We start from the raw sequence: 72,089 nt of genomic DNA, 5'->3' as shown, positions 1-72,089 counted from the left end.
TTGAGCTGAACAAGGCTTTAGGGGTGCACGGATAAAGTTTTTTTCTCCTGCTACGGAGAGAAAGGGGTTTTGGATGGGAAGGGTGGTATCCCCATTGGAATGCTTTAGGTCCAATTAGGCCCTAACGCCATTAGCGGCAAAAGGGTGGAGGGTGAAGGGAGAGGTGTATGTTTTAGAGTTTTGGGGAGTTTTGAATTTATGCGCCGTCTTCCGCGCTCCCTTCGAGTAATTGGCTTGATTCTTTCTCTTCTCCGACCTCTTCCCATGCTCCTCTTCCTCCGTCAACCCTCGACCATGTCACACTCCAGCGTTTCCGCTGTCTCTTTTTCAGCCGACTTAGAGGGATTTTCTCTCGAGTTGAGGAAATCGTTTTAGTTGAGGGACCCTAGTTTAATACTACAGGCTATATTAAGGAAGTACGATGTATAAAATTATCCAATAGGGTATTTAGATGAAGATCTGCATCAGGCCAATCTCAAGATCGTTCCTCAATCATGGTGATTATTAATTAAACAAATCAATATCCAATCTTTCTCAATATTTTGGAGCGTTCATGATTAATTGAAAACGGCTCTCTATCATGATGACCGAATTTATATGCAGCCTGTAAACAAAAACTGTGTCTTGATAGATGATATTATTAAAGAAGATTTGGGAAAGACGGATATATATTTTTTCATGCAAAGAGTATATGTAATTGAGTTTTTTTCTTCTTTCTCTTTACCTCAATTTTAATGTTGATTAGTGCCTTGGAGTGCATTAAGAGTTAAATGCAAAATTTTTGGCCAACGTTTCGATATGTTGTTATACCTTCATCAGGGCTTTTTTCAGTGATTATGATTTGTCCAATGGATTAAAACATTCGTTTATTTAATAAACAAATCAAAGTCATTGCAAAAAGGCCCTACTGAAGGTATTAAAAAAACGGAATCATTGTTAAAAAAAATTAGCATTTAATTGTCAAAGACCTATACTCAGAGGCGCTAATCAATATTAAGTGTATGTAATTTAATTTTATTAGTGCCAGTAGAATAGTAACATAAAATTTACTGTTAACTTTCCACAATATATTTCATTTCATTTCACGACCGATTTAAATTAATTTTGTATTATCTGAAGGTTTGGATACTTGGTGATAGAACAGTATGCGATGAAATCGATCATGAAGTGAAGTATGTGTACTTGTGGAATATTTTCTGTAAATTTAATTTTAATAATATGCTGATAGGTGTATGCATTTTGAAATATCTTAAGATCTTCCTATGGTCCTCCCTCTTCACCCCACGATCATATCACACTTTAGCGTTTTCCTCTGTCACTTTTGCAGTCGACATAGAGGGATTTTCTCCCGAGTTGAGGAAATCTCTTCACTGGTGGGGCATTAGTTTCATAGTATAGGTAACATCGTGATAGACTATTTTCACGTAATGAGTAAGTGCAATTAAATTTATTTTTTTGAATGATATATTTTTAATTATTATGAAGGAAATTGCTTGCTTTTCCCATAAGATGAAGTAAAGTAATAGTAAAATAAATTAATTAGTTGATTATTTTGCAGTCACTTGAACGATTGCAAAATTATTAGCGCTGGAGGAAATTTTTTACTAAAAATAATTTAGCTTGGTCAGGAAATGAACCCAGTTTCCCCGATTATGCTAATATAATTTTCCATGTAAACTACTTGCCGAAAAAGTTATAACATGTACCTCATCATTATCATTGGAAGAACCGGTATAGAGTCCCGAACGTTTCATTGATTTTTGCTGTGTCCTTTTGTTTTTATAAATTAAGTTTTTTTTAAGTATCACCATAACTCCACTGTCCTTATATATGTTATAATCATGCTCTTCTTGTTTTCAATATTGTGGATTTCGTGTCAGTCAGAAAGGTAAACAATCAGATAGAAAAATGAGATATTTTTTGCAATTGTCCTCTAAATAAGTGAAACACCAGCAGTTGAGTTTTATTAATACGTACATCTTCGAACATGACTTTTATGTATCTAGAAATAGAGGAATTGGAGGCGAACGAAGACACTTCACAAAAGCTAGAATTCAACAACATCGAGATCTGCATCCCGTGGTTGGATTCCGCTAAGTGCTAAAGGGCTACACTTTATCAAAATAATTTTCTAAAGACTTGCATTGAGGAAGAATAAGCGACTACAAAAGAAAAGCATGGCACTCCAATTCGTTTTTCTTCAGTTGTTATGCAAAATTTATGGTGGAGAAAGGGCTGCCTGCTCATAAATATGAAGCAACCTAATAGGATGGAGGGGGATTTTTTTTCAGAAGAAAATCCACCTTAAACTCAGTGAATTATTCAACAAAATGCAATTTTTTCTTCTAAAGGGAATCACGACGAGACGGAACGTTACCAGTGGAAAAACGCCTCCTTTTCCTCTTTTTTTTTCGGGAAGACGAAATCGTGAAACTCAGTTAGCTTTAAAATGAGCGGAGAAGGGAAGCAAAAGGCATCGTAAAAATAAGTGTGTTAAGTATACTTATGCAGGAATATTATTTTATCCCTCTTGCCATTCCCAGGGGTAGTTAAAGTGCTTAGAATAGGGGACTGGGTACGCATAGCCTGAAGGATCGAGGATAGACTGGTCTGAAAGTCAACCAAATGCGACTACCAAAGTTCCGGGGTGGGGTCCCTGCCAGGAGCGCCGACTTACAAAAAATATTGGGGGGGCCCAAACCGGGGACCTTGCCCCGGTAAATTTTATAAGTAGTGAATTTTAAGTTTTTTAAGCATTTTAGAAGAGTAATACGTTCAGCATTAGAACTCTGATCACTCGAATATCGATATCTGGACACTCCGTGGAAAATTGGCAAACCTGACACATTTTTATTCATATCCGTAACGAATTTTTGGGGGGGCTCGGGCCCCCTCAGGCCCAATGGAGTCGGCGCCACTGGACTCCCTGCGTATGTGGGCAAATGAACTAGTATTATTCAAGTACTCTACCGAATCTGGTAGGCTTCCATGGAGTACTTTAGTAGTACTCTGGCAGTCAGTGCTCTCTTCATGGATTTCTCTCATCCGTTCAGAATAAGCCCTATTCCCATTCATTCGTTCAAAAAATACAATAATCTTCCTTCCTCTCCCTCGTTCAGCCAAAATTTTACCCTCCAACAATGTTTTCAACATACCCTCCTCCCTAAGTTCTCGCTCCATCTATACGTACTGTTTCCTCCGTATCTCATCTAAAAGCTGCCTCTCCTCTCCCACCATATCCAGCAATAGGGTGGTTTCTTATTATTTTTTTATTGCCTACACCGAAAGATTATTATTCCTGGAGAACATATTTCACGCTTTTAGATTTTTAAATGACGATATCTATTTTTCAGTTCAATTCAATTAATTTATTATCGTGGGCCATTTGGCCCATGAGATATTTTACTAGTGCACAACAATTCAGTATAAATCATTTGACAAAGGTTAAAAAAAAAAATACTACATCAAGACAAGTAAATGCAAAAAATAGAGAAAAAAAAACTAAAAACAAAAACAAAATATAAACCTACACAAGCAAATACATACTATTGTATCCCGAATGCGGATACACGGGTATCCGCATTCGGTATTTTACCCCGGTATTTTTCGCGATTAAATGAAAAGAGAACATTTTCAAGCCTGCGAAAACGCAATGGCTAAGTATGAATGCTGGGAAAAACCCGTGTGACGTCTAGCTGCTGCTGTATGAGGCCACCAGGGTGCGAGGCTATGAACGCCGCTGCGATGCAGGCTGCTTACTGCCGAGCATGGCGGTAGCGTAGAGTACCCTACTCGCAGTGTGCTTGGATTAAATAAGGATTATTAAAACCCTATCAAACGAAGGAAACTTTCCAACCTTAGGCAATTTTAATAGGTGTTTATTAAGAGATGTTTCCCTGAGCTCTGTGCCGCATGCATGCCGTGGTAATCTCAGACGATGTAAAACTCCTATCTACTCGTATAAAATCTAGGTCCCTGTGTCGTCACGTGGAGTAGCATCGCATGGGCGCCAATCTGGCCTTTTTCAAAAGAGGTTAAAATTGACCATTAACATTCGTCTAAACTGGGATTTCTAAAAGCAAATAATTTATATATTATGAATACACTAATGGCAGGTAACGAATCACATTCAATGCTTTTCGTTATTTTCATGAAGGAAACTACCCTATTCGTCAGTACATTTCCTTTCCGACCTCTTAATTTTTCCATCCTTCTCAACAGCCACGTCTCGAACGCATCCAGCTCTATGTCGTCTTCCTTCCTTAGTGTCTACGTTTCCGCACCTTAAAGTGCAAAATTTCAGGTCACACTCTCCAATAACCTTTTCTTTAAACTCTTACGTTACGATTCTCTTGTGAGTTTCCACCTGTTCATGAACGCCTCCTTTGCTAACGCAATAGAGATTGCTGTAGTTTAGGGTGGGTTTGATTGTAAGAATGTTGTTTTGGAGCAAAGCGAAAAAAAGAATTTCATTATGAAACTTACTGCCATTGAGGAACTTCTTTTAGAAATATTCGTTTCTCTCTTGCTTACGCCTGTCATAATATTTAATATTACTTTAAAAATTTTTACTCTCTCAACTTTGATCTTTCTTCCTTATTTATGCTATTTGACTAGCTTTCACACCGTCTTCGCGTTCATTCGCATTTTAAATCTAAGGAAAATAATATTTTTCTGCGACCCGAAAATTATCTGTTTCCAAAGTTAATAAAACTAGCATAACTTCATCTAAATGTATTTTGAAAAAGTATGAATTTACCTACTTATACGAGAACCGTTTTAACGACACGTTGGCTGTAACTTATTTTCTAAATGACCTAAACTCCAAGAAATACTAAGTTATATAGTACTTCTATCTTGAGTATTGGCACTTGATAGTACTTGAGGAATTGATATTTGATAATACTTGAAATATTCATGGTACATGTAATATTGATATTTGATAATACGGTATTTTTTATCGTGCGTTGCATATGGTTAGGAGCTTTTCATGTACATTCTATCGCTAATATCTCGAAAACAAAAGCCCATTGGGCGCTTGTACAAAAACACTTTATGTCTTAAAATTTAATTTGTCACTACAGTGCAAAGTGTGAAAGTGATCTGGAGGTTACTCTTGGGTACCATTCCTTATAAGCTTTTTTAGGAGTGATTCATAATGATGCAAGTTATGATCGTACTTTCTATTGAAAAATATCGAAAACTAAGGCCCTTTGAAGGCTTGTACAAAGACATTTTATTTCTTAAAATTGTCTTTACGAGGGCGATTTTTTTCCACTTCGGATCGTTGAGTAAAAACATCATACAAGCGTCAGGCGGGTACTGAGGTGATATGGCAACTGTGCATCCACCCCACAACACGCTCAAGTAATTTTTGACTGTAAGTTGTTAGTTTAAGGCTTGTACCAATCTCAATAACTAGACCGCCTCAATTAATCCTCCCGCAAAGTGTGCAAGCACTGTGGAGCGACAGCCACAAAACACGCCGAATGGCTTCAGCATTGACATGAGTTGAACTTTATGCCGATAAAAGAGATTATTTTATCGCACTAGAATGTGAAACAGTGTGAAATATTACGCCCTTTCCCATTCAAAACAAAAGAGGAGACTGCTGGCTTTTGGCAGTGTTCTAATCCATGACAACGCTGACGCAGCCCAATCCCTTCTTGAACAATTTCAACGGAACATTTTCGATCAACCGCCGTGCCATGCCAATCTAGTACCGTGTGTACCGTGTACCGATCTTTACGCTGAAATGAATATGTGGCTATAGTGCTCGCAGAGTTTCTGTGCACTAAAAAGTTTCCCCGAGCCTAGTTGCCCCTGGTAGAGGAACTCCAATTGGCTGCCGGCATCCAATTCCGTTAACCGGTTCTTGACTCAATGCGCGCCGGGTACGAACCTTAGAAAGTGGCGACCTGAAAGAATCACCAAAAGCGAGCGTAATGCCTCGCTGACGGTCTTTAACATAGAAATTCTGTTTATGAATTACTACAATAGATATTGGGTCTAAACTTAAAGTGATTCCACTATTCATCGTTAGGGGTTGAGAAGATTATTCTCATCGGCACGTCGCCACTTTCGAAGGTTCGTACCCGGTGCGCATTGAGTCAAGAACCGGTTAAAGGGATTGGACGCCGGCAGCCAATCGGAGTTCCTCTACCATGGGCAACTAAGCTTGGGGAAACTCTCTAGTGTACAGAAACTCTGCGAGCACTATAGGAGGTAAGCGTTTTCAAACGGGCGACAAGCTTCAGGACAAAGGCAAAATTCATTGGAAGTCATTGGCGGCAACATCCTATGAAGGAAATATAGTGAAGCTTGGCCACAGGCACGACCAATTCCTCAATCGCCGAGGCTATTATGTCGAAAGGACGCCATAACTACGCTCAATATTTATCAATGAAATAATTTTTAATCAATCACTTCGTCTTCTGCTCGTGACCCATCAGAGGTTGAAAAAAACCGCCCTCAGTGAAAAGTTTTATATAGAACTGGTTGTGACACTAGGTAGCATCCCTTGTTAGCTTAATTAGGGGTGCAATGGTCATGATGCAATTACTCTGGTTTCAAACCCTTTGTGAGTGTTTCATTTTTGCTGCTTCGCTGGTTTATCATCCGTAGAGCTCAAAGATGGTAAACATAGTTGCGGGTTTGTAGGCCGAAGAGATCAGCTGCTGAATTGGAGCGGAGAACGGGTGAAGTGGAGAGGGTGGAGATAATTTAATTGCCTAAAACCCCGCGCATGCGTTTACCCTCCGCCTCTCCCTCCGTCAGTATTTCGTACGCTTTGACTCCTTGATTAGGATTCGTCGTGCGCATGTATATATGCATGCATGGAAATGAAGGCGGGGCTCTCGGCAGAAGAAAATGGAAATAAAGTCCCAGGTGAGCGGCCTGACTGGATGTATGCTCACCGGTTTCGAGAGACTGGAGGAGGGTTTTGTAATTGTAAATCAAATCCGCTTAAGGGGGATTCTTTTGTTATTGCAGCTCGCGAATTTTCGGAAAGGATGTGAGTGGGCGTAACTCGTGAAGAAGTTTCTTCAACCCCTCCGCTGAATGTAAATGCAAAATTTTGGGCGTTCTTTTGGGTGAAACTCCCGTTCAGTGCGTTCACTACGTGGACGTATATGACTACTTTTTATGGATAAATTTCGCATGAAAATATGGTATTATGTATCACGTTGACAGATTTATAAATACGAAGCCATATGGTGATATTTGGAAATTATTTAACGTATTTATTTCCCGTATAAAGTTATTAATTCACCAATCTAATTCACAAATCTATAGGTCATTACCAAGTTATTAGCAATTAGTTGTGGAGAATCGAAATAATGGTCAGATTATAAATATATTTCTACGGAAAACTTCTGGATGATTTTTTCTCTCCAATTACTTTATATTGCTTAGGGCACCTCTTCATTATTAAAAGTTAAATTGGTGTTGGATGCAAAATGTTGAAAGGGCTCTAAGAGGTCCAATGACCACATGGATAGTTCAACGATCCAAGGGATTCATCGCCATTTGTAACTATGACCCTCAAGAATCGGAATGTTATGAGTTACCCTGTGATGGAAAGGAACTACCATGGTAGTGTCATCGTAGTATTCTTGAAAATGCTCTTTATCAATGCACAGTGTTGCATCCTTGTTTTATTTATTGCATCCTTTTATATATGACTCATTTACTAAATTTTTAGTTTCTAAAATTTTAATAAGGCAGAGAAAATCGGAAGCCCGTATTTGACTGATCTTCGAATCTGTCGTTCTGTCTGCAATGTTTTTTAAAGTCCTTGCAATTGCATTAAAATTTTCGGTTAGTGGTTGTTTTCTGGGGCCAAAAAATAGCCAGGTATAGAAGACCGAAGCAACGCTCGAGAGCAACCCTTTTGTGACCCTTTTCTCGGGCTCCCAGGGATAAGCCGTGTCTTCGAGGGACGGCAAATTTTCTGACAATGTAACGTAGATCTTTTTCAAGATTTACCCATATCACAAGCGTAAAAATATTTCTCATTCAGAAAATACTAGGGTAAAATTTTATATTTGAGGTACTGTCAAATGTTGACGAAGATCAATCTGAACAACTTGCATTGAAGGTGCTATAGTGACAGGTTTTAAGTTTTTAACTAGTCATTCGCGAGGAAAATTGAACGGTTGAGTGGGCTTAATACATCTTCTTAAAAATGCGGGTCTAGCATGTTAGAAGTTATTTTAGTTATGATAGGCTTGTGGAGTTGTATTGAAAGGACCCTCTACAATGTAGCTATGTTTTTCATGATGCAATGTGCTCTGACAGTTCTATTGAGGATACGAGTCATAAGAATAATCAGTTATTTTTTAGGTTTAATAGTTTTGGGAAGTCTAGTTATATCAAATATTTAATTGAATCGAGGTAAAAGAAGAAAATTAATTAAATAAATTAAAAAATTATGTACTTTTCAGTTTTGATCAGATACTTAAATGTCAAAATTTCTCTTAGCCATACTAAATGAATAGATGGATATTAAATTTAATGCCGCTAAAGTATATATCGTTTCAATGATGGAGGAGTTTACTTCCCCTTTTATGCGTGCATCTGAAATATTAATACCATTCACTGGCCTCATCTATTTATTTCAAACTTCGAAGTTTTGCATTATAATCTACGTATAAAAGTCGTGATATAGCTAAAATGCTGGTATCTCCTTCTTAACCCTTCGCGTTTTGAATTATAAGCAAATTTAGAGCGTGATTAAAAATCATCATTTCAATGGGTAGGTGTCTTCATCTAGTTTATATAATTTAATAATCTATTTTTTTTTGTTTCTCCGGATATTCACAAAATGAAGTTTTATTGACTTCTGCATTTAAAGTGGTTGAAGAAAGCCAATTGGTGGAAAAATTGAATGAGGAATGTCGTCGTAGTATGAAATGATGAATGCTATTTTTTCATTAGTAATTTTGAAAACAAAATGCCTTTTTCTTGTCGTTAATGATCATGCATTATGGTGCCCATGAATCAGATATGTTTAATACACAATGTAGCTATACTATAAATAGTTATTAAATCTGCAACATGATATAGGAAGTTGTAAAATTCAGGCCAAATTTAAGACAATTTTTAATGCCTCAGTATGATCTGGAAAAAATAAATTGACTTAAAATGAACCGAAATGGCAGTAAAATTTAGCTGTCAACTCATGCATAAACTGTATAAGGATTCTGCCTACGGTATTGTGAAAATGTGTTAGAGGAAACGATTTTGACTGGATTGCCAAAATATGACCCCATTTTTGGCTCCTGTGCAAATGCTTAAAAATCAAACTGAACACTCATTTATTCCCTCGTTTAGCTCCCAAAACGCTGCTTTTTTGAGTGTGCGCTCAATTTTGGCACAATGGCAGACGCCAGTCCTGTCGTCAAAATGCTTTTACCTTCCATTTCCTGGGAAAAATAGCCTTGGAAACCAATCGCGTTGTCATAAAATTTCTTACTCTATTGTTGATCGAAATAACTTTCAGCGAAGTTTGTACGACTCATTCACCGCATCGAAGTTGAGTTTTGTTCATTGTTATTCCAAGGTTCATGTCCTTTAAAAACTAACGGCTTCGCTTTTGAAGGTGTGATCGACTGTGGATTGAGTGCAAAAGGCATGTTCATGTCCCATGAACTTTTTTGCGCGTCCTATATTTTATTTAGTGATTCCAGCGTATACCATAAAAAACATGTGAAAGATTACAAAGTTTACTGCATCATAAATCTAAAAACTGCCATCAGCGCACCTACTTGGTGCTGCATTATCTCTGACGGCATAAAAGTTCCCCCGACACAGCAAATTGAGCGCTGGCGCTTCATGTCCTTGTTTTTATGTCATCCACCGAGTAAAATAACACCATGAAACTAGCGGATGAATCCATCAATATAAATCAATTGTTAATTCAGTTTCGCACTAAAATTTTGGACTGCCAATAATGACTATGATTTCTAGCAGGGTGAAAGCTGTTATCGGTTGATTTTTATCCTGGAGGAGAAATAAGATTTCTGTTATGGAAACCATGAATTATTTAAGAAAATATTTTGAAGGAGATTTTGCACAGGAGACTGATATAAACTCTCATACTCAGTGGACGGAAAGAAATTTGTCGACTAGCTCTATGTTCAAGAAGGTGACTAGACCTCAGTAGAGGCAATAAAATTCTTGGCGTGGCTAAATTCTGAAAACATTATGCACATAAAGTGTTCACTGGAACATCTTGAGTATAAAGTGTGATTTTTGTAGCTTAGCGTCCAATAATATCTGGTGTAAATCGCAATACGTTTTGAAATCGGAGGTGTCGTCGTGATGGAAAATGCCGGAACGTAAGCGGTGTCATTTTAAGATGGATGTACCGAATTGATCCTTTTGCAATTCTTATTGTTCTTAATCTTTTGGAAATGATCATTCCATATCTTGCTACTTTGTTTTGACTCCGAATCCAATGGGTACCTTATTGATTCATGTAATTATCCGAAATGCATTAACATCCACTTAAATTAATAAGCATTTTAATTTGGACAGCATCTGAAATATTTTAGAATTTTTTTTCCTATTTTCAAATAATTTTCTTGCCCAATGCTTAATATTATGACTCAGATTTGGCTCATTCTGAGTGGAAATTGTGGTTAATGACGTAAGTTCCATGAAATTCTTCATTTTTATAAGTATAACGTATACGGCTTTTAACGTTTAATAAATCTGATTCATTTTCCTCCTGAAATCTTCTGAAACATATTGAGAAAAAAATAGGTATGAGGTTATCGGTATATAAAAATAGGTATGAGATGGAGAGGGAAATAGGAGGCTATTGATATTTGAAACTTCTGACATAATACCGTATTAGTGCTCGGGGTAAACCCGAAAAAGGAGACCTGCATGCGACAGAATGAATTCGAGTAGTTACCTCTAAGGTTAAGGCTTCGGTGGAGGAAATGATGATGGAGAGAATTGCGAGGTGAAATTCTGAAAGTTGAAGTAGGGATTTGAGGGCAGAAGATAGAGAATGTGTTGGAGAGGTACATTCTTTCGGGTGCTAAAAAAGAGCCACCTACGACCTTACTATGAGGAGACGTTGTCCTCATGTCAATTATATTACCCATGTGAATATTTAATTTTTCGTCGCATATCCTGGGTAATAAAAAGGTGATCTATTTTTCCATCTATGTAAAATTTTCTGTACCTCATGAGCCTATCTGTAAAATCCCTCTCTATGCATAATGGAAATTGTGAAATCATTTCATAATTTGGTATCATGTACCGAAAGAAGTACAGATAAATGTTTATTAATATATTTAATATTTTTTGCGTTTTTTATCAGAAAAAGTTCCTTTGATGTAGAAAGCTTTTAGAGGAAGAACTAGGCATACAAATTCATTTGGCTTATTAATTTTAATTTTTTTTACTATTTAATTTCCCTATTTCTAAAGGTCATGCTTTGCTTTCATTTAATTTTTAATGAACATTCATGTTAATGCCTTTATTTCCTACCGAGTAAGGGGTTACTTTGCCTTAGGTGTATATTTAGTCATGGTTATAATTTGTATTTCTTTTCTAAAGCTTGTAGAAAAGGTTAACGTGTCATAATGAAATTCCTCTTATCGTCTCATCTTGCAAATAGCACAGCTGTAAATTGTTTATTTTAAACGTGTCAAGGTGAAAGGAAATGTCAATAAAAAAAAATATCGATTGGTAGATTAACTTACTCTTTTTTGGTGGGATAACACATTAAGATGCCTTTAGGGTGATTTCTATTGTTTAGGAAGTTATTCTGCATAAAGTTTTATCGGAAACAGATGTATCGTTATCGATTCAAACACAATTCTTAGTGGCATTTATTAGAATCCGATCAGTAGATTTACCAAAGAAGAAAAAGAAAGAAATTTTGGCAAAGAAAGAAAGAACTCGGATTTTGGAAGACGAAAGTAACTTGTATCATATTTTTATGTCATCACTGATGAGAGTTATGAATCTGTTAACAAGCTCCTATTGAGAAGGCTATTTTTCAGGGTTACAGCAAAGTACTAATGCTTCTATAGCCTTTTTAGTCCCTGTGAATCATATGTGATAAATATGGTTTTTTATCATTTCCTGAAGTAGGTATCTAAGAGTAGGTATCTCCAAGTGGTGAGCGCCGCTTGTAGCGTCTTCTATACATTCTGCGCTTGAACATTCAAAGCTGTTTTCCATCACTCTTTTGAATCTCAGGCGTGGTTGATGACGAAAGATTCCAGTTTTGGTGTTATTCTACAATGAGTGGCCCTAAGAAAGGGATTACCATTTATTGATACTTTTGTCACTACTATTTATTGATATTATTTCAACAAAACCTTATAAAACATGCATGCATGCAACTCTGCATGCATTCAATTATTTTAATTTTTGCATAAAACTCTTTTCTTGTAATTTTTGCATTATCTTTTCGTATCATGGGTGATACAAGGGATTACTACCACTACTATTACAATTTTTAAGCGGATTTATATTTTTCTGTTCTGTAGAAAAAAGAGGCAACCGCAAATTTTCTTCAGAAATTACACTTTCAGGTCTGATGAGGCTAGGGAATGAACGGTAAATTTTGCAATATCCCTCGCAAAGAGAATAAGTGATCCAGCTTAGCAGTATGGGGAGGTTAGTAGCTTCGCGCGTGAGAGTATCCTTTAGTATCAGCCCCTCGTGAAGCCATTCAACGGAAGAAAGCGATTTTTATGGAGTTTACCCCACGCGCGAAATAAAACCCTTAACGCGAAGATCTTCACTCCGAGCTCGTTTTTATCCTTCTGAGATGGCGCTGTGCACTCTGCGGATCGCTAGATGGCTTTTGATAACCCTTCTATTGCAACTCTCGAACGCCATTGCCGAAAAGATTGCCTCCGCACCCAAGCTTATTTCAAGGGGGCGAGAAAGGTGGGGCAACCGGGTTCAGATCTTATTTTTTTGAGTTTAGAAACGGGTTTACGGATCTCAGTCACATTGTAGCTGCATTTTTAAATTTAAGGTTTTAGATGTAGGTTTCCATGCTATAAAAAAGGGTAGACAATTAGGTTTTCCGGATTGTTTGAATGATTAAAACTTCTTCCATGCGTTATTTATGTGTGTCGGTAGCAGGAATTTATAACTTTTATGGACAAATAATATTTTTATATCCACGCTCATCTTGGCAATCGACATTCAATGGATATCGATCGAAAACCGATGACCACGTTGATAAATATGGACATTGAACTTGCATTTTTTTCAATGGCCAATTTTTACCTTAGATATCAAATTAGTCGTCGCGGGAACTCCAAAAGATGAACGAAGTACACAATCCTTCTTATGCGTAAAATCGGCTACTATCATGAAGGAGAACCATGAAGTGAAGCCAAATATGTTTGCATTGAATTGCACAATGTACCATATAAATAAGAATTTCATGGACACATAGACCGCAACTGAGCTAATGTGCTAAAATACCTGTACTAGTTCATCACAGGTGAAATTTGAATCTTAAACTTCCATTAATCCATGCTAGATGGCGCTAAAGCACAAGCAAGTCCTGCCAATCTCCTACGCCCTGTAACCTCCTGATCGCTATGCTCCGTGATGGGCAGGTTCCTTTTCTCGATAGTTTTACTTTTACGTTTTAAAGTTTCAAAACCCACCTAAATATTCATTAGAATTTTTAGAATAATTATGGTTTTTCAATGTTTATACAGTGTATATCCTTGCACAATTATTGTTAAATTAATAATTTAATATAGTACACGAGAAATGAATTTATGGCACAAGCCTACATTACAAGTACCCTCCAGATAGAATTGTAAATGCAAAATTTTGCATTTACAATTCTAAGCCCACAAGTCCGGTTACTCGTAAATCGAAAAGATTCCATTGCACAGTGATCAAGCGGCTGAATATATTGGGATATTAGCGATTTCTACTTTGCATTTGCTGTCTACAATAAACTCGTAGGGTATTTGTGTTGTACATATTTATTCGATGACTATAGTTTCTTTTCTATCGTCGGACAGTATCTTTAGATTATTTTTATCTTCTGAATATCCATGGCTAAAATATCTTACCGAGCAAGTACTTGGTTAGCATTGCGGTCATTTGGCTGCATGCGACTTGGGTGGGTTAGGTTTGGATTCATGCCCCAACTCGCCCCTTTGTCTCTCTCCTATTGACCAGGCACGCTCCGAGCTCTCTTTTCACCCATCAACCCGAGCAAATATCAACTCGAACCTATTATGCCGCGGGTAGGTACCCATTTAGACCCGATTTTAACTGCAGCTAAACATGGCGGTAGTGGTAAGGGAAGGGTTTGCTCACTGTCCGATTAAAAGTGTTTCTAGCCGTTGCGTGGTGGTGGTCAAAGAGGGTTGGGTGATCGTCTGTGTGGATATTATTCGAATGTGTCTGGATGCGTCACGTGAGTCGACGTCTGATCCTATATGTGTTCGTTTTACAGTACCAAACAATAGGCCGAAACTCTTATTTTTTAACCCCCTTCTCCTCACTATAGCACCCCGCCAACCCAACAATCCTGTCTCATCGCGTCCCAGTTGTTTTGCGCCGGCAGCTGTGTCGGCAAACATTTGCTCAGCGAGCCCACCGCAATCTCAGCCAAATACACGGACTCACCAATGTCCCCCTAAAACCTCCCTTCCACCCCCTGCTTATCATTTCCCCTATACCTTGCTATACGTTCCGAACGAACGTTTTTCACATATTCACCTTTCCCGATGTTTTACACGCATTGATTTCCTTCTTTTAGTTCATCTCATACAATTACAATTATATAAGGGCAAGAATTTTATTGTGTATTATTTGCGGATAGTTTAATTTCTTACGCATTTATCGCAAGTACACATAATTCGACCTCTCAAGCCACATGACTGGTCACAAGGTTCTAGTTTAGGTAGTTTTAGTCTAGTTTAGTAGGCTTAGTGAAAATGTAACCATGAAAATAAAAAGCAATATAATTACCTAATTTGTAAAGTGAAAACAATGAAACAATGAAATGTAATCCCGAATCAATAGCAGAAAATGGACGTTGGATTCAACCATTGCTCTCAATTTGCTGTTGAAAAATTTGGTTTTGCAAATACTTAAAATCGGACTACAATATATTGGTATTTTTGAAAACTCAACGTCTTTTATCTGTATCCAAGAGCGTAAAATTATGCGATATTTAACAGTTCATCGATATATCAGCCAGACTTACGCTCAGGCAGTAATGGATACTATAAACTGGAACGAGGTGAAGTTTGTGCATCGATAATTTACGGTTATGAAAACGTATCTCGCGTCATTAACTATTGACTTTAATACACGGTAAAAGTATCATTTTCTATATCTATCTTCCATTTAAATATTTTGCGAGAAAACCTTGTGTGGGATAAAATAACTTGGCATTTTCTCCGGGATGATTTTTGGTATCGAGCGACTTACCACATTTTCTATCGGGCATATATCTTCATGTATCGAATTCCTGATATTTTTTAATATAGTGATATTTTCCAATGTTCCGAACCATAGCCGTGGCCTTACCTAGCCTAGCTGTAGCCATTATGCTCCTATTACTCCTATGTTAGTCGCTTACATGTCGGCCATTTCCCCATCCTGATTCTGCTGTCAATGGCAGAACAAATGTGCCCAAGGGTGTGCACACATATGGAATGATCGACAAACATTCGATTCCGTTTGCTTAGCGTACTCGTCGTGCGTGAAATCTATCCCAAAAACCCGTGGAAGTGGAGGTGTGGCCACGCCAATAAAACTGCTTTCCTTTGTTTGCCGTTTCAAAATCTCAAGTCCTCGGACATGGCGTCTACTCAACTGTAACTACGCTCCTCGAAAGACTGTAGTTTACAGTAGAGTTATTGTGCCAACACACCCGCACCTTTACCCTTCAGATTGATTCCAAAAGTGGTCATGAGTGAAGCTAATTGGGATGGATGAGTTCATCATGTTTTAGCTCTTATTATCTCCGAAACTTGATGTTTCATTGGGATTTATTAATTAATCTCTATTTGATTCGCTCTCTTGAGTGGGATGTGAGGAATGATGGGTACGTGTTACCCCACTGGTCTGCTTACAAAGCATTTGTTGCCGTTCGTCGTCAATCAATTGTAGTTGTCACGTTTTTTCGAAAAACATTAACGTTTGCTTCTTGCAATATTCAGCGTTTCAATTTTCGAAGCGTAAGATCATGAAACATGCCCATAATTAGGTTATTGCTGCTGGTTTTCATGTATCACTCCTGATGGTCCACGCATAATCAAATGTTTGAGCAGTATAACTTTTTTTAGGGTTTTAGGTGCTTTCAATCAGCTTTAATCTGATACTCTGACCGCCTCAGTTGTTTAGGGCTTTGTTCGGTGTTATAATTCCTTACCCATACCTTGCCTTTTTTTTACTTATCTTTACCAGCCAATTGATATACTAGTGTTTATTTGTATTGGCTTCCATTTGAACTAAATTTTTATTTACTATGCAGTTTTTAGTATATCTGGCTCTGAATATTTGAAATCTATCTCTTTCTTAAAATAGCTAATTAAATTTTTTGTGGGAATTTTTGTTCTAGGTGAATACGTGCTCTACATAATGAATACCTGAATGACTACCTGTTATTAAACAGCATGAGTAAGTAATATTGCATTATTCTCAATTATTCAGAAGCAATATTATTATATATGTATTTCCCATTTTCTTCTGCTTAGTGCCTAGAATTATTTGATGCGGGTTGCGAAGTATCGGTCGTTCGTTTTGGCTATTCAGTTATTTTGATTTGTGAATGTGTCATTGAAAAGAAATATTTGGTGAATTTGTTGCTATTTGACAGGAAATGATGTATATGATAGTAATCTTGAGGTACATCTCCATCTTACTTCAATGCGTCGTCGAATTTGATGATTCATTGCCTTTGATGACACAGCATTAGTAAGTACCGTCGCATTGATTTCTCAATTTTTTCATATCCTACTTCATTACATATGTATTTCCCATTTTCTTCTACGTGGTATTGAGAATTATGTGATGCAGATTGCGGAGTATTTATCAAGTTGCTCGTTTTTGATTATTTTGAATATCTTGGATTTGTAAATGAGCCATTGAAGAGATTCGGCAAATTTTTTATTAATTGACGGAAAATATTGTATAAAATATCAATCTTGAACGGACCTACCACTGTTCATTTCAATACATGGTCGAAAGCAGCTAGGCAGTTCGTAGGACTCGCGATGCTGCCGTGAATGCTACCGAGGTCGGGGCCATTTCCACGGCTGTCATGAATAGTTGAGTTCCCTGAGAAACTTCCGGTGAATTCTGTTACGTTGATAGCCGTGAAAGGTTTGCTGAAAGGCTTCTCGCGGCCTCGACGAGCTACAAGATCCTCGTGAAGGATCACGCCTTGACACCGCCCCGTCATTCAAAAGGGGAAGATACCGTCTGTGAAGAGGCTGGAACTGACTTATGCCTCATCCTGCGGGTTGGAATCAATTTTAGCCCATCTTTTTTTTCTCCCTATCTCTCTCCTATTGAATCACCATACTCATGGAAATTGCCTTTTTGAAATGGAAAATTGTACCTTTTGTCGTCGATGGAAATGCATTGCGAATTCGTTCACTTTGTAGCCACGTCTTCTTGTCGAATTGTGAAAGAAGGGTTTGAATTGATTTCTGTTATGCTAGTTTTTGGACGTTTGTCAACCTTTATGTCGTCCTTATTTTATTGGTGATAAAATGGGGTCGACAACCTTTTCATGCTCTAAAGCTTAGGGTAGGTGAGGCGTGAATAGTTTTATTTTCATGATATATTAACGGCGTCAAAATTATTACACCAAACTTAAGCAATCCCTTCTTCCTTAAGCATACCAAACACGGTTAGGCATTATGACTAAACATTGAAACTGAAAAATAGCATAATTAAATTTTTTTCCTTGGCATAAGTGGCCAATTTCGAACTTTTGATTTGAGATGGAAAGGGAACCAAGAAAATTGTTGCACATTAAAAGCGGGTAATGGTAATTGTGGCAATGTGAGTAGGTATTCATTGTGTTCCAGTTTAATATTATCTTTTCGTCTTTTTTAAAATTTAAACTTATGTGCGAATATTACTCCGGAAGCTTAAAATATATCCCTGCAGGAAGAATAAACACTGTTTTGAGGGCATTAAAAAAGTTATACCTTTATAATTAATATTTTGAACCATTGGACTAATTTATCTGAATAGTATAGAATAAGTAGTAATAGAATAATTAATAATATAGAATGAGTAGTAATATAGAATGAGTAGAAAACTTTTTTAAATTTGAGGTTATGCATTTACTATTATTATTGTTGTTCATGCATTACCTCAATTTATGATGCTAAATACCACATGTGTGTTTAAGTTTATGAATAATTCATTCAATTTAATCAGCGACTGTAAAATAATTTACTAATGCGGTATTATAAACTAAGTACATAGAAGGGAAGAAAGTCTTTTGTTACGTTATGTCAGCACGCGCCCGGTTGAGTGCAAAATGTTTTGTTTTACATACCTTCTCAAGCACAGTCGACAGAAATCTTTCCATAGAAAATTTCTCTCAGAGGTACTGTCATTGCAGTAGAACAGCTGTATTTCCATTTTTCTGTTAACATCCTGCCTTGTAGGATGTTCACATTTAGTTTATTCTGCAAGATCCCGTGTAACTCTGAGAGGCACGCTCATAATAGTAGAGCAGTTGTATTTCCATTTGTATACAGAATACATCTTGCCTTGTAGGGTTTTCGGAGTTATTTCCTTCTATATGATCCCGTGAAAATACGTGAAAATAGCTAGGGCTCTTCGAACCTGCACTGTGCCGATATTGCTCCGAGTCTTATCTTGATTATTCTGAGTGAAGTAGATGTCAGCGCTATTCTCAGCGTGGTAGGTGTGGAAGTCCTGCTCAGTGGGATGGTGACGTTTCCCAACCCTCTTCACCTGATTGGCTAAATCACGGATTCCACCCCCTATGCATATCTTGCCATCCAATGTACATATATAATACCTACGGTGCTAGGAGCTCCATCCGTCATTCCTTCTTCAACCAGCCTCCATCTCTTTCCAACTATTTGTTCGAGGCAGCAAACCCAATGTACAGTATATTCCCCCTTTACGACGGTTTCGACTCGAAAAGATTCGGCGTACATTTTAAGCCAATTTTGCGCACGTTTTTTTTTTAAATTCATAGTTCGCCGATTTTTTCAGTATATTTGTTAATATCATTACATCAGTTGTACATGTTTCATCAGGTATGTAATTGTACGGCCTTTTTGAGAACTAAAAACGTTTGAAACAATAAAAAATGTACCATGCTCTCATCTGCCAAATAGGTTTAGTAGATTGTTTTAAACTGTATAATATTGGTCGGTATCACTATCCGTGTCTGTGTCCGTACTAGGATGATAACGTACTACATCTTCAGGTTAGACAAAATTTTAAACAGAATGAGAGCATGAGATTTTTGAAACACCTTCTGCATGATTTCCACGTATTTTCCTTCCACAGTTTATTTACGCTTGTTTGTTTCAATAATATACAACACTCCAATTTTTCCCATTTCGTACTTTTTCATTGAGTAAACAAATCTTGAAGCACTAAATATGTGTAACAGAAACATTCCCGTTGTTACTGTTATCAACCACCATATTATTGGCCTAGCTATATTTTTTCTGGGGATGTTTTTCTATAGCATTGGGGTCATTGTGCGACCGGAAGTTGTTCATTTATTCACATCATAATAAAGCACAATGAGATCATGCGCAAAAAATTCTATGACTATTTTGTTAGAAGAAGCATTTTAAAGGTATTAAAAAGAACTTGTATAGATGTTTCAAGATCCTACTTCAAGACGTCACAAACTATTCCGTTACGAAAACATCTACCTAATTCAAAAATTAAAAAAATCTCAAAAATGAAGTTTTTTTCATATTTCGTCAAACCTTAGGGCCTATGCGTGACCGAAAGAAGTCAACCGATTTTATTTTTTTATATTTTCATTATAGTATCATCTCCTCTTAAATTTTGTAAGAGATTTTTAATGGCTTTTATTATCTTTGTCCATTTTTCCTAAAAGTTATAGTTTTCGTACTGCTATTTTTAGCGCCCAAACGTATAAATACTTATTTATTGCCTATTAAATACGTATTAATGAAATGGCTTTTGCCTTTCTCAGGCCACCTAAGGGGGCTTCGTTCTTCTGTGAGTCCTCGAATGGTTATGCATTTTATCAAGGCTGTTTCTATAATTCAGTCTGTATAATGGAATACGCGTTGCCTGAATATTGTATATTGTATATGGAATTCATTATTTTTAACTGATACATCTTGTTTTCAAATAGTTAACGGCACATCTTAGCGGTACAAAGTTGTTTTGTTAAGGAAGTTTAGCTCGGAATTTTTTTAATACATTCGCTGAAAAAGTATGCCTCATCTTTTTTTAAATAAAAATGTGGTTTATGATGTGCTATTATCTTACTTACCCCAAATATACTATTTTACTTACATGCTAATTTTTTCTATTTGAATGTAGTATTTAAGTTAAAGCTAGTTTTTCTCATAGAAATTATAAGTACCTATTATTTGTTGGTCATTTTTGAGTGCTAAAAATATTTCTTTCAAAGAGACAAGTTTTTGTCTAAAAATTTACAATATTTCTTTTCATGAATAATTAATAGTAATTTGAGGGCATGAAAAAGGTCGTAAATTTTATTTCATTCATCAGAATTATTATTCGTAGGTCATTTTTGAGATATATAAATGTTCTTTTAGTGATAAAGCTAGCGCACACATGAATAAATACACATAGAATTGCTTTTGCCTTCCTCAGGTGTACCTTGGGGGGTGTCGTGCTGACTCCGTAAGTCCTCGAACGGTTTCTCCTTTTGCTTCCACCCACTCTATCGCCTCCCAACCACCCCTGAGGCTCTTCCCAGCATTCCTTGCACCCCCGCTCCTTCTCCTCATCATCCAACTCCTCCGTCGTAACCGTATTCTGCATTGAAATCCCCTCGGCTCTGCTTATTACAATCAACTCCCTTCCCCACTATATCTCCTCCCACCTTTTCTCCAACTCAAAACCCTCCCCCCCCCCAACAACTTGCGTCGTCTCCTCATCTTACTTCCTGCTCCCTCCCACGGCTTCTAAAATTCACTTTAAGCCGAGCGCGGCGAAAGGAAACGTGGCAGTGCGTATGCAAATGACCGAGGAAATTGAAGGGTGGGAGAGGGGGGGGAGGGGATGGATAAAAACCAACTTCTTCGATTTCCATATGCAATCCCAGGCAGGTATACTCTCCTTCCCTATCGTCTACTTCTTCCTTCCTCAGCCATTATACCTCCCCATTCTCCAATCTCACTTCTACTCGATACTCCCTCCGGATCTCTTAAACGCTCCCCCCCATCCACTCCGTGTTCCACTGTTCTTGATTTTCTTGTCTTCCAACGCTCCTGATCACGTACGTGGCCTAAGAAGCGGGCGTTCACAAGATTGTGCTCTCTCTCGAGAGGGTGACGCGCATAGGTGGATAGGTAGGGGAGAGGTAAAGGGGCACGTGCCCCCCCCCCCAAGACGCTTAAAAATATAAACAAAATTTTTAATACGGTTATCACTAAGTTGTTTTATTTTGTGTATTAAGGAGCCTGAATCAATTAATTTAATATTAATAACTTTCGCATCAAAATAAAGGGAATATTTTATACAACGTATGAGAGCTCAGGGGAGCCCTTCGAAGATACAACACACCGGGGCCGGGAACCAAGCCAGTGGCTTATACGCCCGATCACCCGGGGAGGGGCTGGAGAGGAAGGGAACAGGATAGAGGCGCCGCCATGATAGGAGCCCGTCGACGCCTCTGGGAAAGGAAAGGTACGGAAGGAACGGGACGGGGAAATACACCTCAGCGCTATAGAAGCGAAGAGGGCCCTACTATAAGCGAAACCAGGCAAAGCCATTAATATTCTAACGATCTTGGAGGACCATCCCGTGAGGAGGAATGATCCAACGATCAGATCGTTAGATAGAATATTTTATACAGTAATTGTTGCATTTTGTTTTTAATCTCAAATATGAGATGACCTGTCAGATCCTTGTGCCCTCTCCGGAAAGAAATCCTGGATTCGCCACAGGTGACGCGCAGTACTGATTATGATGTTCAGAATTGTAGCGAACGGTCGGTTTAGCGGAACGGTTAGGGTATTACTGGTACCACCGACTTGATCATGAGGTATTCCCGCGTTCGAATTACGGCAGTGGCATGAAATTTTACCGATGTTCCGAATCTAACCGTTCCGAAAAAATCACTTTACTCTAACATCTTGGGTGATTTTAGTAGAAAGTTAAGTCCAGAACTTTGTTCGTCAGAGAGAATGTGTTGGGGAGGTTCTCCTACCATGATACTAGACTTAATGAAAACATTCCATATAATTTCTTTTGCAATTTTATATATACCCCATTTGTTCAACGTATAGTTATTTTTCGGTGTTTTTCAACTTCATCGGTATTGTATCTAGAAATGCCCGTACCTGAAATATCGGTATTGTTTGTATAAAATATACATATTGCACCTAGTAGCGTAACTCTATACACTTATGTTCCGTTTAAACTGCAATCAACGCATTTTGCATGCAGAGATTTTTGTCTTAATTAAAGGGATAGATATTTTTTACATTTTTCAAGCGGATTCCATGAGTTTGTTTTCTGTAATGATTTGTGACAAATGTGTCATACAATTTATAAAAAAATCGTGCCGTAAATACTTTGTAGTGATGTTATAACTAGTTACAGCAAAATAAATCGTGAAAAACATTATATTTTTCTTATTCGGGTTGGATGGGCTTATTTATGATGCATGTGAAATGTTGTAAGTTTGATTGGAGATATTCAGAGGGATTACGTGGGATTTGAACCGGAAACCCTTCAGTCAGAAACCAAACAATAAACACTAGGTCATCACGCTCCCCCTTTTCACGTTGAGAAAGGGTATTTTCCTCAAGCGTCTATCAAGAAAAAATATTTCGCTGCTCTGGAACATATTCGTGATCTATGTTATGGCATTTTCAGGACCGACAGGAGCGTAGGGCGGGGAAAGACGGGTGGAGAGATAGTCGGCGTCGGAAATAGTCTGCTACTAACGAAAGGTGTCAAGGGGATCACGGATTTACGTCCCATCCGATGGACGGAATGTTCTACTTGAAGTGCCCTCCTCAAAGCAACTAAGATGAAATCGGACCCTCTGTAAAAATTTCTGCCACAGTCTAGGTTTGAACCTAAAACCACTGGGATGGAAGTCAGCACTTTCACCACTATTCAATCCAATCCCCAAAATAATTTCTATATCTGTGGAAGAATTTATATAGAGGATGGTAAGGGAAATGTGATGAAGAGCTAGTGCGTGGCTGAAAGGCCATGCATTCATGTATATCTTGACTAAGCAGATGGGAGGGAAATATAAGTAGTTTTAGCGTGAGAAGGGTTTAGAGTTTGCAGATAATCAGCGAAATTTGTAAATATCGGTATCGGGAGAAATGAGACATCTTTTACAGAAGTGAACTGAAAGGTCATGAGCAAAATCAATCCTTTCATGCACCTAAGCCTCAAGAAATCTTGAGGCATATATTAGACACGTTTTTCCTCTAATTGAGAGAAGTTTCATGTCTTTAAGACATGTGTGATATCATTTTGAAGTTGTGGGGCACTTCTAGGTGCAGAATGAACGATGCATAAGAACGATGGGTTATTAGGCCACTGGCTACAGTAGAGAAACCTATTTTTTTCAGCATTGCAGATTTTAATTTTCAGGGCTACTATTAATTTCCTTGTACTTTTAGTCCTTCTTGATAATACAGGCATACTATTTTCATGCAGAGGAGGGATGTAATATGCTCATGTTTTTTGTTTCATTATGATACTGAGGTATTCTTCTGAAACATGTCATAGATGGGCATGAAGAAGTGGCGGTACATTTGTGATTTCAAACTCCGTGCTTGCAAAACACTTCTGTAGGACGTCGGTGTTGACGATCGGAGCTGAGCCTGCGTCGTGAGGGTTGAGTGGAGGATGGAAACAAATTTCTTTTATTTACATAAGCAATCCTCCTCTTTTCAGTTCGGTATTCTTCCCAACTCGGTCTTATAATACTGTCTTACCTTCCCCCAGCCTTGATTTTATCGTGCTTGCTTACCTCCGAATAGTGACGTTTCCACTCATCCGACGGGAATCTCATGTAAAGTAATGAAATGAATGTTCAGTAATTGCAAGTAGAAATGTGGAAAACTCGTATGTTTGCAGTCACTATCAACCGTAAAAATTCTTACTTTATTACTTATTGTTAGTATATTTAAATTTTTCTGATGTATATACGTCTAACGGTGAGATTTAAGACGCAACTACGCACTACCCTGTGATTTAACCATATGAGGCCTAGGACTAATCAAGGAGTGCATAAATTCCACAGAATAATATAGAATTCGCCTTGATCATAGCAGATCATTTCGCCTCCTGAAGCAAAAAAAATTATCATGGAACATTAGTTCTGTAAGCTAAATCTAGTAGATGATCAAGGCCGGCCTCGGTGGTGGCGGGGTAACGTCCTCGCCTGCCAAACAAGAGGTCGCGGGTTCGAGTCCCGCCTGGGTAGGTTTTACCAAGTCCATTGCATAGTTGTTCGTGTACGTTTAATTGTAACATTTGTTGAATACCCTGGTATAAAATGGCCAATTAGGGCTGTGAGAATAAAATAAAATAAAAAAAATAAAATAAGAGGTATTATGTACGGAGGATCCGTATTGATACCGGATTTATGTGAATGGTTTTTCTGAAATTTATGCATATCTTAATAAGGCCTGTCAAATTGCTTTGCGTCAGATTCGAGACACTACTATGCCAGTGGATCTTGGATTCTTCTGCTGACGGTGTAACATAGAGCAAAATATTTATGATGGAACCGTATTATGATGCGTGGGAGTAGACCCTGCCACTCGTGATCAAAGAACTTTATCGATAGAAAAGAACGCTATTCGGATACAAGGTAGAACGCAAAGGCTAGTTGCCAGAGGGATGAAAAAGAAGGGTACGCAGTTATGAAATTCAGTTACACTCATACCAGCAGCAGCGATGGTGAAGTCGATAATGATCAAGTTAGCGCCTCTACCTAAGTTCCATTGGCAAGCTTTTAAAATATCCACGATAATGTGTAAGTGGATCACTAGCTGTAAAAGAATTATTATTCACGAAGGTCATTAATATCAACTGCTATACGTTCCGAAAGATATTGAGAAAGGTATGAATAGAAAACTAGCTTCTCATTCTTGATCGAGTATGTTACACATTTTCGTACCTAGCATACAGCATAGGTTACACTGGAAATGCACGATTTGGGAAGTAATGGGAGCGTAAAGAGAGGGATTCCTTACTGTCGTATGACATTCCTAGCTAAAGAACTCACCTTATTTGTCATGCAAAAGCTCTGTGGGCTGCTTATTTCTTATTTACAAGTGTCCAATTGCCATTGACAGAGGAACAGAAAGCGTCCTGGTATTGATACCCAGTGCTGAAGAAATACTTCGTTTATACCTTATTTCATAAGAAAGTATTAGCATTTAATATATTTATTCAATATTATAATTCATGAGTAAATATTTTAAGTTTCAGAATAAACCATTCCCCGTTTTGAACGACAAAATATTTATCTATGAGAGAAAAATTTCTCTACGATTGGTGAACCAGTGAAATATGTAATGCATTACTTCATAAGCATTTATTGATGAAATTCATTCGCGTGACAATGGTTAATTTTAAACGTATTTCCCATGACATAAACGGAAGGAAAACGTACACTTATTCTTTCCCGATCCGATCGCCGCTTTGGAAAAATATAGCTTGCGTTCCTCTCCTCACTCGTATATACTTCGGGCCATTGACATTGGATACTTTAATTTCCGGTTCCGAAGTGCGCGGACATTTCCTCAAGCCCCGAATGGGAATAGCTCGAAATGCGTTGTCATAGAAACGCGAGGGATAAATTTCCTATTTCATCATTCCGAATTAGTCATCCGTTTCTGCCGGAGTTTGGGCTCCAAAGGTTTTGAGATAATCTTTCAATTTATGTAAGCGGTGGGAAAGGTGTTCATGTTTCCTCTTAAATTTCCTGGTAATTTTGGTTTTCTGAATTCTCCACCGTCCTTGCGGCAGCGTGATGTTTAGCTTTAAGCTTTCACTGAAAAAATGTAGAATTTTGGTGATTGTGTAATATGGAAACGTTTAAATTTATTGGAACTTTATTGTTATTATGATCCACGTTAAAGTAAGACACGCAGCCAGGAAGCATTGTTCTCAGGGCGTAAACGCCATCCGAAAAATTACAAGCTTTCCCAAAAATATTTGGTGCTTCCGACTTAACATAACATTCGTATGCATGTTATCAGTTGTATAAAAACACTTTTAGTTTATGAGTCAATATTTGTAAAAGTTTGCATAAATTTGTCAATAAAGTAGTCTGTAAGTTAATGGAATACACTAAATTTAAACTTATAAAGTTAAAAGGGAATGATTGGTTTTATCTCTTCGCTCTCATCCCGAAATATATTTATGGATCTGAAACTGATTGTGATGCAATTTAGATTTCTTTTGTAAGGAAGAATTTTTTGTTTTAGGTTTTAGGACTGATCTGAGAATCATCGTTAAGTATGTGTCTACATTTCCATTTAATGTTGCGCAATTTTGCCATGCAACGCTTAGGTGCGTGAGTTTTATATTTCATACACTTTAAATTTCTCTCATTTTAATACAAAGCTGACTACCTTCCTTCTTTGGACCTAGTTTTATAAAACAATATGGAAGCCCATGCATTGCAGTAAGTCTGCAACCTAGTGTTGCTTAGACCCGTGAAACTAATAGAGGAAAGAATGCTTTTGTTGAAAGGGAATATTAAGTTGCTATCTTATCTTAAAATATGAAAATAAAAAAGTTTTCCATATTTAAATATCTTGATGGCACCATTTCAAAGTTTTTTCCGTAATACTTCCTATTCTATCAATTTTTACCAAACTACACATTAGTAGACCTCCATGAGAATAAAGTAAGAATGATAAACTTCCACACAATTTTATTTAAATACCGACCCGGTTTCGATACATGGTCCCCCGGTGGTCCTGATTTTTGAAGATTGGGAAAATTTATATTTTCAAACTCATAAATTGGTTAAAGTAGAGCCTGTATCCGCTGTACCCTTGTTTTCTATGAATTATTTTATATTATTTAATTTATGAGTGGGGAAACATAGCTTTACCAAATTTTGACAAAGGGGCAACACTACCCATGACACACTTAGTTTAGTAGCCGTGAGAAATAATTCCAGCTGTATAGATACTTTTTCCCTTCGTCCTATGTAAAAGTGTGCCAATTTAGCATTCCTAAGCTAGTTTGTTAGCAAATAGTTATCCTTTATGATTGGGGTGTTGTTAAATACTTGGTTTGCTCTTGACATTTCATGCAAAACCTAAGCAAATAATGTAATATTGAGTGAATCCCGGTATCCGTAATGGATGGATTTATGTAGTCGGACGTAAGATATGGTGTACGAATGCTTAAGTCTTAGCGAATGGACGTAATATATTTTGAAACAGTGATAGAAAACGTGAGATGAACTCGTTTGTGATCTTTAATTTTCGACTACTTCAGAGCGAAAGTAAATGAGCCCCCTTTTTGAGAAATGGTTGTAGCCGGTAACATTAATACTTGACTTGGTTATGATAAGTTATTTACTTTCCTATGAAATATCCTATAAACAATTCATTTGATTTTAATGTTCTCTTGCTATCTGAAATAGTCGGACTCACTCTCTTAAGAAACGGTGATAGCTAGATTTTTTTATAGCACTCCCCTTCATTTTTATTGTTTCTTTGATGATCGTGTCCTTGTTCGCCAACGCAAAAAGAAGAGGGTAGGTGAGTCCGCAGAGGGGGATGTAGAGTTCATTCCTCGTTGCTGTGCAAGTATCAAATTTCAGCGTGGTCTGCCAGCAACTAGTTGCCCTCTATCATTGGAAAAGGGGTAAAATAATGAGTAAACTAACCTTGAATGGCATGCAAATTCTTGATGGAATAATTTAACACCACATAAATACAAGTACCCGAAAATTGTTTGATCAAATTGGTTGTGATCCTTACTTTGCTACTTATTTAGGGAAAAAGTAATCAAGCCTCATTAATTAGGAAATGGAAATAGCCGGTAACGATAAAAACTAACTCGTTCGTGAAATTTCTTTATTTTTCCTAGGTGGTCAATAATTAATTATGCCAGTAGTAAACAATTCTTACAATTTATTGCTTTCTTGCAAGTGAAAGCAAACAGACTTTCTTTCTTTGGAAACGGCGATAGCTAGATTTTTTGATTGCATACTCCCTTATTTTTATTCTGTTTCCTGGAGGTTCCTCTGCTTGTCTGCTTGTGCACGTTGAAGAGGGTAGGTGAGTCGGTTGAGGGTTAGAGGATGTAGAGTTCCATCCTCATAATGGCGCAAATAAGAAGGCTGTGAGGGAGTAGGCCGTGGTGGGGGTTGACGAAGGGCTCCCATCAGGCGTTTTATTTCACTCAGCCTTGCCCACTCGGCGTTTTTCTTCCCCGAGCTTACACCCTTTTTTCCTCCTTGTCTGTCGCTCTATCAGCCCATTACTTCGTTCCCCTACCCATCGCGGTAGGAAGAGGAAAGGCGGGAAAGAATCATAATGATGCAGACGACTTCAGAGGTGCGGATATTAAAGGGGTTCGGAGTGTGGGAGACATTTCTGCCAAGTCTTCCTTTTTTAATAATATTTTTATCATCCATTCTCTTCGCTCAAATCCTTTTTTCTATTTTTTTACGCTCATCTCACACCCAGAGGTCCTGCGGGAATGCCTAAGGGGGAATATGAGACGTTAAGCGAAATGGTTGGAGCAGAAAGGAGTGGGAAGATGGAAATTTCAAGGGTCAAGTGGAGGGAAAGTGACCGTTAAGAGTGTCAATTTGATCGGGGCAGTTAAATTTTTCCTCGTACCTCTCCAAGTAAATGAGTTCGTTTAGTATTACGAAATTCCCTCTCGGTATCAAGTCTTCACTTTTGATGTCGGTTTCAATGTTTAGGACTTCTCTCTTTGGAAAATGTGACGCTACTTATGATGCTTATTTCCCTCCGAGGTATTGAGCTCATGCCTCTTAGATTCTTACTGAAATTATCGCTTTTATTATCAAGGTAGCATACCCTTGTGAGTGTGCCCTTTGAGCTCTAGGCATAAAGTTTTATTGGATCGTACTGAGTATCGTACTGAATTCCGCCTTTATAATTATGCACGCATATCCGGCTGAAGCAGTCATGCTCGTTAGGAAGAAGAGTTTTCCTATAACTCGTCTTACCATCACGTTTCTCACTGGTTCTGATATTTCTAGCTTAGATAGTTTAATATAGTGAGGCCAATTTTACTCTCTATATTTAGGGCAGATATTTTTTTTGTACGAATAACTGGAGAAATCCATTTCATGGAATAATGGGGAGGATAGCCCTACTTTCTCGTCGTAGAGTTATGAGCTGCCAAAGATCATACTTCTCCAGCAAACGTGAATGCTCACTAGTACAAAATTCCCATTCAACTATCTTGTATGATATCGGATTCAATAATTGGGATACATCTCAGGAGAATGTAACACTTCCATGTTAATTTCTCTGCGGAGAATGGAAATAATGCATCATAGATTCTTATTGAGAGTATCGCTTGTATTTACGTAGCATTTTCTTTATAAGTCTCTTTATTTCTTGAAAGTAAGTATACCTCGTTATCCATATGCAAGAAAATTCATAATTTTATAATGTACATAGGCATTTTTCTCCTTCAGCTCCCGGATCCTTTTGGTTAATCATTTGAACTACTTCAATTTTTTTAATAGCGTAGGTTAAAGCGAAATAATTTTGCAATTATTTTAAAAGTGACCTTTCAACCACAGCCGAGTATCCACGTGTATTACCTACACCTAAAATTAACCTTATCTGTATTAATTTGAAACATTAATGATTTTTACCGTAAAAATTATATAAATAATAATTAATAACCAATAATTATTTATTAAAAATGCAAATTTATGAACAGCTTAAGTTTCGTAAGATTACATCTCAATTATCGGGGCTTGGAATATATATCCACCGAAAGTCTGATTTAATTGTATAAGAAGTAGGTATATGGTTAAAACGAAAATTAATTTTAATGTAATTTTTTAATGAAATTAACTTATCTAAGGATCAAATAGTATAAATCACCGATATTTCATGAATTCTAATTTTGAGAAATGTGTTTAACCGAACACTTGGTTTGGATTACTTGTAAAAATAAATTACTATACTTGCTCATTTTTGCGAAGCTTATTTCGCTCCCTAGTGGATGTTTTTGTGCACATAATTGGCTACATTCATAATGATTAACATAAAGGGGCCTTTGTGGATCGGTTTACTTGCCGTACGGATAAATGGTACCAAGGGTCGCTCGTCCTCTTACTTCCTAAGCAAATGAGTCTATTGAGTTTTAAAATTTCCTATTAAGGGTGAAATTTTCTTGTAATTGTATGCATCCATGATTACATAGGTCTTTCTAAGTAGGTCTTCGCAGGTTTTCCACATTTCCCTTCTTGTATGGGCATTTTCCTGTGTTGCTTTTTTTCAATAAGGAATGGTTCAAATCCTTTGGTTTTTTCCCCGAGCTTGTTCTCATCTTTTTACACTTGTAAATGTATCTTTGTTCAATTAGCATTTTTTGTTATTTAATGCATCCTTCTTTGTCTATTTTGTTCTGATTTGACTTTATATCATTTCTAAAGTGACCACTGTTGGCGAAAAATGGTAGAACTCTGAACTTCAATCATTTGTAAAAAAATCCTGCCGGAGCTTCATAGCGTCTTGTCATATATCTTTTACTCATTGTTTATTTGAATAGTGAATCATTAAATACTGTTTAAACGTAAACGTTTAGCTTTTACGGTGTAGAAGAACACGGTAAAAACTATGAGAATGGCGAAAAGGTCGTCTTCTTCACCTCACAACAGGCAATGCATTTGTTTGATGCATTTTGCTGTATTTTTTATAAAGAACAAAATATTTGCATTGAAAAGACCTTTTTAAAATAAAATTTGACCCATTCTATGATATTTTAAACAGCAAAAAGTTAGATTTCAATTTCCGAGATGTAGTTAAGTATACGAGTTACGTATCCTATATGAAAAAAGTATTTCCAAACTTTTCGTGTATGGAAATGTTTTTATTGATCCCCTTACTTAAAATGAGCCAAAAAAACGTAAATCGATCTGCGGCAATGCACTATACCAGAGTGGTAATTTTCTCTCAAACAATACTTCATGATTCATTGTTGTGGTCAAATAAACAATGACTAAAACATTGCAAGACTCTATGGGCCGGTTTTATAATGTCTGGTTAAACTGGAGTTTAAGCTAAGCGTCGGTTAAGTCCCAGAATTCTGTTTTATAATCGATGGTTAAGCCAAATCTGAGCGTTAAAGTGGTAGTCAAGCTAAACCATGGATTTCCCTCGGGTAAAAAGTTAACGTGAAGTTTAAATTGTTGAAAATGGCGGATGTTTTGAAATGCTGAAGAACCCTACGATAATATACGGAAGAAATAATCGACCAAGCGCAGCATCCTCCGTTTTTATCCGTATCTACGATATCAGCAATCAATTTTCAATATTTTTAGCACCACAATAGCAATGTAATAAGTGAAATATTTCCATAAGACCGGTGATATATCCGGAACGGACCACTATTCTACGGTATTCGCTACGAAATCCTTACAAACATCTCAAGTTTGATAATAATCACCATCCAATAAATAATATTCTCATATTCTAAGACCGTGGTCTATTCTATGGACTGCAGTCGGAGATCGTGTGCTAAACCCCTGAAAATGTTGAAGTTATGCAATATTTGTGCCGGCGTAGGAGTTTGTTATGATTTGTGCCAGCCAAGTGAGTTGATGGAAAATACTAGAATTACATATCGGAGGGAAGGAAGGAGGTGTAACAGGAGTGTAGGTATAGAAATCTGTTATTACCTGGTTTTGCTGACTTCATCAACGATTTCAAAATGTGTCGGTGTTTACAAAGACAGTTTGAATTAGAAGAACAGCCAAGTTTCGTATTTGGCAATCGAAAGAGAGAAAAAGATCGTATCTACTGATTGCATTCTGATTTACTAGCATGTGATGTCACTATAGAATTCATAATTACTTCTGAGGATATATGTTATGAGGTGAAAGTATTTTCGTATTTCCTTTTCCAAAGGATGTTTGTCAAAGTACTACTATAAAAATTGTAGGTAAGTCCATTAACAATATTTGGTGTACGGCTTGGTATTTCTTGGAGGTAAATATATAGGAATAAGTGAGGCAAGTGAAATATTGCGTGAAAAAGAAAGTATTTAGCACGTTTCGTACGTAATGTATACAAGATACTGTTTGAGTTTTCTTTGGAAGCTGAGAAAGGCAAATTGATACAACCAATACAGCTCGTGTGGGTAAAAAAGTAAGAATGACTGATTTGCTCATAAGATGGTATGATATATCAATGAATTTGTGAGGCAAATGAGCCTTTGGAGTGTGGAAGTTTACTAATTATTGTACGTTTTGTGACTAAAGTAATGACCTCTTATCCTTTTGATAGAAAAAGATTTGGAAAGGCACCTTAAGCAAGAAAAGTCTTCTCTTCTCTGAGCGTTCTAATGTGTAGCCTTCAACGGAAAAAATTGCGACTTTATTTCCTAAGTGCTGTTCGTAGCCAAACAGGTTATGTACTATTAAAACCTCCTAGCAAATTATCTACCATCGAAAGTAGCTGCAGAGCTATAGAATCAGTGGTGCATCTGCCATCAAAAGTAGCTTCAGAGCCATAGAATCAGTGGTGCCCATCTAGATATCTCATGTTAAAATATAAGAGTGCCAATTTGGTTACCAATACTTATCTTATTTCAGGCTTGAATGTTTTAATATGGTGAAAATAAACAATTCGATACTTATCCTGAAAAAGTTTAATTTTATTCCATACATTTGAGCCTTAATTCAAGAGAATTTGGACCCTTGTACCTGAAGACTCATGGAAAATATGGAATATATGATATCAAAGCCAGATCAATCAAATAAATATTATTTTAAGGTTCTTAAGCATTGTCTGCTAAGGGAATATATTTATTGAGGTTCTCAAGCATAGTCTGCTAAGGGAATGTTTGAAACAATCAGAGTCAGTTGTATTTCTTACAATATTGAGCCAGCTGGGCTACTCTTGCTTGCTATTGGGGAAAGCTGTTGTCTGTGTACATATGTATTTGCTCATGAGGATGAATTTACAGGAAATGACTGCATTCACCACCATTCCATTCATTATTTTCTATGCTTATCAGTGACCACTGAAATTTTTTCATCGATAAGCTCTTTCAAAGTACCTTGTATGATATTGAGCAAGATATGGTGGAAGTTCTTCATATTAGTAAAATAAAACATTGCAGTATTTCCACTGATTTTTATTATAATAAAATCAGTGGAAGTATTGCAATGTCTAATTTTACTAATGACTCTATCAAAGACTTAAGTGGGATCCTTGGTATGGTTTCTTCCTAAAATATTAACCCTTACTACTACTTGTCGACGTTTAATTAACTAATATGTTTAATAAGTCTTCAAAGGATAAGTGAAGACATATTCCTATAACAGCCAATTTACATCACATATCTGGTACACTCGTTAGTTTCTTGGGATTTCAATCCCATACGTAGCTTTTATTAATTCTTTCATGCTCCATCCATTGAACTGTCACTAATGAGTACATACGTTCAAAAAATCGATTAGGTATAACATCATCAACACTTATAATCATGCATGACTTGATATCTCATTCCATTCCTTACTGTTATAAGTGATTTACTCATTAAGGTTGACATATTTCTTAGTAACATACATGGTTATTCCATTTATTCCAGAACCATTGTCTCCCTGCCCTTGCTTGTTACTCAAAATCCTTACCTTAATCCCTGTTGTCAGCATTTCAAGCTTGATGAACACTTCACATTCATCTCCTGCATTAATTCCCTTGCCTCATTTATCTCGTCTAGCACTTCCTACTTCCTTTTCCTCTGTCAATCTTATCTATACATTCCTGTATCTATACATTCTTATCCTCCTTCTGGGTCAAAAATACCAGTTCCATAGCAAACCTTACTCCATATATCTTAACCAGACTTCTATTTGCACTTTGGTCCTGTGATTTTCCCTTTAATTCTCCTCTTTTTATTTATTCCAAGGATTATCTCTGTCTCATCTGTCTCGCTGCTATCTGCATCACTAAAGATATATTTTAACATGCATAGCTGCAACGTATGTAATGAGAAACAGTCTATGTTCATGTCACATAGGCAAATTTTCTTAATAGATTTATGGAAGTGGAGTGGATGTAAGGGAAATTGCTTCTATGATCACTTCATAAATAGAACATGGTACGGTAAAATTCTGTGAGGAAGTCATACTATTGCATTTATGATAGTGGAAGCACATACATTAATTATAAGTGAGTGATGTCAGTGTGGTGCATTCAGAGATGACTTGGTACAGCATTCAAAAGGATTACCCCAGAAGTAGGTAGTAAAAAAAATTACTTACTGTGACTACATGTAACAACATAATTCTATTGAAAACTCATATCCCAAAAGACAGTTGCAATGAAGGAGTCATCATGATGGAGTCCTTATGCTTTGCATTTGATACAAATTAATTCTTTAAATGCTGTATACTTAACTGTATCTTTGTACCGTGACGGATCCATGGAGGGGGGGGGGTCTAAGAAGGGTATCCAATTTACTCCCCTTGGGTATCCACTTTACACTAGATAGAATGGTGGTTTATTTCCGACTCCCACTACAGCTGGAATTTTAACCTCACCTAGCCCACCCCCTTGTCCCTATCCTGGATCCACTACTGTCTTTGTATAATTTAGTAATCTGCTAAATATTTAAAACATGTTCAATGAAAGCTTCATATTTTGTGGGCTGAGAATAAAAGAAAATATCTATCACATATATAGTATAGTATTCATAAACACCACTGAGAGTTGAAAATTAATGCTTTCATTCTGATTAGATATGTTTTTTGACAGATTTTTTATAAATTGAACCCAGAAACTTTAATATCTTTGCACCCCATCTCTTTCCCTTGAATCTTAAATACAACACAAGCCTTTGCTGTTGATTAGATATGAAGTTCGTAACGTTAGCACTTAAAACTTATTCTTACACAAGGTTTGCAAAAATAGTATTTACATAAAGAATTGATCCCCCATCCTAAGCTATGAGCCAAAAAGAGTTGCAATATTTTGTTACAGATGCATATTGTCATAACAACATGCAGCCTACTTGTAAAGTATGAAAGGTTTGCTGCAAAGTGTACATTTATTCAATAATTGGATGGCATGAGCCCTTGAAGTAACTGTGGTAGGGTTATGCATAAGTTATTCAAACTTTATTCATTCTTCTCTAATTCTAATTGTCGACTGTGAAGTTATGTTCATAATCAGTGATTTCTGAACATCCATTCAATTTTATGTTGGCAATGAGTACATTCTCAATGGCATTACCATAAAGACTCACAGTCATCCCTATTACAGTATCAAATACAGTATTGACAGCCAGTATCGAAGTATGTTTAACTTTATACTTCAATGGTAAGGGCTACTTGGTGTCATGCAATAGGTTTTGATCTCTCTAATGAAGAAATTTAAACTTAGTTCTGTCCCTTATTGAAAATTTATATGCCAGAGATTATGGATTTCATGAAACATATTGCTTCTCAACAGTATATATATATAGTCATAAATAAGATGAGATAATTTAAAGTTATGAAATATCTGCTGCTAGCTAACAATTATATGGCTCAAATATTTTCGTGTCTGTTACACGAGTGGCACATGGATGAATATACCTCCTTATTGTGAACATTTTAATAAAACTGAAAATGCTCTATAAAAACACAAAAATCATCCAAGGAATTACCATGAATTGATCATAACAATGACATCATTGTGACAGAAGCATCGTTATCGTTTTAATGAACACTGATGAATTTTTCTATTAGACGGTGGTTGGTTATAAATTCTGTTATTTAAATTATGGCAATGGTGAGTACTTTGAAAACGGGAAAGGCTTTGATTATTCACAACTTGCAGGCCGTTCCTAATTCCGTAGGGAACGCAGAGATGATAATAAATTAGCGTAGGGGCCATACTAACGCTAAGAAGATATATCTTACTGCAAAAGTATGATTAAAATTTATCGTCATTATGATTAAATTGTAGCCTCAAAATGTTCCTAAAATCGCTCTGGTGGCGTACTCAATAGAAAACCATTTCAATTGGTTTCACAATACAAATGAGAATCTTCGTTCTCGAATAATAAGCACAAACAAGGTTAATCTACCACTATTTCTTCAAAGGGACTCCACCTTGATTCAATCCATTAACAAATAGTAATTCATTATCTCCGTGTAATTTATGGTTTACACAATTAACACTTATACTTGCCAAATATTCACAGATCGAGGCAAGTATTTTTATTTTAACGACACACTGATGATTGACCATAAGATCGTCAACGATTAAAACCGAAAATATTGGCGTCATCTTCGTTTTTAAAGCTAACCATCACTTCAAAACAAACGTAAACAATTCTTTCACCACTCTCCAACTCGATTTTTTTCAATTTTGACTTTCGTCTGTTTCACTTTTCGCGATCAATTGTTGGTATGAGAATTACAGTAGCTGCGCTTTCCTCTCGTTAAAGTTCCCATCAGCCAACCGGCGGTAGGATTTGCTTTATAAAACACAACCTCTCGTTAAACTCCACGTTACCGTAATCTCCACGTCAACTTAACGTGAGGTTTAACCAGACATTATAAAACCGGCCCTATATAGGATTTTATGCAAATGTTTAAAATTCAGCGTTCTACCTTGTTTGAGACGATTTTCGAAAATTTTTCCTCTGCATATATTAAAGGTAAAACGAGGGGTTAGATAGATGATGGAACTTCCTAATGCCAATTTTGCCCATTAAAAACGAATTTTTATCATTACTAAGGATCATCATTCCATTTTTGATATCGGATTCGATATTTGAGACCACTATCAGGAAAACCTGATTCTTAGTGCCCCCCGAGCTAAGGAAATCAAGCCTCATTGATTCATACGGAAATGTCCACTTTTTATAACCAGAGTCGTATGCCCTATTAAAGCCTTATCATGCTCGTCAGGAAGAAGAGATATCCTCTATCCCTTTTTTCCCTCGGGGTTTTTCAGTCCTGTCATTGCTGGTTAATTGCGGCGATTACTCCTCATGGGGGTGATTTTTTCTAAATAATTGACGGATTCTATCACTTTAAGAAATACTTAGTTTTCCTGCCGAACGCTAAAATTTTGCCTATGATCACTCAAGCTCAGATCTCTCCATCAAAGGAGTCTATTCGATAGTTTTATAGATTCTTACTAAGGTTTCCGCTTTTAAAATCTATGTATTATCACCTGCTCAGGTATAATTTTGCTCGTTACCAAGAAACATTTTCCTTCCGCACAATTCAGTCTCAGGGTTTGTAAGTTCTGCAAACGCTAGATTCCAGATTACTGCATAGAAAAAGTAACTTTGTACTCACTCACGCGCATGGGTGTACAGTTATATCGACTAAGGTGAAATTGCCATGAAAAAATCATTTTGCTTAGCCGGGATTCGAACCTAGATCTCCTGATTGCCGGTTATGTGTGCTACCATCTACTTCACGAAGCTTATTATTATTAATAGGTTATTATTGCCAAAGACCGTTCCCACAGCATTAAAGTTGGGATCGAATAACTCTTCCAAATGCCCTTCAAGACTATTTGTGTAACCGAGGTACCTACCTAATTAATAATTGTTTACTGCTTAGTTGAATTTTTTGTCAATAAATATAACTTCAACGCAGGATTTATTCAACGTAAATGCACTTCCACAATTTCAGTGGAAGACTCTACGCTAGAACTGTGTTTGTAATATCCGTTTGGCGAGAAGTTTATGAAATGTCTTCTTAAGCTTATGAAGTACTCTATTCTGAACTTATTCTGATATTTCGACCATTGAATGGAGAAAACTAATTTTGAATGTATTATAATCAGTGTTCTCTAAAATAATATAGCTTCTTTATTTCTTAAGTGTCATCAACAAGGTGCTTTCATTCATGATTGGCTATGTTTGCCATCATGAAATGCATAAAGTATCTGTGCTATCACTTCGCATTTAAAGGCAGGTATCAAGGAATGCCATTATGATTTCTGGAAAGCTTTGTGTTCTTTCATACTCCTGAAGGTGGAATATAGGACTAGAATTTTACAATTAAGATTGATATGTGCGTAATATATTTTCTCTGGGTTTTTTCGCACAATTTGCGCATTGATGGTGACTCCGTCAAGCTGCCGCCGTGGCTAGTCCAAGTATACTTAAATTAATTTACCTTTAGCCACGCCTGCGCCTTTAAAGAAAATACAGGCGGCCGGAAACATCGTTTACAAAATATCTCATTAAATGCTTTCATAATCCCTTGGAATTCCCGCATACTTTTTAACTTCGTTTAATAAGATTATTATTGTCTCATGGATAATTTCACTTCAACGGAATAAATCCAGTTGGCAGAAGCGATTAGTGACAGAATTATATATTAGAAAAAATCAGTAAAATAAACCTTGAAAGTAGGTAATCAATCTGTTATGGCTCGTGGAAGATCACTCGGGATTTCCACCGGGTCAGTTTCTCCATCTCAGCCGACGTTTCGATGAACGAATCGTTAGTGTCCTGATGACTATTCCTTGACGTCATGCCCTGATTATGTTTGACGACTCGTTCATTGAAACATCGGTCGTGATAGAGAATCTGACCCGGTGGAAATCCCTAGTAACTTTCCGCGATTAAAATACGGCGGGAAAGCCTACGATCATTATTCGATTTCTAAGTAAAACTGCGAATAATTCTCTTGAACGTTGAAAAAAATACCTTCACGCTGACAACAAAACATAGCAGAGGCTAATGCAGCATCGCTGACCAGTATCGTCACGCTGACCAAATTGATGTGTAAGATTTTTGCCCAAATCCTTAGGAAGATTCTTGTTGGAAATTTATGCGGAAAGTTCGCAAATTCTGAGATCAAATGGTCTTTTTGGCTTGATTAATATGTTTTTCTTAGTGTTTATGGGTGGTATTAAATTGAATATTGAAGAAAAGACATCTTTTACACGAGAACGACAACTAAATATTGGCACTAGCCCAGGATATATTTTACGTTCAGGAATATCATAAAATTAAGTTCAGTGTTATTTAACAAATACTTCATTCTTGATTTAGATTAGGGAATGTGAATCACTCCAGAAGAAATTGGAAGAGATTTTTCAGGATGATATACAGAAAAAAAATCGGAGGAGAAGAATCTAAGGCTAAGTAAAGCATTCCGTTCTGGTTTGTTCTGTGTATTTGTATATGCGACTTCCGCATTCCAATCCAGTTTTGTCGGATGGAATGTGGATTATGGAAGGATTTGGATTCCTAATAATGCTCTCGTGAGATTGTGCCAGTATGGTATGCAGTCTCTTCGTCTGGGCGTGATTTCAGCGATACATTTCTCAGAAATGCGAAAAGGAAGTGACATGGTTGTCTAGGAAATCGCGTTATCAGTCGGCCAATGAAAATTTCGCGTACACCCTTAAAAAAATGAAAAAAAAAATCTCCCTGAATTATTTCGCTGCTAATTTTTGTGCTTGGCGAAGCATGAATTTTTCCTCCGGAACCCTAGAAAAATATCTTGACGCTGACCGAATTGACGCGTAAGTCTTTTTAATATTTTTTGCCGAAATCATTAAGAACATTCTTGTTGGAATTCTTTTGGATAATTCTCAATTTCTGAGGCTATTAGAAGTTTTCTCTTTAATCAATGTATTTTCTGAATGCTTATGGACGGTTTTAAATTAAATGTTGGCAAATTTATATGAACTAATGTTTTACATTTTCGTTGTTACTCGAAAGTGTTATTCAATTTAAGGCTTGAAACAAGGCAAATATACTGCTTGGCACTATCATGACATTTGCGTAGTTTATGCTCCTAGAATAAGAGTAACTTAGCACTTTCTATGTAAATTTAAAAAAAGTGTTTTCAGATGTTTATCTCAGTAAGTGTTTGTGCTATTCTTTATGTTTTTCTTAGTGCTTATGGATGTTATGAAATTGAATTTTGATAAAAATGGCATATTTTACGCGAGAATGTAAACTTAATTTTGGTACTAGCCCAAGTTATAATACGTTCAGGAGTATCAGAAAATTAAGTTCAGTTATATTTAATAAATACTTCATTGTGGATTCAGCTGAGGAAATATGAATCACCTCAGAAGAAATTGGAAGAGAATTAAGATTTTCCTGTAAACTGTGTTTCTATTTTATATTTTTATAAGGCGAAGTTTTAATATTTCTCCATTAACTGCAATTTTTATTGTAGTTGATTTTGATGCCAGTGCACTGTTTTGAGGGAGTTTTTCTGATAGCACCTATTGAAATGTGATGTATAGTTTTCATTTCATTGTTCTTAGAATTTCATATTCTCAAAGGCAAGTTATGGTAGTTCCTTTCTCTATGCACGGTTGTTTGTTTGGATGCGGCAGTAATGTGTAGGAAAAATCATTCGAGGACTTACATAATTTTAATCGTATAATGGTTGATGAAACTTAACAACTGTGTATAAACTTTTTTCGGGGAATTAAATGATCTGCTGAATTCGGAAAATGATACCCGTATCACCCAAAGCTGTGATGTAAATCATTCCCAAAATTTCTGGTATCCGGGTTCCTATTCCTTGATATTCTGATGGAACCTTTCCTTCTGTTCTTTCAATCTTTCGTATATTTAATAATAATTATATCAATATAATACACTATTGAATGAAATAAAATAACTTTGTTTTATTCCACACTTAATTTTAAATAGCACGACCTGGGTTTCAACATCTAGTGTTATCATCATGTGATCATCAAGTTATTTATTTCATTCAATATAGAAGCGATACTACAAAATAACGCCTGAGACCGTGTATTATAATATAATACACTGTCTATAATTGAAAATGTGTGCAAATTGTGCAAGAACCGTGGGTTAATTGATATTTTGATTTTCATTTTCGTATTCACGAGGTCGAAGTACACCAATAATACTGAAATTTCCGAAAACGTTTTTGTGACTTGCAATTTGTTGCATAGTGATAATTTTCAACATGTATTGTCTGCGTAAATGAAATATGTACGCATAAAAATTTCAGTTAGGATGATTCGTCATGGGACGATCTCGATCGAATCATTCGTGGGGTACTCTCAACTCGTCTGTGTAGTACATTGTCCATCTCCCTCACCCCTGGGTCGTTCTGTCCCAGCGAGAATTCAGTTCACCGCAAATGCCGCCGCCCGGTGGTTGGGAATTCCCCAACGTCGTAATGAACCGTGTCAAAAGTATGGCGCAAAACCATCCCGTTTTTATTCTGTCCCTCCGGAATCCGCATGCGATAGGGGAGGCTGCGTCGACGGCGCCTCTCAGCGAAGGAATGCGGCATCCTGCTCCCGTGATGCCGTGTACAAGGGGTGGGGGAAAGTCGGGGTTGCCTCCAGGGGGTTGGAAATGGGGCTAAGGCTTCGGTCGACAAATTCGTGGTTTACAAAAGAAATAGGTAGCTGTTGATTTTGTTAACAATTGCGCCGCTAGATTTTTCGATAAATAAATTCAAGGTTTTTCTTTCCACAAAATGTTTTATTAAAACGTGACCATGGTTTCGACGGTTAAAGTAAGCTTCTGGACCATCTTCTAGATCAGAAAGTGATGAAACTATAGTCATGTTTTAATGAAAAATTCCGTGGAAAACCAGAGTATAAATTTATCCATCCAAAATGTTCAGCAAATTCCATAACCTATCGCTTGAAACCAACCATAATCGGTCCAATCAGAATGTGACTGTTACTAAATGTATAAATGCAAAATTTTTATACAATTAATTATCATTTATTAATGTTAATATTATTTTTATGCTCAGTTGGTCGTTATGTGGTAACATGGTGACCCAGTTGGTGGAGCATTGGGATTTTCACCGTAGGATCATTGGTTCAAGCCCGGGTTATGCTTCTGCTTACTTTGCACAATCCTGAATATGAGAATCCGTAATCCGCAAGTGCATGCTGTCTCTGGGACAAGGTACCCTCTATCATGAAGGTGTGAATTTCAATCGCTCGTGGGACCACCTACCCAGGAGGGATTCAAACCCGCGACCTACGGTTTGGCATGCGAGGACTTTACCCTACCGCCACCGAGGCCGGGAAACTCTTGTTAGTCCAAACAAACTTGCTCGATTCAGTAGATTGGAAGTTCTCATTTTCCTAACGGCTATTAGGTAAAATAGAGAATGTAATTCGCGTGCCGGTGCAAAGGTACTTGTTTTTTTTTTTCAATTTAATATTTTTTCTACCATTTGAGTCAACTTCAGGAATCGATTGTTCATATAACTCCGATATTATGATGGCGAGATATCTTCCTTATATTTTTATTTGCATCTATGCTACAAATACTGTTTATTCGAATGTAGAATTTTGTATTTTAGTGGGAATCGAGCGTTGTCGAAGGAACCCATCTGAATTAGCTGAATTGTAATGGTAAATTGCGGAATCACGTATCGTGAATAATCGCATGGTGTCACGATATCTATAATTGGACGGCAACTTTTTTTTTTATCTCAACAATTTTAGTGCATAAATAAATGAGGAAACTTTATTTTTCATGTAAAAAAATGCAAAATATCGTGAGATATGATGGACTGATGAAGGTAATCGTCAAGGGTTCAGTGGATTGCAAGGCAGAAAAGGAAGAGTTCAAATAAGTAAATGGAACAGGTAAATAAAGATGTAAAAGAGAAGTAACAAGTATTTTTGAAAAGATTAGCTGAAAGGAAAATTGAGTGGAGAAATGTGCCAAATAAATCTTAGGATTGCTGAGCAGCGATTCTTTCAGCGATTGCAAGTTTTGAGTATAAATTGAAACCTTTAACAAATACCATCTTAATTTTGATGCTTTTTTCCTCGGACTGTTTAGATTCCAGCGCCGTTTAGATTCAGTCTTTTTGTTCCAAATCCGTTCAAAATCCACTTTCCTCGTTATTGATAGGTTAAAAAAGCCTATGATTGTTGTTTTTTAAGGTGGAATTATTAATTACTATGTAATTTTTTATTCTCTGAGTTTGAAAACAAACTTCATTTCTTTTATTTCTCGCCAAATATTTTACAATTAAAGACTCAATTTTTTCAATGTTTTCAAAAAGGTTATCGACGTCAAAAAGGACCCATAGCCTTTATAACTTTATATACCTTATTAATATTTTTACCTCATGCATCCCTAATTAATGATGATAATGTTTCCTTTCAATGTACCGACTCGTTCAAAGAATTTCACTTTGGGATCTAACGTATGAACCATTTACCTCCCAATAATTTTTACCTCGATAGGCGCACCTCATATTGGGATTTGGTTGTTCTTCAGCATCTTTCACTGATCTCTTATTCCTGTTTACGCTCACCCCGTGCGGGCATGGAATTCCTTCCGTGGGAGCGATGGCATTGGAGGCGTGGAGGACAACACGTGCCTGCTTCGTCGTGAATGTGACAATGGAATGCGCGATCCTCTTATTAGCCTGCGTGTAATTCTGTCCCGAAATTGGATTCCCCTGGGAGGGTGTTAAAAATTACATACCAGCGGCTCACGGATATCTCTGGTGTTCATTCCGTCAGCAGCCGAGTTATATCGGACGAAAAGGAAACAAGGAGTTACTTTTTATTTCGGCAACTCGGAATTTACGCAACGTAAAACGATGGATGGGGAAATAACAATAAATAGCAATTATCTTCAGATTTTTCATAAGACATTTAACTTGGCTATTCGTTGAAAATGTCTCTACTAGTTACCGTTTGCATGCGGCGAGTTGAAGGCCATATTTAATCACATCCATATTTGAAACCCATAAGTGCTTCAATTTTTTCTGTAAATGCAACAAATATTTGGAGGAAGCCGTTGTAAAAAGTCATAAAACTATTTTTTCATAATGTTCTTCTCACTTACCTGTCTTATTAATATTTTATTTGATTCGTGGGACCTATTTATTGACGTACATCAACGGTAGAAATAGTCGACCAATGTATTAATATAATTGAGAATCCTGCTATAACCTGAGATAATACGTAAATATATAGAGGTGTAAATTTAAATCGACTGTTTGCCATTATTTATTTGCGGCCATGGATCTATATTTAATATTGAGAGAAATTATTAAAAAATAATAAGTTGTGAGGTGCTTCTCATATATTTAAAATTATTTTATACATACTTACTATATCTGTTGACTCTGAGCTGCTTTGGAGTATATAGTAAGGGCAAGTATTCTTTCCCAAGGGAAAAACCTGGTATTGTTTTCCCGTTTGGTAACCTATTCGGCAATTCATCTATTCTGTTTTTTTGTAACTGCAAGCACGAAAGGCCTTTTATTACAATTGTGAAAAATACTGGTATTTAGGCAATATATTCGTAAAAAGTGGGTTGTCGTCTGTTTGCAGACAATTTCTAATACGAGACCGTATTTAGCTATCCGAAGAATAACGGTCATTTAATTCTTCTAATTATGGCAGTAAAGACAAATTTTATTTTAGCTGTTTATTAATCTATATACTTCGTATATATTTCTATCCAAAATGAAAAATGCAATTCGCTTAAGAAAATACAAATAGAAAACACTCAAACTGATATCGCTACCAGTGCAAAATATCTTACTCAAACTTTTATTCGATATTAAAAAAATTGGTGTACATGGAATTAAGCTAGTGAATTGATTGGAATATTTGCTGATATGAGTGAAACGCTCGACGAGGAATTTATTTGGCGACTAGGCGAAAACGATTTGGAAGCTGGAATCATGTATAAAATTTTTAAACTCACTGTCCGGACAATGACTATCTGTGGAATTTGTAGAGGAACATGGAATTTTAAATATGGATACTATTTTCATTACGTAGGTATCGTCACGCAAGGAATTCCAGCTGTAGCCGAGACATTTTTTATTGTGGGGGTATTGAAAATGCCGGCTATGAAATACCTTCGAAGTTATCTATTATACCTGCAAATATCGTCATATTTAGTCGCTGTATCATTACTTGTTTATATGTAGATATTTAATCGTTATACTTTTCTTGCTTTCATTGCCAAAATATAATTAGAGTTGATTTCGCTTCTTAATTTCATAGTTGGCACTTCAATACAGAGATGAGTTATTATTTTTGAAATTCATTCGATACAATTATTTGCTAAATTTTTTAAGACTTTGTGGTACGGTTAACGCGTAAAAAAGGTTAATTTCTTGTGTGGTGATTTCCTTTGTAAAATTTGTTTTTTCCAGAGCATGAAATATTATTTTGAATATATTCTGAAATTTACAATCAGTATTACAAGAATGGTCATGGTATTTTTTCTGACATTCATTGAAATAATATATTGAATCAAAACAAGTTTTTTGTCCGTTTTTTTTTCAAGTTTTGAGCATAAATTGAAACCTTTAACAAATACCATCTTAATTTTGTTGCTTTTTTCCTCAGACTCCAGATTCCAGTGCCATTTGAATTCAGTGTTTCTGTTCCAAATCCGTTCAAAATCCACTTTCTTCGTTATTGATAGGTTAAAAAAGCCTACGGTTGTTGTTTTTTAAGGTGGAATAATTAATTACCATGTAAATTTTTATTCTCTGAGTTCAAAAACAAACTTCATTTCTTTTTTCTCACGCAAAATATTTTGCAATTAAAGATTCAATTTTTTCAATGTTTTCAAAAAGGTTATCGATGTCAAAAAGGGCCCATAGCTTGTATAACTTTATATACCTTATTAATATTTTTACCTCATGCATCCCTATTTAATGGAACGTATTTGAAAAGTCTTACGAATTACTAAAAAAAAGGAGTGGAAAGTAATCACTATTTGATATGAGTGGGGGAGAAGCCAAGGGGTTCAAGTTATTTCTGTTTTCTAAACAGAGTTAGGTACAGAAATATGGCAAGGAAAACAAAGGAGATCATTTAGATATTAGTATTCCATTTAATTATCCACTCGATATCAGTATAAAACAGAGACTTACTCGGTTTCCTTGGAAACCATGTTTTTGTTTTTTTTCTTTTAACAATTAACTGTACCTAAGTCTGTTTAGAAAAAATATCACATGTACCCCTCGGCTTCTCACCCCCTCATATAAAATTCGATTTTTTTGGAAAAACATTTTGTCGATTGTTACTTTGAATGAATAAATATTTTTTGTTAAAATACATTATTGCCTCGAGGAAAAGCATTCCTTTGTGAACCATTCCGGTTCTCTTACAATAGCATAACTGTTCATGAAGTGGATGTATTTTAATGTGAACATATTTCGATTATGTTCTCTCTGAATGCCACCGGTGAAATCGACCAACTGCGAAAATGTTATTTACCATCTTCGCCTCTAGATGCGAGAGACAATCTTTTGGGTCAAATGTAAGTCGGTTATAACTTTGGCGCACCTCAAATTGCATTAATCGATAGTCTATTGCGAGTAGCGGAGAAAATTTAGACGGAATGGGGAAAGAGAAAAATTTTCCCGCGCCACAGCCGAACTAGAGCTTCCAGACTTCATCCCCAGGGGCTGAAACTTTATTTGCGGGTGGCGTTATGATCCTTTTTTGCTCGTTAGCTCGTGTAATGAAGTTCAACCGTTCTCTTTTCCGTTTCGAATGGAAGCCAGTGGAATAGTTTTGGAGTTTTCCGATGTAGGCGAGAGTTGGAGCAAGATCTTCTACCGCAGAAGTTATCCTTGAGCCGTGGATTAGTGACTCTAGGAGGACCGTTGGCAAGAGTGACGTATCTTAATTTCGCGTACATTACCCGAGTACGTCATGTGTAAGATCTCTTGTGGAGGTAATTGAGATGTACGCCGAATCTGCATATTCTGTTTATTTATTTCTCTTCTCATCTCTGCATATCCATGCGATAGCCAGAAAACTTCATAGCCTAGGGGGTTTTCTGAAAAATCGTTGCGCATATTGGACGTCATGCATCATTGTGATACATGGCGTGGTAAATAAATTAGTCTTGATATTCTCTTCCAGGGCCATCGTGTTTATGCTCTGAGAAGGCCCACTTGAGTGTGTACTCAGCCCCCAAGACTGTTGTTATATAGCCTGTATACGCAACGGGTATACCAAGGAACTTCCTGTCAAATTTTGTTTCGACTGGTTCAGTAGTTTTTGATTGATTAACTGAGGGAAGACACATAAACAGAAACCAATCCATTTTTAAATCATAGTAAAGATAAATATAGTAATATAAAGGTGTGCCTGTTGGCGAATAATAATAATGATCGAGTTGACACAGCGAAAAAATAAAAAAATGTTGCAACAGATTAAGTCACAGTAATCATTTTCGAGGAAGTTATTGCGTGCAATGAAAACTTAAAAGCACATGCATACGTTTTATTTGCGGCTATATTTTTTATTCTTTCGTAGAGTCAACTCTAAAATTATTTACATATAATAATGTATTATATAATTATAATCCACCATAATTAATACGAACTGGGTCCGTGTCGCACACTGAATGGATTGGCCCCAATGCTTTTTTACACCGATTTTGTCGTCTGTAAATAGTTCTCATTCAACATACGATGGACTTTACTTTCGGTGGTACGGGACGGATTAGTATGGTAAAGATAAAGTCTACTCTACCTAAAACTGACGAAAAATGCTTTAATACAGAAGATTTTATCATGCATGACGTATAATGGAATTTAGTGCTCCAGTATGCATTGAGGATGAGGATCACGTGTCGTAATTCGAGCGACCAGACTTAAATGAGGCCTCCTTAGCTTTCATGTGCCACCTGCAATTTCGTGGGTACTGGTTCTAATGCGCTGCAAGTCACGCTCCGCAGGTTAAACTTTAACTTCTACATACATGAAAGGAAAGAGTTCAAAGTCGTGTCGTTATGCGTGAAAACTAAGAATTTGAAGCTTGAAAACTTAAATAATCAAGATAAAAATATCAGCTGCAGCTAAATTTTATCAAATAGGGGTTATAAAAACAGTACAATTAAAATTAAAAATTCAGCTATGAAAGGGAGTGGTATTAAATATTTCTTAACGGTATCGAGTCATAGCTTAAAATAAGCCTGAAAGCCATGAATGAAAGGACTATAACATCTAACTCTGTTTTCAAGCCTATTTCGTGAGGATTCTGAACACTGGCAGCGTATTCCAAATGGGGTAAAAGGTATGGAGTAATTCGTATAGCAAGAGTTCGGAATGTAGCAAACACATCACTGAAAATTTTCTAATGCTTATAGCTTCTTGACTATCGGGTATTTCTAGGTAAATCATTGGCCTACTAACCTATTTTAACACTACTTATTAGCTCTGTCTTCCTTTCTCCCGTGACCTGAAGGGACCTCAATGCGCGTACTGTAGCCTTCCTGCTCGTTTACTTGAGTGGTCCAGAGCAATAGCATCTTAATGCGAACTTAGGTATATGTCACGCTCCCAACAGTGGAGTATATGCATACCCGTTCCTCTGTATGGATCGGAGGGGGCGGTTGCATTCCTTGGGAATGTGTCAGACGCTGGCCTCGCTGCCATCCATCACTCATTCTTCAACTCTAACTCCAACGCAGTCACGTTGACGTTTGCATTCGTCTGCATCATGCAAGCAGCTCAAGGAGACTTATCTGTTTGCTCCTCACAGCTAAATCACATACGAGTCCAATCGTATCGAGCATAAATGTCAACCAAGGAAAGAAGACCTGATTTTATCCCATATCTCTGATATATGGGATTATTTTATTCATAAAAATCGATTTAGAGTTTTTTTGGTCTCAGTCATTCGTGTAATGAAACTTTGCTGACCTCGGTACCGTTTATCACCCTTTTTTAAAACTCAAATTTCCATGCATCCGGGTTGGAATTCGTATTTGTATAGTAGCGGCATATAGTGGCTCATCTGCGTCCCTTATCTAAACGAAGTTTAAGTCCCATCATATTGTTCATAGATATACCAAAGGTATAAAAGCATATTCGCGAATTCCTTAGGCTTAAAAATATATGAAACTAAGTAAATTAAAATAGCTAGGATTGAAAATGCAAGTAGGTAATTTTCAAGTTTAACAATTCGGTTGTAAGTACCTTAAGAGTGTATTCATCTATTTCAAAAAGACATGGTGTTACATTAATAGCGGTGCATGATGTACAAATCCTAGAGGTGTTTTATAAATGTTTTGTCTATGTTACTACTGGTGTCTGATTCGATCATTGAATGATTTGAAAAGTATGGAAATATGAGTTATGGCTGTGATTGAATAGAACAACGGTGGAGGATTATCCAATGAATATTCATTATAGTTTATAACTCGTTCCTGGGTATCGTTTAATTTTCTTCTTTATTTCTGGAGCAATCTGTTTATAAGCTCTTAAAGCTTAATGCAGATTAGATGAATGAAAAATCTCAAAATGACGTTTGTTTATTTTATCAATTTGTCCTTGTAACATCTGGTACAAAAATGGATTGCTAGCTTACTTGATATAGAAACCTACACTTGAGGGCGCTTAGCAACATCGGAAATGAACGGCTTATAATGCATTTGGACTCGTCAAAAAGATACTTTTTCATATGGATGAATAGGTATATAAACCTCTTCGTTTTCACGCATTAGACACGATAATTTTTATTTTGCTATAAGAAACTCATCATACGTGTCTAAAAAAATCTAATGAACTTTACGGGTCGTTTGTGTAGTAAGAAATTTTATCTAAGCGGAAAATATCTGCAGAAAAGTTTATAGATATGATATTAGGGACGACAAAAATGAAAATGTCTCAAATAATGCCCCTCAAATTTCCACCAAAGCTCTAACTTTATGTTAAAATGTAAGAGGCATATTTCTTCCCAGTTTTGATATCTTCATCTCATTGACAATAGTAATATACTCAATATACACCTAATGCCAGTACTTAATAATGTCAAATCATGTACTCCAAGGAAATTGGTCATTTCCCAAAAGTTGGGGAATTTATTTTGATAGCCAATTATACAAAAAAATCTTCAATGAATGTTTTGCCTTCTGTATCAGCTGCGCTAAAGAACAAAAAGAATATCAGTAGCAATGTGAGTGTGATCTACACGATTCCTTGCTTTTTTGGTGTTGCAATTTACCCACTTATTTATCGTAAGTGAAGACACTTGCATCCTTTCCGATGGCGCAGTAATATTATATTATATCATCATTTGAATTTATTATGTTATTTTTTGTTATGATTGAGGATTACTTTTAAGCAAGATATTTTAAAGGTTTATATGTTTACATAATATTTGTATCCTTCTTGCCATGGCATATTTTCATTTCCATGCGAATAATTTAATACTAATGTAATTACGTTGCTTATTTTTTTTAGAATGTATAAATTGCCTTCATAAGCAAGTACAAACTTGGTCCTTCTAAGCCATAAGGCTTGTCAGAAGGTTACATTTATCCTACATAGTGGCAACAATGAAAGAGCAGCATTTATATTACATTGCAAGTAACAACTTCATAGACAAAAAAATAAACAATACCATGGCAAAAAATATATTTCCGTAAGCTTTAAAGCCGGAAGTGATAAAGTCTGGACTTTTATAAAACAGAATTTACTCGACCTTTCACATAGGAATGTGTTACGAAACGGATTCAATTCTAAAGGAAGACTTTGCTCTGGTCACTTCTCTGTGCTTTATGGGTGTGTTGCATTCACGCGATAAGATCAATAAGGTCTCTATTGTAATTTCAAGGTGAGTGAGTTACAAGCAATCCCTGGTATCCCATGGAATTGGAATGCTTCAGGTAGCGATTGAGTTTTTTCTTACTATAAAATAGTGGAGTAATTTAATGCCATCGAAGACCCTTCAAAGAATACTCGAGTGAGATCATACGAGTATTCGTATTTTGAAAGGTAGCTGTTTCAAAACAGAAACGGTTAATCCTTGAGATTGTGATTTGTTTCCAATATTTTTATTCGTATGGCTCTGGCACCTGGGTTAATTTGAGTGCTTGTGAAAGTTATATGTTTTAGGAAGTATCAATTGCCCATTTTTGGTTTTTAATTTTTTGTTAGAAAAGGTGTGAATTTGCAAAATCATAGTGGACCCACTTTACGCTTGATTTTCAAGGATAAGTGTTTTCCAGTTCTTTAAAATATTTCTTGGCTTATATCTCATTCTTAGTTATAACCGCATATATTCATCTGCTTATGAAGGAATAAAATTCGAATGATGTGGTATTTACTATAGTAAGAAATGAAGAAATTTAAGGCAAGAGGGAATTTATCCCTCTGTATTCTGTTCTGACGACAACTGGTATTAAGATACTAATAACCTATGATCACCCTCAGTCATGCGTCTCTAGTAATATCTGTCGATGGTATTAAAAACCAGAGCCTTTGATGTCTTGCTTCTTTGCGGCACATGTATGTATTTTGTTCACCACTAACAAACTTGACGAATGTTACAGCAACGTATTGGTTGGATAGGACAACAAAACCTATTATAGGCAACATATCTAGCACGATTCCTCCAAGCGATATTAGTGTGATTTTTCAAAATCTGGAATCCCTCTTGTCTTCTCTACCTGTCTAATTAGAATTTATGAACGAGAATTCACGAATCTAGGTGCCACAACCAGTAGTACTTGGCCAGACTTTCATCATGGCCAGCACGATGCTAATCCCCATCATATCTAATTGTTTTCAGACGTGTGACCGAAAATAATAGCAAATTATTGTAGGACTAAAATTATCCTTCTTCACCTTATTACATCTGTTCATCTGAATTACGGATAGCTCAATAGTAATTCAAGACAAGCAGTAGCCTACTGTTACTTTTCCTCATTTCTGGTAAAAGAGCCCTGTATACTTTCCAAAAATTTCCATCATCGAGCAGTAATTCATAGCATTCATCTGCAAGATCATGGCCAAGTGAAGCATTTTGAAAGATTTTGGGATATAGGGATAGTATACGAATGACCTATGCTGTTAGAGTATTCTAAATGAAAAAATTTCTCGCACCTGCTAGAAATTGCGGTAAATTTTTGAATACGTCGAAAGTTAGTACCCTCTACAATTCACTTGTGAAGTCTGTACCTACCTCATTTTGTGTAAAATTGTTGAATTAATTCGGAAAATTGGGGAAGCGTTTCAATGGCTAGTTTATCTGGTGTCCTTGCATAATGCCAACTCTAGTACCAGTTCGTCTCCTCGCACAAAGAATCTAATCCTTGCTTACCCAAAAGGATGACGGTTGATGGAATTGGGTTCTTTAGTTTCCACCGTCTATTAAACACATATGTTGGAGTTAGGCGTCTTCTCACTGTTCCAGGCCGGAGAATTCTCATTTGTCCGTTTTCCCTGGGGCATTTATTCTTCTTTTTCTCCTGAGATGTTTGAGCACTCTTTTCCATGGGTTAGATAGTTGGTATCCATCTTACCTATTTTATATTCCTGGATTTCATAATTCCTATCGCTTCCCTAATGATAAATGAATAGTATCGTTTTTCCTTTGAAATTAATATTGCATTTTTTTAGTCAATATTGTGAGTAAAAGTGCTGGAGAAACTATCGTCTACGATGATGGACACAAAAGATGCAACATCTCGGAAACCTCTCCGCTGAATCTAAACCATACTGCGAAAGCTTACACAAGGATTGACGGCGGGTTTAGTCCTTCAGATGCTGACTGACCTGATTGAAGGATAGGTCAGTATGAAGTCGGACCGGCCAAGACACACTGTACGTTTCCTAATGTTTTACAAGCCGGGAGGAAGCTCTTAGAAGTTTGAAGTGTTGTTTCTCCTCTCTTGAGTCACACCGTCAGATGGCGGGACGCAATAAAACACTGCCGGGGAGTCGTGGATTTAACGGCGTAATTGGTCTTCGCTCCCAACCACCGCATTTCCCCTTCTCGCGCGGTACTGTTTGCTTATCCCACCGATTTCCCCGTCTTCGGTCCGCACGCGAAAGAGGCCCGTCGTAAATTGGTTCCCGTGGCCGTCGGATATATCCCGAGTTTGTGGGCGACACGACATCTTCATCCCCTTCTTCCATGCTCTTTTCCGGATCTTCCTTGCCCTCAAATCTCACACCTAACTTGTTTCTTCTCGATACGTTTGTTCGAAACCTGGTCGAAGATTGTATTGGTGTTTATGCGCAAAACTATTAAACTTGAAACCTTCTATTGTCTTATAATATTAGTAAAATTGGACGTTGCGATGTTTCCACTGAGTTTTATTTTTGGCACTACGCTTTTTGTTGCTACAAACAACATTATCAAGTGTGTTGATAATGTTGATAAATTGTTGATTGATAATGTTGACAATTCATAAAATGTTTAGTAGTAACAAAACGCGTAGTGCCAAAAATAAAACTCTATGGAAATATTGCAATGTTCATTTTTACTTATATTAAGAACTTCCACACATCGTGCCTAACATCATACAAGATATTTAATGTATTGTTTTATTTTGGAATGTGGTCGTTCGTTCAGATCCGTAGTCGAAATTCCTCGAAGGAATAGTACGTTAAAAGCTGTGGGATGATACGTTCCTGCAAAAATTTAAGTATTTATTAATTATAATCCTTATTGAAGGGTTCCACCTCAGCCAATCATGGAATCCAATCATTTGGCGCATCCACCATCCACCAAGCATTGCATCCGGCTTGACCCTTGGGCAATCATGTACATAGTGGAGAAAAATTGTACCACGAAATTCAACCCTAGATGGTGCTGTATGACTTTCATGCATTGCAATTTCCGGTAGACGAAGCACTCGTGAGTTGAGTTAATACATGAGTTGTCAAGAGCATGCGGCTATTTGGCAAAACTATGACCATTCGGAGTGCGTAGCTCAAAGTTTCTGTAGTTTCAATATGGTGCGTTTTCGGCCAAAGTATCATCAGTAATTTTGGTCCATACTGGCATCACCTATCCAGAATTGAAATTGCGGGTCAGAATTTTTTCCTTCCTGTATAATCTCGTTTGTGCGATCCTTGCATCAGACTGCCCTGAAGAAGATGAGCAAGACGCTTTTAGGAACGTTGGCGACGATGGAGTTTTTAACCTGAGCGGAGGTCCGAGAAATATTCAGTGCTCACATACGCCTGTAATAATTTTGTTTATATATTAAATATTTCCTGACCAATGTTAATTTAACTTTCACGTCTTACCTTGTGGATCCACATCAAGATATATACGAAGAATAAAATAACTTGCTAAGTTCTTCGGGTATTTATCTATGAATTTTTATAAATAAAAAGAGTTTTGATGGGGCCGTGTTATCCGAAGCTAGGAGTTATTTTAGGATAACAAGTCTTTACACAGAGAATTACTATCGTTTCGCATAAATTACTGCCATAATTTTTTGTATATTGTATTGTTAATTTGATTTCTAATGGGAGACGTTTTTCTGTCGCCAATGTTTTTTTCTACGATTTTTAATGATGAAGTCTGTTTTACGGCAACGTTGCAATGAGATAAATTAGGATTGCAAGCCTAATTTATCTCATTTACTGCAGTGGTTATAAGCATAAGCATTGGGAGTAATCGCAGGGGAAACCAGCATGAGGTCGCAGAATGGATAATCGCGACCACGAAGCTACCGTATGTCCTGGTAACGTCTGTGAGCCGGTGCGCGTTTCTTCCCGAACAACCCCTTGCATCTAGGGTGTTGTTGATGATAGGAACGAAAAAAATGGGGTAAAAGAAAGCAGCTCTCTAGGGAGCCATCTTCGAAAGGGGGTTCCCTCCTCCTCGTCCTTCCTAGACGATGACGGCGTAGAAGCTTTAATCCTTCGCCTTGCTTCTTAACCTAGTTCCGCAGCGGACGAGGAGCTTAAAGTCACACGGTTCTCTGGGCAAACTTCAGCCCTATTTTTCATTTTGTCGACAGGGAAAATAAGAATCAAGCGATAACCTGCTTATATTCGTAATACACGCAGTGCAGTAAAAATAAAGCTGCTTTTCCCGTTGCCAAGAACTAGCTCTCCTTAAGTATCGAAGTCTATTCTTGAAGATAATAACTGTTTTAGGTTAAATCTGGATCGATATTTCTTTTTTCGTACGCCCAAAAATATATGTATACATTAATAAAAAGGCTGCCTAATTGCCCTTATGAGAAATGGTTTATTAGCGACATTATTGCGCATTTACAAAATTCAATAGCATTTGAAATGAGTTCCTGAATTATATTTTTTGCTACAAATTTGTGACCGCATTTCCTCGTTTCTCTCGCTACTTAAAATATTTCATTTTTAATAAATAAACCGTTTAAAGTCGTATTTTTTCAATGGCGGACTAAGCTAAAAATTTTTTTAGAATTTCGATCAAGAGAAATATACCATATATAAAAAGAATACCATATAAAAGCGGAGAAGTGCGGAGTAGATGCAGAAAAATGTCCAAAGGTTTGGATGCCCAACGGGGATGGACGTAGGATTTGATGAAGAATAAAATCGAAGACTTTTAATGCGATTAGAGGCATGAGACACGCACACAATTAGCCGACGGCCGATATATGTCCACTTAGTATCCATTGGGTCCCGTCGATCACGCGGCGGCAGACACGGAGTGGAGGAAGAAGTTTGGTTGCTATGCCACGCCTCACCACTCACAAAACAATTGCAATTGGGCGTTTACCCACATGCTGCTGACATTAGCTCAAATTAAAGGGCAATACCGTATTCACATTGGGTAGCATATGCGTAAAGAAAACTATTTTCAAATTAAAAAAAAATATTTGATTTCATTTTATTTTCATGAAGTTTGATAATTGCATTAGCATGGAAAATTTATTTGCGTGATTTCATATTTATAACAGTCATTTCCGTTGTTCTATGATTAGTGTAAGATTATATAACGACATAATGTTGCAAATAATTATTGAAAGTCTGAAAGTAGTGATTATTGCGTAATGTTGGAAATCTTAAAAATGCTTCTATTCATTTGTTTTTGATGAAATGTATTACTTTAGATATGTAATAATTTATTTAAGGAGTTTCCTGGAGCCAATAAATTTTTTTTATACATCATAACATATATCCGAAGTATTACATGTAAGAAGCATCTTTGTTCGCAGCCACACATTTTTATCAACTATTAGGATAAAAACTGCCAACTGAAATTGTTTTCAATGGACAGGAATCTAATTGCCAGTCTGCTACACTGTCGACTGTATTACACGCCATCTTCTTATCAAGTTAGACTTCGAGCCAAATGCAAGAGCAATGTACCTGTCACTCAAATGGAAGATAGGCTCTTATCCCAGCAATCTGAATAGTTGTTTTGTTCCAAATTTCATATTGATAATTAGCGTAAATATCCCTTACACGCCAACAATTTTAAAGTAATTTTCTTGTCAAACAGACATTTTTTTCTTATTGTAATACACTTTTACAGCAAATGAAGAAGGATTTTGGTTATCTTCTATGGATATGTGCATATATTTGAGCATAAACTCAAAAAAAAAATTCAATATAGAAATGTAAATGTTAACGGCGTCCAGCTATGAGATTTTAGTCAAATTTTCAGAAACATTATATTCCTTGGATATTCCTCGGCCTTATAAATGTTCATTCTCATCATGAATGAAACCCTTTATTTACCACTGGAAGAGATAGCAATACAAAATTGGAGGCAGATTTTCGGACAAAATAAATCGTTTCGTTGGCCAACAGGGAGCCACAGATTTCTTGCCTCTACAAGGTATATATTTATGAAGAAAAATGTGATTTTGCACAAAAATAACGTTCAAAAATGTCTAATGGACAAAAGGAATCAGCGCTCTTAACCGCATAACACTAAGTTTTGACCCATGCTTAAGTTTATAAATTCTATTTTTTCTATAAAACCATAATTTATCAACGACGAAATGCTGTTAGCAATTGCTAACTTAGCATCTAAGCGTTTGAAATGTTTACATAGTCCACCGGTTCTGACTTTTGGTTTTACAACGTGGATTAGCCGATTTCCCTATCAATCTATCATCAATAAAGGCAGCTTTTCAGAACCAACCATATTTTCTCCAACCAAAATCGTAACTCTTTCTCTGCTTAGTTTTCCTCCGTGGCATTTTTCTTCTTTAAATACGAGAGTTTTTTTCTGGTGTGCATTTCAAAGGCCAGTTTCGTCAACATTAAAATTTTTTTGGGGTCTCTAATAGCAATAGCGATAGTAAAACATATTTTCCGATGGATTCACAATCATTTTGAGTCGCAGATTATTATTGACATATGCCTGATTTGACACACCAAAAATTCGAATTTTCCAAAATACTATCAGAATTATCCACGATTGTTTTAGCATTGTTAGAATACACAATGCCAGGAACCAAGAGAAATATTTGAGTTAAAGAATATTTCAAATTATGTAGCTTCCACTGTAAATTATTATAATATAGGATCATGACATGTACGCAGCCTCCTAGAGTGAGCTAGATTATTTTTTCCTGAATGATAGCCGGTGGATTTGCTCCTGATGGTGTGAGCACGGATTTTGATTCACATGGAAAGTTATATGGAGGAGTGCTTCCGGGTACCCGTCGTGATTTCGAGATTACTGCCCGCTCCTGCGGAGGTAATCGAGACACGCCTCCCGCTGCGAATGTGCGCTCACTGACCGCACGATTGATGCCCTGATTTGCTTCTTTCGATATCCGAGCGCCTCACTATCCTAGTCTCGCGCTACTACTTTCGCAGCATGGTCGAAAGAATGCAATACGCTGGGTGACTCCCATCTTGAAGCCCTTTGTTCGAGTATCCGCGCTCCCTGAATTTGAAATTCAAATCGCAGTATCCGGATTGAATTTACAGACAAACTATCGCCTGCAATATGCAAGAATTGCCATGAGAAAAGATTACCCTGGACCGGGATTCGAACCACGGACCTTTGGCTTTCCGGCCTCACACCTAGTACCATGAGCCTCGGTATAATTGCAATGGGAATTAGAGAACCTGGATAGCGTAGTGGTCTGCGCAGTGGCCCGGAAAGTCAAAGGTCCGTGGTTCGATTCCCGGTCCAGGGGATTTTTTTCTCATGGCAATTCTTGTATATTTCACCGCCGTTCACGCGGTAGAGTTAGAAATATTACAAATGCCGCATGCAATTTACACAGACATCGAGCAATAATTACATTTCATACAAAATTGTTGTCATTGATATTATTAATTAAATTGAGGGCTTACACCAAGTTCTGTGTAAGGACGAATATTTATTGGAAGTATGCCATTTCATTCCATGCCTAGAAGGCATTCCATGCGTAGAGGGAATGATTCAATTCTTCTACTTCTATGCTAGACTCATATCATTTTGAATGATTTAATAACAGATTTTTGCCTAATGTAATGGCATGGGTAATATGCGGAAAATATTTAAACTATGACTTTGTTTTGGTGGTGGAGCTAGGAAATATCAAAATAGTACGGAGCTGTCCAAAGTATTTAATAATAATGTGAAGAATTTGTTGAAGAAGGATGGATTTAACTTCAATGTAAGTGTTATCATTTTCTATATCTATCCAGTTGCATTTTTTAATCATCCATCAATGGTGAAAATATATGGGGATTCCCTGTAAATGAACGCAGAGAAACTCAATATCATATGTTGTTTCGTGAAGTTTTGCGGTATCATATGCCCATTTAAAGGTTTAGCGCAAAGCTTATAGTTTTCTACGCAGGTTTTCGAGGGATAATTCATGCGTTCGGCATTTTTTTCATGAGTTACAACGAGAGAATGAAATATAGCTTGTTTTTTATCTGGATAACACTGGAAAACGCGAATTTAGGGATAAAAAATATCATTGTCAGCCATAAATCTTGCTGTGGAAAAGAGGAAATGGTTTCATTTGTATTTTTTTTCACTCCCCTCTCGACGGGAAAGGAATATAATGGCGCACGGGAGAGAAAGTTTCCATCCAGGAGGCTACCCCCGCTTCGATTCTGAGTATTTTTTCGTTCTTTATATTATTTTGGTTTTGGAATCGTGTGACCGAGGCAGCGGTCGAAAAAAAAACTCGAACAAATACGAAATTGATGGGGCCACAGCCGAAAATTTGGATCCTAACCCCACTTTGGATGCAACATAACATCCTGTTGTCACAATTAAGGCAAGGTATACCTTGTGAAATATTTTTTTTCGACCAGGATCGTCTGCTGCATGCCCTGGAAAAACATAGATATATATTTTTGTTGGCTTTCCTCATAGTTATAATTTATAGGCATCGTTTACCTATAAAATTGGGATTAATTAGTATTTACTGGCAGTTTTTTGTTTACATTTGCCATTACTTAATCAGCAGGAATTTTCGTTTAAAACATCTTTGCCTCCTCTTTATATGACCACTGCCGTTCTCTTCATGTGGCATCTGGATTTTTGTGAAATTACATAGCAATGCTATTTAATCCTGATCTAAAATTTATCAATCCCCGTAGTAGATGGATGTGGATCATAAAAATATATATTTTATGCTGGTTTTCCTCATAGTTATTATTAATCGTCGCATCGTTGAAATATAAAACCGAGATTAAATCGTATTTTTTAAAGGAATTTTTAAGGATGAGCTTATCTATTACTTGATCAACAGGAATTTTAGTTTAAAATATCTTTGTGCATTCTTTATATAATCACTGCCGTTCTCATCTTGATTTTCGTGATATAAACATAGTAGAAGTTATTTATTCATGATCCAAAATTTATCACTGTGCTGTAGAAGATGGAGATGGATTTAAAAAATGTATAATATAACAAAAAGTGGTCAGCACCAGAAAAATTTGCAACTTCTCCATTTACGGCAGCCATAGCTATTAATTAAGGAGAGGAGTATTATTGATTACGTAATTCATTTTCACTGATGGTAATAATTATAAGTTTAAAAAGTTTTCCACATTGAATTCTACAAAATCCAGCTCAAAACTTAAGGAGCATGTAAATGCCCTTTTTAGAACTTCACATGTGCACCTTCTTCTATTTGATTTAATATTCATGGCCGAAACTACAATCTTCTATTGCATCTGTGTTTTTCCTTTAAAAAAAAAGAACGCCACAACTTCTACAGCAGCTGATTGCCATTCACTAGGCATGGTCTTCTCACCCTTTCTGAGGGTGGCTGTGCAGCAGATAGACAGAAGGTTAGGTAGAGTTGCTCTAAACCATATCCAATTTGTATAGCAGATAGAGATGTCTCGGTAGAGCTGCTCTATGCCTTTGGAGAGTGAGCCTCTTGAGAGTAAAAGTTCGCTTTAGTGCGAACAGTCTCTAGAGTAAGTTTCGCAAGAGAAATCGTGCCCAAGCTAGAGTTCGCTCTACAGTGTACACGTATACCTTTATAGTCCTGCTAGATCATTAGGCTATTAATACTAATCTGCCCTCGCAGCCACGTCTCGCATACCTAATTATGTTAACACGAAATAATATTTTCCCGTTAAAAGTTATAAATGCGTAGACTAGTGGTTATCTCTAACTTTGCTGCCAAAATTCGTACTTTTTTGCGTAAAAAGTTAACCTGGAGATATAATGCTTGGAAATATTGTTATTGTCAATTTAAATAACATAAGCATCTAGGATTTCCTATTATTTTTGTACAGTTTAACATTTATTTTCACCCAGACTTATAAATTTCATAGAAAATTGTGTAAAACCCAAATTCATGAGAATAGGAATGGCCAGACCATACCTTTGAAGAATAAATGAGCCATTAAATAACCAAGATGTACACACTCATCTCTCGGGTCACAAAAACTCGAGCACAAATGGTAGATATCAGGATAACATTATCTGATCTCAAAAGAATTGCTGAGGAAATTTTTCGCACAGTATGATCATAAATAAAATTAAATAATTTACTTTTCTTTGAACCTTTTCGACATTTTTCTCTCTCCCGGTTTCCCATATTTGTGAATGGCAGATGAGTCACCCCCACGAAAGACCTCGGATTCACTGTTCAGAAAGAAAAGTGCTTAAGGCTACAATGGGCGTCTTGATCTGTACGTGACAGGGTCAGGTTATTCTTTTGTCAAGGATGTGAGCGTAAAATTCACGACATTATTTGTGCCCCTTGGGCAGCCGAAACAGGTAATAATAGCATTAAAGTATAAAAATAAAATTTTAATAAAAAAAAACGTTTCGTTAAAAAGATGAAAATAACTGCCTAATGTCCCTGAAATTATTTTAAATTTCAAATATGATTGACGATGAGGTAAAATTAGTTTTGTAAGAACATTTCAGATATCGAAAACGAAAAACGTGGTGCTCATGCGATATTGAAAATTAGTAATTGCTGGAAAATATATTGCGATCAGTCTACTAGCGAAAGCGAACCTAATCTTCTGTGTAAAGTGTGGTATCATCCCATTAATTTTGTTCGATTCCATGGGTCGGACCTCATAATTTTGCTAATTTGGTTTTGGCCTAATTGTGCAATGCCAGAAGATCTAAAGAGAATATAAATAGGTGATGTGGGAGTCGGAAAATTACATAGGTTGGTGATTTTTGAGGTAAACCATTTAATGTCAGAAAATCGTGAGTAGTGATTTTTAAAGTCCGAGTCTGCTACCGAAACTATCAGGTACTTTTTTTTACCTTTCATCGTACCACATAGCGCTAAATAGTTCATAGGGCCTATAATATTGTGTACTACTCCATGATATTCTCCGTATGTCTTAATTGGACTTGAAATGTGAAATGAGCAGCAAAGAAAGGGGAGATATCGCAGAAAAACATATTTAAGTACACACAAAGATATTGTACCGTCTACTAAATTTTAATTTTAAAATTCTGCACCACGTGTTTCAACTAGATGGCAGTTATGATGACTGTACTTGATGATGACAGCTAGCCAGTCTAAACAGGTGTAGTAGAGTTTGTGAAATTGAAATTAATTAGTCAGTAGCAAATATTTGTGTATAATTTATTCATTATTTCAGTTTATTTACCTGTTTCTCTACCAAGTATTGACTTTTTTAAAGGATATAGATATGCGGTGGGTGATAGCAAGTTGAATGGCCGGCTAGAGAATATTATAGGCACGTAATATTAGTGGTTACAAAGAAGACGATCAAAAGGCATCAGAATATCCTAGCTTGAGGGGAGATAACTCGTGTATCAACCTTAGAATTGTGACACTATGATGATCCCTTACCTGCTCATTCCAACCCGCAACTTTTCGTGGGGAATAGCGTTTGCTCAGTCCCTCGTCCCACGCCTTTGTTTCCCTGTTGACTGCTATCCCAAAGTGATCTCTCCACATATCTCTCCAATCTCAATCCAGTTAGGCACCATTTCCTCTCTTTTCACTCATGCCATCTCCCTCCCTTTATATCGCGTTCCGTGGAATTCAAATCCTCTGCCTCAGATCCGCATCATATCCCAACGAAACGTATTATTCCTACATATCTGTTCTTTTATTTGAATAGGAAAATTACAGAAAATCTACACAATAACCCTTTAAAAAAACCTCCTACTCTAACTATGATTTACCTCCAGCCTGCCACGTGACGAGCGTGAAATTCTTCATTAATTATCTCTTCAAGAATACCTCATCAATATAAATGAGAAAAATTACGGCAATCAAACCACGGCCCTTTGGGTTTTCAGGCTATTGGGAATATCACTACCATATTGAGTTTCTTTGATTCCTTGGGGTATCTTACCAAGATTCAAAGGTGCTAGTTGTTAGGTCGCTGAGGTCCATCAAGGATGGCAACTCAAGGAAATTCGTACCTGCAGTGGTCTGCGTAGTCGCCCGGAAAGTCAAATGTATGTGGTTTGATTCCCGTTCCATGGAATGTTTTACTCATGGCAATAAATGTAAGCAATCTAGCTGTATTTGCAGAAACGAACGATTTAGAATGTAGGAAAGGAATCAAACTAGAAATCAATTTAAAATTATTCCTTTCAAATGTGCTGTTTAATTCTTTTAGTTGATAAAACTGTTAATAGATTATATGATTATGGTCATGATGGAATGGGAAATAATAGTTGATAAAATGAACTTTTAAGAAGTACTGATGGCGGTAAAAATATATACCTTACAAATGAATATTCATAATTGCTTCATCTTTGATGATTCTGTGTCGAGAACAGTTATTGACATTTCTGCACTTTCGGCAATATAGTGAAGAGGGAGCCTGACAGGGATTTGATCTCACCTGAAAGCCTTTTTTCCAAACTGTTAATTTTTCATGTTAATTGTTAACTCTCGCAGAATTAATAGGAGGTACCCAGGTTATCTTTAATGTCTTAGCAACCTAAAATTACTGCATTGGAAGCATAATACTACATTACATGAATCCAGAACCATGCCTAGGTGTCAAGTCAAGAATATGGCGGGCGTAGGTATATGGAAAGCAATTGACAGGTATCACGAATAAAATAGGGCATCATACTTGCTATCTGAAATTTAGGTTGATTTGAATGTATGGGATCCGATATGCTCGCCGCATATTCAAGGGGTAGTCGCATGAATAGGAAGCAACACCCCTTTTTACATTTTCATTCGAAAAACTTCCCTTAATACTCTTAACCGGGTAACGCCTGGATTAAAAAGTTTGTTCGATTTTTTTGGTAATCATGTATCTAAATTTCAATGAAGTTCTGAGTCAGTAGGTGCAAAATTTATTCATTTACCACTAATAGTAACGCCTAGCGGTACCATATGGTATCACCAAAATGTTTTGCATAACATCCCAAATTTTAGGCTCACATCAAAAAAATATACTTTATCTGAGATATGCATGTTATTACAATCATAATTACATAATAAGAATTTTGTATTGAGAGAAAATGAGGCGTAAGAAAAGAAAATCGAAATGCTTGCTCTAAAAATTCCGTTTTTTTGGGCTAGTTGGTTTTCAAACGGCTCCAAATGCTTTAATTACAGCTTTAACATTGCAAATTTTCGGAAAAATGTTATTGAAAATATTTTAATCAATTTAAAACCCTCAAAACCCCTAATAAATTAAGATAAATGACAAAAGAGTTACGTTTAGCGCTGCACTACCAGCTGGTACCATTTGGTACCGCTAGGCGTTAACGGGTTAACTAATCATAGATTCTTCAGGGAACCATTGTGAGATTCAGAAGTAATTGTACTTAAGGAATTTGAGCGGTGAAAGTGGTGATAAAATAAATAATAAAATATACATTTTCCTTCCAAAGCTTTCAATAACTATTCTACATATGACTCAGAGAGCCTCACCTTTGGCGTTCTGATAATCATCTGTACGAAGACACGAGGAACGTTTTTGCTGCACAAGCACCCTTGCCACGATTCCAAGATGAATAGACTTCTTGTCCCAGAGCACGTTCACCTTCATAGCAACAGACCATTATTTCTGATTGAAAATGCACGATAAAAGAATGTGAAACGGAAATATAAATTACCTTGCATAATGAAACTCAGCGTGGCCTAGATGTACCTGCTGATGTTTCTTTGAAAATGTTGGGAAAAGAGTGTTTATAAATTGAACAGGAGATTATTTTTGGACATTTATTTGTTATAATTATAGTGAATATTATTTTTTTCTGATACTTTCCTGACGTTTATTCTTCACTGGTCTTTTGCCAGTTGATGCTTATCATTATCAACGAGTTGCTTATGAAAAAGCATTCCTACTTAGGAAACCCTTGCAGATAAAATCTATAATTGGTTACCATCCATTAGTAATTTCAATTACTGCTGATCTAATTAGAGAAACTAGAAAACTGAGAATTCAACGCTTTTAACATTTGGTAGAAAGAGTTATAAAACACTGCACTCAAAATATAATATGGCGAAGAAGTAGTTAGTGATGGATGTGAGAAGCAAGTATAAAATAGAATTATCTAATAGATTATTTTCGTAGAGGTTTATTGTTTAAGTAGTGATTTTTTTCTGCAGAAGGGAAACCATTGTTTGGAAACCGCATTGACCTCTCCATTTATTAGAAAATGTCAAAATGAGGATTAAAAATCAATCATTTTATCTCAGCACGTTGAAAGGTATTCCATTAAAGCTTTGCTCAATATATGACGTTTAATTGGCTAGCATTTAAAAGATATTTGTAACAGATACTGATCATCGAAAGTTTACCCCAATTGCATTTACATTCTTTTTTTTACATACATTTTCAGTCTTAATGACGTTATTTTTTCTGCCTGTTAAAGGCAGATTTTTTTTATTAGTATTGATTCTATTGGACATTTTTTGTTAATTTTCTTTAGCAACGTAGGTTCCACAGTATGCCGAAGCACTTGCCTTTAGTGATTGGCAAAATTGTATGTTGTTGCTATATATTTGAATCGAAGTAAATGGTGTGGGTGGATTTCACTATTCTTGGCGCCGAAATGATATAATTATGAGAATAGTAAGTTATGACGCATTATATTATGTGCTCCGTATCGAAAAATTACTCTTGTTTAATGGTGGAGGTTTACAAACTAAAATTAAGTTTCCAGTTCTCAAGTATATTCAAGAAAAAGTACTTTAGGTTTAGGGGTGAACTACACCGTATGTGAATCATAATTTGAGTCTTTCCTTGTTTGCATACGTTGTAATTAGATTGGAGGTGGATAGATGTAATGACAACTATTGTTGGCTCATAATATGCTATTATTCACACAAAATGCAGTGTCTTCAATGGCTAAACATTTGAAAGCAAAGCGTTCATTCTATTACTGAAATTAATTTTCCATTAAAAAAAATTGTAACCATGTTTTCAGCTATAAAGAAAATTAAACTGATTAGGCCTCTTTGCAGAGTTACTTTTCATTCAGTGAATAAATAGTGTTTTGCATGAAATGCGTAGTAGTAATATAGCTTTAAAGGAATAGATTTTTTAAACAAATAATTGCTTTAATGTTCTACTTGTGATCTTTATGAGTATCGCATGAGTAAGGCTATTGAATGTAGTGGAGTTTTTTTATTTTTCAGTATTTTTTTGGGATGAACGTTCCTCAGTGAAAGACGATCCATGGTTCATAATGTTCTCAATTTTGAAAGCAGTTAGACCCGTGGGAGTACCTGCAAAGTGTATGTTTTTTATTATGAGCTATAGGAAGTCCATGAAGAAGACGGGTAAGAGTCTGAGGGGTTTGGAGGGGCTTCTTTTCATCGGCTTGAATTAAATGAATGAAAGCGGAAACTGTTTTTGCTTCCAAGAGCTCTTCACTAATTGGCGTTTTCATTGAATTTCCCCTAATTAGCCTTTTGTCTCTTTTCTGTAAAGAGAGGCGTCTTTTAGGCTGAGTATATAAGAACCGAACAATTCAGCAGCTAGGCTATGCTTTTTGAAAACAACGATCACTTTTATCTCAAGTATTCCCCTTGGGATGGGTGGATCAGTATTGTATTATCTCTGAAATGTCTTTTTATGAGTAAATGAACGAAAATTCATGCAAGAAGCGTCAACTATATTTTGAAAATATTTAGCCTCAGATGAGGGATGTGGCACGCTTGAGGTAAACGACTTTAATAGCCATGACTTAAGCTTTTAAGCACTACTATGAATTCCATGTCGAGTTTCGGTTGGAAGTTTGTTACAACTAAACTAAAATAAAAAATGGGAAGCTGCTCATGGAAGTCGCAATTCTTGCTGTTTGATCGTCAGGTATGAAATATAATTGCCCGAACCTCAGCCCTGAGGGAATTCAGTATAGTGGACATAAGGAAATTTAAATATTAACTAAACCTTTTTCATAGGTTTATTGATTGACCACAGGTTTTAATGTGCTCGCATGTTCATGGATAAAGAACACGAATTAAAGCATTGTATAATAACGGATATGGACCCTTGACATAGTGGCTATCTCTGAAAATTATGGCCACCTCGTGTGGTCATTGGAAGTAATTGTCGTGTCAACTCAGTATTTATTCCCTCAATGTTATTAACTTAGCTCGGTCGGCGGTTATTATTTTCTAATATAGAGTACCGATTAAGAGATAATAATTCTTCAATGCAGATTTACGCATCTTGTGATTTGGTTTGTTTTGAAATTGAAAAATCTATGCACATGTTTCATTTCAAAGGACATTTTTTCACAGATTTTTATGAGTTTGACAAAAAAGCAAATCATGAGTCACAATTAAAGTGGATGAATTCACTGAAACGTTTGCGTTATATTTAAGGGAAGATCTGTTGTTTCTTGAAGAATCACTGTTGAGAGAACATATAAAAGTTAAAAAAGGTGATAATACTATGTGGTCATGTTATTTTTTCTTCTTAATGTGGATTTATCCATAAATCCTGGAATTTCCGTCTGTACATATAGGAAGAAATAGCTCTGTGGTTAGATCGTTGGCTACTAATCTTGGGATTCATCAGAGTTCCAAGCCCGGAGGAAGCTATCGTTTACCCCAAAATAAAAATCCTCAAATTGCAAGGTTGCCCAAGGGAGAAGAATGACCCCATACCTTGAATTTACGAGCAAGAAATTCCCACCCTTGTGGGTTAATCTTGGACGAGCTCTGCCCAGAAAACCTGGTTTAAATTTAATGTGAGTCATAACTCTACACTGGTGATTATATTTAAAAATATAGTGGCTAACTAGTAACCCTGTGAATCACCATTTACACAGCCGCTACTCTGCGTGTTATTTTGAAAATTTTGATTAGCTTTCTTGCAGACAGCCATGAATTGACTTTCCTCTTTGCCCTAGATAATATATTTCTGTTTATTCCTCATTAGCTTTGAGATATCGAGGTCGTATTTATACTGGAGTATTCATGGAGTCTCTCCAAGCGTGAAGATTTTTCTCGTTAAGGCGATGCTGGGAAGAAGGTGAAACAAAAAAGGGAATATCACTTTTTACCTTAGTCGTATTCTTCCCCCATCCAAGGAGTTATGCATGAGCGCCTCTCATCGGCTGCTCGCGTCCCCCGCTCGTAATAGACAGGGTAGATGGGGGAAGTGGGCAGAACACCCACTTTGCGCACCCCCAGGGGGTGTCACGGGGTACTTTCTCCCCCCCCCCCCAATCCCATCCCATCACTCCCCTGTCCCGAACCCCTATCTTGCAGCGTGAGAGATGAATTCAATTCCGCTTTGATGTTTCGCAGTCCTTGGCGTCGGGGAGACAGTCTCCCTCCAGGCACTGTTTCTTGCCAAGGTGATCGTCCTTGTAATCCCCAGCCCATCCTCCCTCCAACTCCCTCCACCCCCGCCTCCCCAACACTGTCTTGCCGGGATTCCCTTGGAGATCAGTCGGGTTCGCTTCGCATTTTGCATTTCAATCGGCGATGGCATCGCGCGAACGTCACCTCGGGGCTTAAAAGAATCCATTCTCATACCTCCTCCCTCCACCTTCCCAGCATTCTCCTGCCAACCCTTCCGTTTCCCATCCCAGTTAATCCTTTACGACCCGAGTGTGCCTTAGCCCAACTCCCGTATCCCTCAGCAACCCGGTCGGGAGAATGCTCGATTTATTTTCACGCGATAAAAGAACGTCAAGGATCAAATCGTGTTAGGCGTAAAGATGAGTCTTGGATGAATAATCAAACAGGAGTATGGAGGTGTATTGTGGAATTTAACTTCATAAATAATGAGTTGAGAGAGTGAGTTGCAGGTTGTAACGTTATTATAATTGTAAGTTAAAGCGTATCATTGTGATTTTTAATGCTTAAATCCTAATTTCGGAATTTATTGCCGTGAGGCTTTTAAATTGGCAAAGTTATCCATGTTTTGTTTGAATTAGCTATCCTGATTGTGACTATGGCAAATCTGATCAAACGCTGCCACCACAAGGATGGCGGTGAATTAACATAAAACCTTACATTCTTGAATTGACAATTTAATTCTACGTCCCTTCTGTAACCATTTTATGTGGCATTATAATTTATCAATATTTGTCGATTTTTGACGATTTTTTATCATATTTAACCGTATGATATTGGTTATTTATTTTATTTCTAGGGTAGGATATGGCATACTTCACAAACAGATGCGATTTTGGCTTAATACGGAGCATAAACGTTGTTTAGGTTTAGGTGAATACTTTAAATGTTTCAAATTTGCTATTTAGATAATATTGAGTGACAGGGTCAGCAGAAATATTTTTATGTTTTGCTTGGATAAAATGAGCATCTATTTAGTCTCTCAGGGATTGTTATTATTAAATCCCTGCTGTTTAAAATTTACCTCGAGAAATAAAATTGACGCAAAAGATTAAAATGTCACTTATTTGTACACTACATATCATTCAGCATTTTCTCGTGTGCCTTTTCCTAGCTAATTCCTTTGGTCCCGTGTTGATGACATTAAAAAAAAGAGAAAACATGACATTCCCTCTCCCATCTAGCCGCAGGTAGAATTTGGCGGATTATGCCTAAACGAGCGAAATTCATGGAAAGGTATTGTGAAAAGTTATGACTAGTAAAGGAATATGCCTTGCCGTAAAAGTGGCGGCATTGTTGCGGATCTGTTTTCTCATTTGTTTTTCCCTCGCGGCGATAACCCGCGGTGACAACGTCCGGTAAACTACATCCACCTCACGTCTCATTTCGTTCCCTTTGTTCGCACTAATCGCTTGATTCAAAGATCAAAGGCATAAATGTTACCGGCACCTGTAGAATTACCCATCAAATGTAAAAAAATGGGAATGAATTTGAAGGGCTGGAGTCATTTCTTTCCTATGGAGCTTTTCTGGAGCTTTCTCATCCTATCGAATATCTTGTATCTTTTGCTTCGTATGAGGCGTTGCTCTTTAGATGCTCCGAAGCCAATAAGACTAGGACAACGTGACTGAATCATCACGCCGTTGTTTTTGTCTACCTATAGCTTGGAATTTGTAGATAAAATACATGTTTCAATATATTTTCAGCGGTAAAGGAAGTTTAAACGTAGTGTCAATCACTTTTTTAGTGTTTATAATGTCTTTCCTCATTCGTCTTATGAAGTTCTGTCCAGTGGATTGCCTTTGATGGCAATTGTTAGGTTCTATCTGCTGCGACTTTCCTTGACCTAATTGCTTCATTTTGAGTATAATTGATTTACAATACGAATAAGTTTAAACACAAATGAACTGATTGATAAATAGCTTTTTTATATTTAGGAAACATATTTTAATCATAATTAACTTGCTCACTACTGTTCATGCTATTCACCCGCTGTTGTCATTAAAGCTTAAAAAATTAATATCCTGACTCTGTGGAGTAAGAATATTTTACTATAATCTTTAAATCAGGTGGCAAAGTGATATCAAGTGCTACTCTTTGTATTTTCAAATATTTCCAATCACAGGCTCTTGAAGAGCAATTTGCTAGTAAAAGCCTATATTCAGCGAAGTATTTACTAACTACAAGAGAAGAATAAGGCCAAAAATGCTTAGATATCTTCATAATCATACACTCAGTTATTATAGGATTAAGTAAGCTAATATAATACACAGAAAAAGGAGAACAAAGTAATATAATTCACGCATGAAACGTAAGGAAACAACATTGCAATGGAGATAAATGCATTTTCTTTCCTCCTACTGTTTGTGAATGGACGTACTTTTGCATTCACAACCTTATTTACACACAGTTCACAGGTAGCTTTTAGAAATATCACCATCTTAAAAGCACGTTTTTAATTAAATTTAAGATACATTTTTTACCATCCTTGGGAATTTCACTTAAGTGTTCACAGGGTAGGGTAGAGAGGTAACTTTAATTCTGAAGACCAACTGATTCCGTGAGGCTGGTCATTAACTGCTTATACGCCCTCCCCTATAGGATGGATAAGAAAGGAAAGAGGAGATTACCCTCCGAGCCTCCTGATAAGTTCCCGTGAGAGGGATGTCTGGATGGCTCCCTAGGCTTTAAAGGCGCCTTCGCGAATGCTCTGGCCATTTGAGCGAGACTACCTCCTCATTTGTTACGCGATCACGTCCAGTCCTGCGGTCGGGAGATTGGGGAAATTCTTACCGCCATTGGAAGGAGACTGGGGAAGGAGATTATAGGGTTAGCTTCGCGGTCAGGAGCTTTGTGAGGTGGTCAAAGTGGCTAGGCGGGGTCAGGGGCGGTCGGGTTCGCGGCCCGCCGCGGGGGGGAACGCCGTCACTGCGGGCGGCCGATCATCGGGGAAGGCGGATAAAGGATCGAAGGCCGCGGCATTGTTTGTCGACTTCCCTTGCATGCTGTCCCACTTCTTGTTTCGTCCCATTGAGTGGGGAGCAACCTCCGTCACCTGTGGTGGCTTCCTGCGGTCTTTTCCTTACACCTTGCCGGACGATTTAGATCCAACGGGTGATCCAATAGGCGACCGGCTCACCCCGAGAGCCGGTCGCCTATTGTCTCAAACGTCGACCTCCACACTATGTGCTAATAATATTTATTATTTTTCCCTCCCCGCCTACTCGAAGAGCAATTTTATAATTCAAGCCTTAATAGCCATAAAAATATTTTCTAAGGACGACAAAAGATTTTCAGCAATCAAATTTCGCCATAAATGCATAGATATTTTCTTTTTCTTGATCTCAATTGTTTAATAAGGATTATCGTCACGGAGTAAAGGTGTAATAATGAACTGTAAAATTGTTTTCCAACGTTTTGATATTTGTTTTTATATCTTCTCCAGGGCTATGAAAATAATGTTTGTGTTAAATTGATACATGACGGCATGAAAGTTTACTATACTAATTATTTACAATAATAAGCTAAAATATGAAGAGAACAGGGGTGAAAGGAGAAAGTTATCAGAAAATTAATAAGAAGAGGCAAGAGGCAAGTCAAATTTTTATATCTTCTTTTTAATTTATGCACAATTGAATTATTTTAATATTTTTTAGTTATTTATTTTAAAATAACATCGTAATGATATTTCATGATTTCATGGATGAATTTAATGTAGCCATTGTATTTGGCATCCCTGAAGAAGATACAAAAAAATATAT

This window comes from Ischnura elegans, chromosome 11, assembly GCF_921293095.1.
Source record: "Ischnura elegans chromosome 11, ioIscEleg1.1, whole genome shotgun sequence".
NCBI lineage: Eukaryota > Metazoa > Arthropoda > Insecta > Odonata > Coenagrionidae > Ischnura > Ischnura elegans.
This window is presented reverse-complemented; position numbering follows the sequence as displayed.